Here is a 72,089-nt window from a genome sequence, read left to right on the forward strand (position 1 = left end):
TAGGCTGTGTCAGTTACGTTTCCCTCTCTGACATCATTGCCTGTAACTTTGCACTTCAAAACTACAAATGATGACTATCTGACAATTTGTGTGGATCAGCAATCAGGCACGTTTTAGCTGGGTGCCTCTGCCTCAGTGAGTTTGACAGGTTGGGGCTGTGGCTACACATGAGGCTCAACTGGAGGAGGACTGGCCCCCAAGTTCACTGTCAGCCTTCAGGGTTCAGTTTGGACTGAGAGCCTGAGTTTCTTTCTGTCTGTTGGCCTGGGCAGTCCGGTGCTTCTCTCCTCTATAGGCCACCACATTGGGCAGCCCCACACACTGGTATTTGATTCCTCAGTTACAGGGATTCGACAGTGAGAGAGAGAGAGAGATGGAATATGAGAGAGGGATTAAGAGGAAGTGAGAGATATTTTTAGTCAAAATTTAGACAAGACATCCCATCACTTTGGCTGTTATTATGTTAAGAAGCCAGTTACTACCACTTGGTTCCACGGGAATGGCTATTCCATGGGTGGGGCTTACTGGGTACCACTGAGGGGGCTGCCCACCTCATAGGCCAAGATGAGGCACTTGGGTCTCATTCTCCATTAAACAGGAACAAATCTAATGGTTTTATGCCGCAGGATGGCAGTATCTAAATTTCCATTAGTTTCAACCCCCCCGATGATGCTGACCTGAAAATGAGGCCAAGTTGGAAGCGACTGTTCCAATATCACATTGCTAGAACCCAGGCCTGTTTAGAGTGGTGTTCTGTGTTACCTGTCACCCCTTCTTGTTATTCTTCCATCTCTAAGTTTGTGCCTTAGGTACCTGTGACACCAGCCCACAGGGGTAATAGATATTATGACATATAAACCGGGTGACATCCCTAGGAAGTAGATTCTAGCCTGATCCCCATGGTGCAGGTTTGGAGACTGGGGAGGACCTGAGAGGCACAGGGATTTTCCCAGGGTGAAGAACTGGTAAGAAAAAGGAGGTCTGCATTCATCTCTGTCTCCTCAAAGCTAGGACCCGACTTAGGTTCCCAGGGAGCTGTGGCTAGGGCTGTGTAGGCTCCTTGTGTACAGTTCAAGAGATGACATGGGGAGGAGGGTGAGCAGCCCGGGTGCAAGGGGCAGCTCTGGACATGTTTGATTGAGGGAAGGTGCCCAGGTAAAGGAAACTTGAAAAGTGACCTCACTTCCTTGGTCATAGACCACAACAGATCTTAGAACTCTGGTAACCAGGCACCCACAGCCCCCCATCCAGCTCACTTGACTGGAGACAGTCAACAGGCAAAAATGTTTTGTTATTGTATCCCAACTTTTGGAGGATCTGGGCTCAAAAAATCCCAGAAAGAGAATATTTTTGGTTGTTGCCGACGTTGTCTCAGCCCTCATCCCTGATGCCTCTGGGTGTCTGGCAGGAGGCAGTGAAGGCTAACACGGGGCAGCCCAGGAAAGGCTAGTGCAGGCCAAGACACAACTGTGATCCCACCTGATCAGCCCCTCACCCCTTGGCCCTCATCGTGTGTGTGTGTGTGTCTGTGTGTCTGTGTGTGTTTGTGAGGAGGGGGGAAGGCAGGGCATGGGGTCAGGTCATTCCTGGGCAGGAGCTGGTTGTTAGGTGTCAGAAGCATGGTGAGTCTGTCATGTTCATAGCTCAGATCATGGCTGGCAGCATGAGAAAGTGAACTCCTCTACTCTTATGCTACCGAGCCATAGAGGTTTCATCTCCTTCCCTCCCTGACCACACTTCTTTGCAAGGATGTCCCTCTGTGCCTGAACTGAGGAGCAGACTTTCTCTTAGGGGTTGACCCCAGTGGCAGTCTGCAGGCAGCCCCTGATTCCTTCTGGCCCAGCTCCCGAGCAGTCTTTGCAGAACTCCGCTCAGGAGGTCATTGAGGAGCTGCCCAATGGTTTCAACTCCACCAACTCACTAGACAAGGGTCAGGTGCATGAGGCCACAGACGCCATCCAGTGCTGCTCTGAGATGAGATCAGGAGCCACACTCAGGACATTGAGATGACGATGTTGAACCAGAACTAGGGTGGGACCAGACTTGTGATGTCCCTTTTTCAAGCTAAAGGGGATGTACACGCAAGTCTCCTGCCTGGTTCGGAGCTGAGCTACCTTGACCCTCTTACTCTTGCCCAGTGTGAGCTTCTGGAGGCCACTAAGGCAGAGCCAGAGGGTAAGGGGGACTGCAGGCTGGCTACATGGAAGGGAAGTGGGATATTTCTTGTGTTTAGGACACATGGAAAGCCAGCTATGTGAGTGAACTTTTCTCTTTATTCCACTACAGCGGCAGCTGCAGAACTCCAGACAGTGACAGAAGTAGACCAATGGGCAGTGGTGGAGGTAGAACTGGCTCCAGCGCCGTTGACATCACCTCTTCTAGTGCTGGAGTGGGCCTCACCTCCATCAGCAGTGTTGGAGCTGGAGCAAGGGCCAACATTGGCTCCAGCAGGAGAGGTAGCTGTTGAGCTGAACCATCATATCTAGTGGGAAGTCCATCTCCACTTGTGGCTCTTAAGGAGTGTGAGAAGAAGCCCAACCTCACGGCCTTCCCTCCTCAGCTGGTGGTGGAGCAGTTGACCATGATGGATGCGGTGAGCAGCTGGGCTCTCAGGGTGAGGTGGAGCAGGCCTTCCCTCTGCCATCGTTGCACCAGACCTGATCTGGACTCCTATGATCTGGACCCAATTCCTGGCTCTGCCCCTTACCAACTGTATGTCCTGGGCAACTTTCTGAACCCCAAGCCTTTGCTGTCCACCTGCAGGCCATAGAGGTGGACATTAAGAGTACGTGCTGCACAGAATGGCTTTGCCAGCTCCATGAGGTAGAAGAAATGGAAAGCTGGGCAGGGCGTGGCCCATCAGTGGTGGAGGGGAACTCACTGTGTGCCGTCAGGTCCACAGTAGCCCAACCGTCTGCTCAGGAGGCTCAACAACCTCAAGACTTATTAGACACCTGACGTGTACTTCACTACAAGGGAGACAAACAAGGCCCGTGGTTGTAGCTGCCACGGGGGAATGTGCATCAGAATGGGGAGTGGGACCAGAGGGCGGATCATGGTGGTGGAAGATGCTCCCTCGGCATGAGCTGAGTTGAGCCACCGTCTGGAGCTTGGGGTTAGCCAGGACGGGCTGGGTGCAAATGCCCCTCTCCCTTCCCTACCAGTATTGGGTCCTGGGTCATCCTGTGCTGGGTACCCTTGGTGGACAGAGAAGAATACCCAGAGACTCTCACAAGACTCAGGCCACATCTTGAGGTTCCTGAGCTCCAGCTCTAAATTGTGACCCCTGCTTGGGACTTTGGGGGCTGTGGACACAGAGCTGGGGTGTGGCAGGGCTGGGTGACACTCTCCCTGTTCCCCAGGAGCTCTTCCAGAAGGTGGTGCCCTCTCAGTGCCTGGGCTTCACCTGGGGCAAGAGGAACAAGCCCGGCAATGAGCACCTGACACCCACTGTCCAGGCCACCGTCGACCACTTCAGAAGGGTGGCCAGCCTCGTCATCATCACCTGCCTCGGGAACGCGAGCATGATGACCCAGGACAGGGCGAGGGTAGGGGAGCACTGGATTCAGGTGGCCCAGGTGTGTTGTGGGAGGCCCAGTGGAGCCCCTCACTGGAGCCTTGGGAATTGTCTCTCCACCTTTATCAGCTCCCAGGATTGAAGTGTGTGGTCTAAGCCCCTGCAAGTCCCTAGGCCCTTCCTGCCAGGGGCACGCTGACCTTAACTCCAGGTCCCAGTGGTAGGATACTCACTTCCTACCTGGCTCCTTCCCTGGGTTGAGCTAAAATCCTCCTCCCTGTGAGTGTTACTCTTTGGGTCCTAAATGTGCCCTTCTGGGGCTCCCTGAGCGTCTGTCTCATCCAGGAGGGGTGATTTAAATAGAAGGGGATTGAAGCTAGATCAAGAGGGGCTCCAGCACCCCACCTCACACCTCACTCTCTTCCCTTCCCCAGGAGTGCGTGATCCGGAAGAACTTCTCAACCCGCACTGTCATCTCTGTTCTGCAGAAAACCTCCACAAACCACTTGAAGAACACATGGGAGGAAGTTTCCCTGTGGGTAGGCCTCTTTCCATAGGAGGACCAGGGTGGATGGGGGATCTCCTGTATGTCTGCCATTGTCTCCTCAGTCAGCTGGGAATTCCTGGGAGGCAGCAAATGCTGGGGACAGGGCCTGGGCCTCGGTGTGTTGTCTCTAAGTCTCCTGGTGTCCTTAGTGCACCAGTTCTGCTTCAAGACTCAGTTTCCCTACATGTCAGGTACTGGGTTGAACCACATTGGAGATATTCAAGTGTTTATAGCAACAGAACTCTACGACCAGTTGAAACTCAAAGTGGTCGAAACAGAGCTGCTCTGTGGATCTTGGGAGTGGACACCCCAGTGACCAACAGGAGAGCCCCCTCCTAGTCCCATGGGACCTTAGCACTCAGAGGAGCCCAGTGAGAACACTCCCCCAGGAAGGTTGAATCTCTTGGGTTGTCAAAGAAAAGGGATTTGCACTCAGACCCCTCACATTATCCCTAAACTTATCCTTCCCTCTTTCCCCTCCTCTCAGGGACAGCTCTGAAAAACTGAAGGAGCTCTATAGCCAAGACGAGTCCTTGAGAAGATAACTGATGACCAAGGTAGAGTAAAGGCTGGGCGTCTGGAAAGAGAGGAGGGGAGAGAGGGGGAGGGGGACTGGGTAGGCTGTGGGTTTGATAGTTTCTCACTTGAACTTTCTCTGAAACATTCCTGTCTATCCTGTCCAGGTTAACAAGCAGAAGGATCTGTTAGGCCCCTTGGCCGGTGGGGTGCGATTTTTGGGCAGGAGGCCCTGGTCATGGGACACAGTGGTGTTGGCTGGGCTGTTCCAGGAGGAGTTGCTGAGCTGGTGCCATCAGCAGGTCTCTGGCTTCTATGCATGTCCATCCTGCTGGAAGTAGCGCCTTCCAGGATGTTGGGTTGTTGAGGTGGGTTTAGCCCTCAACCTAAACCTGTCCTCAGCAAGCCAGGCCCCTGCTGCTCCTTCTCTCTTCACCACATCTCCAAAGGAAGGGAACCCTGCCTGCCCCAGGGACATGTACAGCTGGGGATTCCCATGGACCAGGTGGACAAACAGGCTGCTCATCCTTGGGTCTGAACTGCTGGACCAGAGACAGATGTGTGTGCATTCTGGGACCCCCCACTGGACCCCTAGAGCAATCACTCGAGTCAACCACAGGAGTTTAACCTGAGTGCCTGGTTGGCAATGACATATGCCCCTGGTGGCTTATCAGCAGCGTCTAGGCAACTGATGGATTCTTAGTGGATCCTGCTGAAAGGATGTTAGGAACTTCATGTAAACAGGGAAGGAAAGTGTTCTGTCACCCCTTTCCCTGTGGATCAGAGGTGGCAACTTGGAGGTCCAGTTCCTTAGTGGATAAAGAAAGAGTTCAATGCAGGGGAATGTCCTGAGGGGTTCCTTGGGGAGGAGAAGGCTTTGGCATGGCCACTGTCCCAGCTTGGGGGCCAAACACTCCACGGGACTGGGGCAGGCAGGAGCCACTCAACCAGACTGCCAAGACACACAGTCCTCTCCATCCACGGCTCGGCCCAGGACCAAGCTTTGAGAGCTCGGGGACAGGACTCTTGTCAGTGGTGGGGCTGGTGGTTAGGGGAGGATGTTGGAACAGAACCTATGGCTGGGAGGGTCAAGGGGCCTCTCCTCTTTGGGCCCCTGAGCAACTCACTGCCCCTCTTTGGGCTTCTGTCTCCTCATCAGGGAAGGGAGGGATGGTGGTTCTGTGGTGCAGGCCTCACAGGGGTGTGATGAGGTAAGAGGGAGGAAAGGAATGTGGGAGCTTTCTGCCTGCTCCACCTGGAGGGGTGAAGGCGAACACAATGATGACAGTCATGTGACTCTGAGTCCTCAGGAGAACCTGTGAAGTAGCTGGAGTTCTCACACCTTCCAGATAAGTAAACAGGCTCAGAGAGTCCAGGCCACAAGCCCAAGCTCACACCCAGAGTGAGAGTTGGAGACGGGCTTGTTCTAGAATCACAAAACCTTGGAGGGTGGCGTGACATTGTTACCAGTTGATTAGAGTCAGATGTTCAGGGTCGGAGGCCAGTGGTGCTGGAGAGAAATGAGGTGAGGGGAGTATGGCCCACTGACACTGTCCTTGACCCTGGCAGGAGGGGTCCTCCACGTTTGCCTCCCCGGAGATCAGCCCCCAGAGAGTGCACGAGAAGCAGCAGCAGCAGGAGAATATGCCTGTGGGGGAGGGTCTCTGCTGGAGGCCTCAAATAAACAGAGGAGGGCCCTTCCTCTTGCTGCCACAGTGCCTGAATCCCCCAGTAGAAGTGACCAGGAGGAGGGCCTGGGAGATCTGGTGCAGAATGGGTTTGTTGTGGGGAGGGCCAGGGACCGCATACCCTGTGATTTGCCAGAAGCCGGCCCTGGGAGGTGAGGAGGAGGAGTGTGGTGTTCTTGGGGTGTGAAGGGAGGAGGAATTGAGGGGAGGCTTCTGAGGGTCTTAGGCTGCTGCCTGTGGGAACACTGGGGTGGGCAGAGAGTATGAGGGTGAGGACTTTTCAGGGGAGGGTCTCCAGGGGGCAGACTTGAGAGCAAGGGCTCATCCCACACACACCCCGATGTCACAGAGTGTCATCGCATATCTTGGTACTTTCCTCGGTGACCTGCTGATGCTGCACCTGCTGATGGGTGATAATCTCGAGGTGGGTGGACATGAGGAGCAGGTAGGGAGAACCAGGATCCTGAGCCTTGGGATGCAGGAGACTCCAAACTGAGCTCTGAGCTCTCAGCACTTGGCACATCTCTCCTGAGAGCCTCGCAGCCGCCCCTGGGAGCTGGGGCATCAGGCCAATCTTAGGGATAAGTGAACAGAGGCTCCACCTGAGACACCCATTCTGGTTCCCCAGGCTAGGGAAGCTCAGAGCTGCCTGATGGCACAGCTGCATGAGGTTTTATCTGAGTTGGACTCAGCCTCTCCCTCCTATGCTGCCCATGGAGGGAGAGAGACTTCGGGCCTCTCCAAGTCAGGCAGCACATATGTGGCTGAGCAGTCCCGTCTGCCTGAGACCTCACCCTCCAAGTCTGTCATCAGAGAGGGTTGTGATGCCACGTCCCTCAGCCTGACCCCCATGTCCTGCTTCTCTGGATCCCAGAGCCTGGCCTGGGTCCAAGTCCTGTTTTCTCTGCATGCCCCAGCCCCTCTGGGGATCTGGCTGTAGTGCAACATGAGAAAGGGTGGGCATAGGGGGCTAGTCAGGCTAGGGGCCTCTATCTAATGGACTCTGGCTCTCTGCCTTCCAGGAGAACAAGATTAATCTTGAGTAAAGGACTGAGGTGAGCAGCTGTGGCACTCCCTGCGGGGGAGGGGAAAGAGGTGGAAATCAGAGAGCTTCTGGGGAGAAAATTCCCTGGCTCCACCCCCTGTATCTTACATTGAGTGGAAGAGTTTGATAACAGAGAAGTGGGAGACCCATCCAATTGGCGGGTGGCTTGAGGGGAGGATGGCATCAAGTAAAACTTTCTGGAGGAGGGGCTGATTATTCCCATTCTGCAAACAGGTAGAGCCTGGATGGAACTGGAGAGAAGGATGGTTCCCAGGACCGGTCCCCTGCCCCTTACCTCACAACCCACAAGACCCATGCAGCATCCCCCACCAGGCCCTGTCTGAATCCTCTCCTTCCCTCTGGTCCCAGGAATACTGAGTCATGAGGGAGATCCTGCTGCTCCAGGTGGCTGCAAAGAATTACAACCTGGACCCCGAGGAGCGATTTGGGGCCTGGTTCCAGGACATGGTGCTGCTCAACGAGAACGGTAGGTGAGGCCGGACAGGAGTTGGGTGAGGGCAGGGGTGGACTCTCCCTGTTGGCCAGTCCAGAGAGCCTGTCTCTGTGGCCCCCAACTCAGGCCCAGGACTTATTGCATGGTGACCTCTGGGACACCCAGACTCCAGCTGCTGGGCAGGCTGTGGGGGGACACCTGAGGTGTGGCTCCTGGTAGGCTCACAGGTGCCTCTTTGTCCTGGAGCTACAGCCTGTCCTGCCAGCTGGAGTCCCAGACCTAGTTGGCCAACAGAATACTCAAGGCCAAGAACTGGCCATCGTCAAGTTCAAGGGTGAGTGAGTGTCTGGGCCGGGGTGACTGACTCCTAGGGGTTCAGTAAAGCTCGGGCTAAGCGTGGCATTGGGGAGTCAGACAGCTGGCACTGGGATCCCAGCTCCACTACTGAACACTCCTGTGACTCGGGTGACTCTCTTCAGCTTCCTGAGACTCTGTTTCCCCCTCTGTGAAATAGTTGATACTAAATGATCGCTCACGTGGCAGAGACAAATGGGGTACTGGTGGCTGACAACACTGAGCACAAGGTCTGGATCACCCAGTGCAGTGAGGACAGGGTGGGGGCCATGATTATTGGAGGCCCCTCAAGAGAACCCGACAATTCTACTCTGCCCCCAGGCCCCAACTCCGAGCCCAGTACCAGTGGCCGATCATAGCCCCATCCTCAGCAGCGCGGACACAGCTTGGAGGCTTGCGATGCACCGAGCCAGCTCCTCCCACCTGATGGGAAGGGGAACATTGTAAGCTGATTCCTGGGGCCCCTGAACCCCAAGAGAGAGGGGACGACCCCACCCCAGCTCCCTGACATCTCTACCCCAACACCTATTCACCCACTGGAGAGGGACAGTAGTTATTTGTTGTAAATAATAATAGCCATATTTGAATATTATATTAAAGTCCTCTTCCCTTTAGAGCCTGGGAGTTGTGGAGTGGTTCTGTCGCTTTCTGTAGGCATGTAAGTGAGACACTGAATCTCACATTTTTCCTTGAATCCAGAACTCTTCTGGGTCATCAGCTTATTGTATGTGGGAGAATGGAGAAGGGCCAGCCCCTTCCCTGACTAGTGGGGACAGTCCCAAGTCCCCCTAACACCGAGGACCGGTTCATTTCAGTATCATTCAGCTCCTCCAGGAGAGGACACAGCCCCCCGCCTGTTCTCTTGGGATTTAAAGGTTGAAGGTACTTTCACAGGCAGAGCAACAACCACTGAAATGTGGGTGTCTTTAAAACAGCACTACCCAGGATCATTTCGTGCCACAGGCAGGGGCTGCCTTTCTACATTCTGGAGGAACAGGGAACATTTTATGCTTCTCTTCTTGAGGTGTCTTTTAACCAAATTTTAGGAACTTGTAGTTTTCTAGTTCAATCTCTGGGATTGCATCAGCTCTAAGTGGGGAAAACCATGTAAAAGATCAAAACGTGCACGTGGAGACGACAAGGACTGAGGAAGGTCATTTGCAAATGGACTAAAGGCAGGCATGACTTTCCCTCTTGAGGCCCCTCTAGGGGCTCTGTGTTCACCCCTGACCTAGCTTTGAATCCGCCTTTGATCCTTGATCAGGACTCTGAATTCCTTTTCCTGCTTGTTTTGTATCCAGGAGGAAAGATTTGTGACGCAGCTTTTAAGGCTACTGCTGGGCCTCGTTCCATAAACATGACTGTTCCCTGTGGAGTAGGATTTTCAGCACCCCTGCCTTTCTTATGCAATTCCCTTTAGGGCAGATATTCCCTAGAAGGCCCACAGCCTCCTCCCTGGCTTGGCCTGATGGATCCCGGGTGAGCTCTACTTTGCCAGGATAAGGGACCATAATCTTGGTCAGTGAGTGACCTCACACTGTCCCTTGCTGTCCAAGGTGACTTCTGAGCCCATGTCATTCTGTGGTCCATGGTCTTGGACAATCTTCCAGTTTACACACTAAGTGTTGGTGTTACCAACTCGTCCAAATGGGGCAACTGGGCCCGAGACCTTAAAGTGTGTTGGCCTTGGGTGGTTGTGATTTTTTCCTCAATCGTGTGCTGTGGTTACATTACCACCACCTGCTGGGGTGGGAACACTGTTTGGAGCTTTGAAAGATGAGGCAGGACAGGGGTGTGGGGGGCTCCAGCAGGGAATGCCATGGAACTGATGATCCATGGACGTGCATGAGCACAGTCTTACCAATTAAAATACTGAAATGCTTCCCATCTGGTGGTGGTGTGGTGATCATTTCAATATACACTCAAACATTGAATCATTACATTGTACCCCTGAAACTAATATAATTTTGTATGTCAACTTTACCTCAATAAAAAAAAAACACAACAGACAAAACAATTTTAATATTATAAATGAGTTCAGTGAATCCCTGAAAGTGCCCCATTCCCATATGGAAGTTACAAGAAGCAGAGAGGATGAAGTAAATGGAAGAAAGTTGTATAAAACACTATTCAAATTAAAATCGTTTAAGTTGCTATCAGCTCCTTGTGGCAAAGTTCTATGAGCACTGATCTTCTTTCACATTTTTCCGGGAAAAGCATATTTTCAGATCCAACCCATAATAGTTTCATCATTTCCTCTAATAAGACAATTTCAACTTAATAAATAAAACCAAAGGTATCCCTTATGTATGAATAAAATTAGTGAACTCTACAGAGAAAAGAGCATATTTGCACAATCTCAATAATGGAAACAGAAGAACTGAATGATGGTAAAGTCTCATTCAAGCTTATCTTTGAAAGCCAGTAAGACCAGGCTGTCTTTTCAAGGATGTGTGTAGAGCTGTCAGCCTTGAAAGATAGAAATAGTGGCCTCCTCTGGAGCAAAGGGCAGGCTTGCTTACTACCCAGTATAATACAAATAACACACCCCCAAGGCAATGTTTAGCAGACATCCTGCCCGTTATCAAAGATTTGAGTTCCTTAGGCTCTGAGATCTTGCAACCCTCTGCATGTCACCTGCCCCACACTGTATCACACTGTAGGAAGTGAGATTCAGTGAACCGGTGCAAATGCTGATACTCTGGCCACTGCTATTGCTGTGTCATTAAGTTCTTTGTCTCTGACCCATGGGTATCGTGTCTTTTGCCATCATCTATAAGACCATGGTAGGCTGACATTAGCTAGCAGGTAAGGTAAAATATCAGACCTTTCACAGTTCCCGTCAAGCCCTTAAAGTAACTAGTAGTCTTAGGAACAGAGAGCTATCCAGAACAATATGCATGGATGGTCTTCATAGAAGACTTCATGCAACCAAAACTAATAAGTCTCTCTGATCTCTTTTATTTCTACCCCAATTAGAAGGAAAGGCACCAAGCTATTACAGAACTAGGGATTATGAAAGCCACCTGGAGACCTAGTGACCAGAAACTTCCCATGGGGAGCAAAGACAGATGGGCATATTTCCAAAATGGACCCATATGCCTCCCTATCATCCAAAAGACAGTACATTATCTTAATTTATGATGATTTGAGTCATTAAAATCTTGTGATGGGCCAAAGATAGATTTCTAAGAGGAGTGAGGCACATGGCAGTTGTAAGCAGAGTAATACATTTGGTGAAAATCATACGCTGAACTAAACTTAGTGTTCTAATCAATTATAAGCTACAACAAATTTAATTAGGTCAATTAAATGATATTTAATGGTATCCTTAATTATTACTCTGCAATAATGAACAAGAAACTCAGGTAGATAACTATAATTGGTCTTACTTTGAAACATGATAGTCAGGACTATTTGAGATAAGCTGGAGAGAAGGAAGGGTAGAAATAGATAAAAGTTAGCTGCTCTGAAGCCACTCTCAAGACCCCTGGATCTACATGTACCCCAGGAGATCGAGGCAGACGGCTGTGTACCTAGATCCTCCTGCACTGTGGTTCTCAGGGATGTCACAGGGCTGAAACAGCTTCCTGAATCGTGTTTACACGTCCATGTGTACAATACCTCTGACCATGGGGATGAACCACCATTCAATCATCCCTTACACCCCTCTAATTAACAATTAGATTTCAAAATCACTGTATCATTACATTATCATTTATTCCTCAAACCGGTGGGATGCGGAGCTAAAAGAAAATCAAATTTCAATGGCTTCTTTTCTTTGAAGGACTCGGATGTTCTTTCACACTTGGAATCCGGATTAGAAGATAAATCCATCAAATCAATGGAAAAAAACTTAAGAAATAGACAGAGGGATATTTCATACATATATACACAGTTTGCACTTTGGCAAAAATAGAGTTATATTTTAAAAAATTAGAAATTTTTGAAATTTTATAGATATTAAATACTTTGTTCTGCTTATACTCCCTTTGGTTTACCAAATGAAACTCATTCTTTAATGGGCATTTCTAGCATTCAGTGCTAGTAACACCAGCTTTTTTAAATTCTTATATTTTCCAGGTCAAAGAACAAGAGCAGAGGTCATCAAAAGGTCAAGTCTAATCTACCTACAGATGTGGCAGGCTTAGCTATGGATGTTCAAGCCAGACATTGCCAGGAGAACCACATCTCTTCACCCATAGGTGAGTTTTTACTAGTAATCACAGAGACTTAATGATATCAAAGGAAATTCTTTATTAAGAACTAAAGTTATAGATTCCTATCTTGGGTTCATTACTTTGAATTTTTGAAGCAAATCATATATATAGATTGGACCATGTTCAATTCTATGATCTTTAGAAGATGCAACCTACAGCTGAAGAGAAATAGATACAACATCAATATCTTATCCTCTCTGAAGGCCAACTGAGAGCCCCTGGAGTCAGAAGTTTTCAAGACAAGAAAAATTCATCCTCCTGAACAGAAAGAGTAGAGGCTATTCAAAGATACAACTTTAAATTTTTAACATGACTTGTTAGAATGTGATGGAGCGAGCATAATATGTTCTAAGTTTCATAATTTTTCTCCAGAATACTGAGATGGATGAGCTTGAAGTCCAGTTTCCCCATAAATGTCATTATTCAGTGATAAAATTAATTTCCCTATAAAATAATTCCCATAAAAATGTTAAAAATGTATCATAGTCTCTGACTAAAAGGAAAGGAAGCAAATTGAGCAATTGAATACCAGTTTAATAAATTCCATACAAGGATCTTATTGCAGCATTATGTATAATAGTGAAACTGGATGTAATCCTGTTTCTATCAAAGAAGATATAAACAGATCATGGTATACCTATTCTTTGGAATACCTCTAAAACTTCTAAAAAAGTAAGTTAGAGTGATGTGTACTGATAAGGAGAGAGGTCTATGATATATGGTTTGGGAAACAGCAAATTGCAAAACGATGTCGTTATGTAATTTGTGTTTAAAAAAAAAACTTTGTGTATATATAAATTCATAGGAAATTTCCAGAAGAATAAGCCGCAACCTCTTAACAATAGTTCATTCTGAGTAGGGGAGTGAGTTTGCAGAGAAGGAAGGTTTCACTTTACTCTACATAGATCAGTATAATTTGACTTTTATTACAGTGTGTATTTGTTTCATAATTAGAAAAATGAGTGATGTGACCGTTTGGTGCAGGGCAACAGTATTATGTTCACCAGTCTCTGTTCTCTATGTTACTGCACAGCATGGACTGTAGGAGAAAGCCCAGAGGAGCAATGAAGACAAAGAAGACATGACACCTGCAAAAAGTCAGTGGAGTATTTCTACATAAGAAACATTCCAGGTGAGTTACAGTCAGTATCTTCCACTGCTCCAGCTCTCGCAATGAACCTAGAACCTGCCCAGGGTAAGCCGGAAGACCACACCCCGCTAGTCCACTCCCTGCCCGGAGCCGGTTTGTGCAGGGTGACTGCCATCAAGCAGACAATGGACTCAGGATGCAGTGTGTGCCTTTGGGGAGGCTGGCAGAGAGGCACAAAGTGGAACACCAGCTAAGTGCACACACCTGAGAGGCGGAATTCCAGGTGGAGACTCAAAATGTACTAAGAAACTGTGTGAAGTGAAGGAAGCTACTCGACCTCTCTGATCCTCAGTGTCCCCTCCTGTAAAATGGGGATCACAGGCCTACTTCATAGAGCTGTTGGGGAAGATACATAAAAGTTCCTGTGACAGGCAGTGTCCACATTATTAACAAAGTCATATTCGACTTCCAAATAATTGATGAAAAGTATAATGTTAATGAAACCAAAGACGAGCTACCCAGCTTCAGAAGCAGCACCAGCAGCATGAGAATGAGAGGAACTCCAAGTAAGCAGGGTTCTTCACAGCTCCACTGGAGAGGACGAACACGGGGTACACCAGGTACACTGTTGTACAGTGACTCGTGTAGTGAGGGTGGGTCCCTAAAGACACTGTGAAATACAGTTACACACAGTGGCTCCTAGGAAACAATTACAAAGCAATCAACGCAGCAGTTAGGAATGGGCAATAGGCGAGCAGAGGAGGGTCAGAGCCACAAAATCTGACAGAAAACACTGAACCACGAGCTCCCAGCTCTGTCAACGGCTGCAGTAGTTGCACCAGGAGATCAAACGTCTGAGACAGCCATTGTGGGGACTGCTGGGAGCACAGTGGTCACTGCAGCCACACCCCAACAGCAGTTGCATCGGAGCACACAGACCCAGAGACTTTCCTCTCCATTAATCCTTGTTTTAAGATGATGAATATCCTCATGTTACAATGTCTCCTTCCAACACTTGTGGACGAGTGTCATCAGAACCCCCTGAAGAGGGGACAGGCCAGAGTAGGATGGAACACTGGGGGCTGGGGGAGCTGCGCTGCACTTGACCACACGGACTATCACCCGGGTCTATTGAACACGAGAGAAGAACCCGAGGATGTGGTCTAAAGAGAATTCCCCATCTTGCCACATTCAGAGACACTGCAGAGTTTCTCACCCGTTCTTTACAAAAATGTTAAAGAATTCGTGTCGTTAATCATAAAGAGGCAAATTCTTGACATAATTACAGAGTCCAGTTTCCAGGAGCAGATTTCAGTTGTTTTGATAATATCCCACATTCAGGAATCAGAAATGTAACCTATTGGGGTGTGTAATATAAACAAGGACTTTTTTTCATGTAGATCAACACCCAGATTTTTAGAGAGGACATAAATCGTGAAAGCTGCTAATCATTCCTCTACAGGTTTCAATAAGACTTTTAAGTTAATTTACCAATCTCAGGAAAAGAGAACTTGGCAATTCAAATTTTTTGTTTCTGCATTCAAGCGTACAGTACAGCCAACAGAATGAGCATAAAAAAAATTAACAAGAAGTTCTTGCTTGCATTTCATCTTTTTCAAATAAGCAGGATATTTTATGTTCTGTTCCTTTCACTACTCTAATCAATTTTTAAAGAATACGGTACATCTGACTACCCCTAGGCGTGTTTATCCAGGAACCTTGCCAGAATCCAAAACGGAATTGTTAATGCTGATGAGTTTCAAATGCTGCACAAGTGCTGTCTACCTTGAACATCCCTTACCCAAAGCTGGACCACTGTTCTCTTCCTGAGGGATCAGAGTCTCCAGCCGTGTCCCTGAGAGACTGGTCACTCAGGCCTCAGCTGAGATTAGGTGATCAATCTAAAGGGAAAAATTGTTAAGCTATTATCATCTTAAGGATGTTGTTTCGGAGTCCTCTGCACTGGAATGTGTTGGTGAAAATGACCTAATAGATACTTGCCTGAGAATGAGGTTGTTCCCCTCTGCTCTTAATGGATCCTGGGGAAACCAGTGATTAACCTCACAGATGTCTCAACTTCCACATCTGTGAAAAAGGCAAGAAACAGCCAATGTTACCAAGCTGAAAAGCTCTTAAGTTGTGCTTGCAAGAGGGACCACAAGGGCAAATGTCTCCCAAAAGCTGATGAAATGATGGCACTTTGGCTGGAGAAGACAGAGGGCAGCAGGCAAAGTGGAAAGTTTCTGGGATGTCAAACCAGTTCCTATAAGCAGTTTAGAGAAGCACTTGAACCTGGACTAGGTAGGAGGCTATGAAAAGACCCACAGGCACACAGGTGGGAGGAGGATTCAAGCAATAGGGGGAGGCCGTGGGGAAGAGGTGCGAGTCAGGTTTCAATTTTGGACAAAACCAGTTGCATGCTGCAGGCCAGCAGTTGCCATGCAGCTGCCATGCCTTCCTAACTCTCTGGTCCCCCTCGTCTCGTCACATCCCTCCAAGACTCAGTCAACGTGGAGCGGGTGCAGGACCAGAGTCCACAGCCAACGGCGGTTTGGCCCTCGACAAAGCTCACACCGCCCTGCTCCTACCCCCAGGCCTAGGCACCGCCCCATGCCCAGAGCATCCTGAGAGTTGTAGTCCTGCAGCCCTACAGGTTGCCAGCTAGGAGCAGTTAAGAGACGAAAGCTCCTAGCATGCACAGTTTGTGGCCCCCACTCTCGCCTTGTTCCTCCGGCCCTGGGCCCCACCCCTCTGCTTCTCCACCCCACCCTCTACCCCACCTCTTCTCTATACCACGCCTACTCTCCATGCCCTGCCCACCAGAGTTTTCATAGTGTGGTTGGGCTGCATCCATTAAGGCTGGTACTCAGGTAGGGGTGGGGCTCACCAGCCTGGTTATTGCTGAGGATGCTTGCAGCCCTGGTGGAAGCACCCTGGCCAGTATTTGAAATGTAAATTCAATATCTAAAATGGAAATACCGGGTGCCAGGCATCCTGGAATTTGCCTTTTCAAGGCCACCTGTCCTATCATCCCCTCCATCCCTCCAGGCTGCCATGATCCTCCCTCTGAACCCCATGGTCAGTGTCGCTGCAGAGATCCTCCCTTTGGACCCTGCCTGCCTGAAGGGCCCATACCTTGATCAGACGTCTTAGAACGACTGCCCTTAGCCATGTCATAAAAAGGAGAAAACATCATATTTGACAACCCCAATTCCTGCATTATACAGACAGGAAACTCAGGTGCACTTGTAAGTGACCCTTAAGCCACTTCATGGGACCACACGCATGCCCCTTCTCCCATACTGCACACAGGCTTGTTCACTGGATTTCCTTATCCCAGTGTGGACCTCTTGGCCTCATTAACACAGGCAACAACACTGAAACTTCCCATTGGTCCTCCCCACAATGTTAGGCAAGTTTGTGCAGGAAGGTAATATACAATTTCTGCTCTACTATAGGGCTGGCTTCTTGGGAACTAGTTTTAATATCCCTGTTTAAATATACCCTCAGAATCACAAAATAATTAAGCAAAATAATTTGTTGTTGTGGGGGGTTATGGTGGTAATTCTCTGAAGTCGTTTTTCCATTTAGCTTTTCTGATTGACTCCAAATACTACAGCACCACACGCTTCTCAGTTGCGTGGATGCACATCTCCACTTCTTTGCAGGGAGGACGCACAACAGCAGAATACCCGTGGCCTGACTTTCTGGAGCATCAGTATTACTACAAGATTTGGAAAAACCAAAGTTAGGTCATTTCCAAGGTAAAGAATTAAAAACTTAAAACTAAGATGAGGTGGGAAAATCACATGCCATTAATAATTGTCAGTAATCTGTGCCTGAAATGTCAGACTTTCTCTGAGAAAGAACTTGGAGACCATATTTCCCATTGTTTTAAATAGGAAAAATTAGAAATCATAGTAAATCTATCGAAAAACTCTAGCAATTTCCTCACTCACATTATGGCACCTAGACATAAGTTCCGAACATCAGGTGTTCCTCATTTTTTTCCTCATTCAACCCAGTCCCACAGGTCTTGAGTGCATGCTGTGAACATGGCATTGTGCTAGGTGTCAAGGCCTTGGTAAGCATTGTGGTGGGGGTGGACCTTGCTGGAAAAAGCATCATAAAACCTCAAAGCCATGCCACTTACCAAATTGAGGCAAAAATGGAAAGACCTAGGGGCCAACGCAAGGATGAGGGCATTAATAGACACTTGGAAGTATTAAAATCCATCTAATGGTGTCATAAGTGAATGTGTTCCACTTTAAAACAAAACTGCTGTTATTCTTAGATATTGAGTTAGTATCTTTGTGCAAATATGCAGGATTTAAAATGGTTATTGATTTGTAACATGTGTACAGAAATATATGCAGAAGTCATCCACGTAAATCTCAAAGAATTATTACAAAGTGAACACACTTGTGTGACCAACAACTAGCACCAGCTTCACTCAGGTCCCAGCAATCCCTTTCTCCCTCCTTCCTCCCCAAAGGTAACTGATATCTTACCAGCAAACACTGTATATCGAGTTTGTCTTCTTATACAAGTGTTTTATCACAGAACAATTTAAACAATATACAAAATAAACAAAATAGCATGGTAGGCCTGTCACCCAGCTTCAACAACTACTAATCATCTGCCATTTTGGTTTCATCCACACTCCATCCCATTTCCACCTCACTTTATTATTCTTTTAGTACTTTTTGTGTGGGGGGGGAGTAAGACGTACAACAGTGAAAGGCACAAATCTCAACCGTACAGTTTTGGCAAATAAACATGCCCATATAGCTTTCATCTCTTTAAGAATAGAATATTTCCATCACCCCCAGAAAACTCCTTCCTGTTCCTTCCCAGGCAATTTTTTCGTTCCCCTGAGGCAACCCTTGTTCTGGTTTTTTCAGCATAGATTCATCTTGGCTGAAATCATCCCACGTGTATTGTTTTCTGTCCAGCTTGTCTCCCTCTGCACGAGGTTGATGAGTGTCTTTCAGCATGTGTGTGTCAGCGTTTGCTCTTCAGCAGGGCTGAGGGCGATCTGCTCTGTGGTTCCCCTGCAGTGCGCTCATCTTCCTCCTGGGGACATGCAGGTCATCTCCTGTGAACAGTCTTGTACAAACTTTTTTGGTATGCTGTTTAATTTCTTTATTAGCATTTAAGTTACACACCTTTGCACTTTTTAGTGGTTGGTCCAGATTACAATATGCATCTTTAACATATCACAGCCTACCTAGACTTAATAGTTCACCAATTTAATCAATGTAAATATGGAAGCCTTGCTACAGAACAGTTTCATCTACCTCTGTCTGTCCTTTGTGCTATTGCTGTCATAAATTTTACAACTACCCATGTTATAAATCCCACAATACAGTGTTATAATTTTTGCTTTAAATAGTCATAGGTCTTTTAGAGAAATTAAGATAAAAAAGTTAAGTATTTGGAAGGAAATGCTTTGAGACTCTGCAAATGTACTGTCTCTTCTTTAAGTTTCATCCACAGTTTTTGCATTCACCGGTCAGTCTTTTCCACAGTAATTATTACTGTGGTGTTCTAGTGGCGATTTTCTATTTCATGCTGTCCAGCCGCATTTATTATTTGGAATTCTGGGAGGAAGATTCCCTGCCCTCCCTCTCCCTTTCTTCCTCCTTTCTTTCTCTCTTTTTCTCATTCTTTTTTTCCCCTTTTTCCTTTTTCCTTTCCTTCCTTTCTTATTTAATCTTTTTTATATCAGTATAGCCTCGTGGATATTTATTTTGTTCTCTGGGTAATAATCCAATGCTACCATTATTTATTTTGTTGCTCACAGTTTTCCAGCTTGAGCCATTGGGAAGTCTTTCAGATTGATTCCTTTTGACACGTCCCATCATTTTCTGTGTTTTTTTTTTAATTGACTTTCTTACTTTCTGGCACTACAAGATGATCCAGGCTCATCTTGTATTTTCCATCTCCAGCCCTAGAATTAGCCATTTCTCCAAGAAAACCTGGTTCTTTTTATTTGAGAATGATATTTAGAAAACAAGATCTGGGAGCGAGGTGTGCTTATTAATACTAGAGTGTCACTGCTTCTAGACCCTCTCAGCAGAGTTTGGAAATGTATGTATGAATATAAACTCAGGTATACACATCTATCTATCAATCTATCAATCTATCTATCAATCTATCTATTTAGTAGACATATTAAAAGTGACATGGATTCATACTGATACTTCCAACTCCAATCGAGCACCACAGAGTTTATTCTAGCATTCTCCTTTTGTTTATTTGTAATTTCTTTCACCAACAGTGAGAAACTTAACTCCAATTACCTATAATATATTTACTAATGTGTCAACTACTTTCAGAATTGCTAATCCATACCCTTATGAAAAACAAATTCACCACCTAGAGTACAGTGTTTGGGTCCAGTACTTTAGTTTTACAGTATCCCATCAAAACACTGTCTTCCAAAGTTACATAGGTCGGGACATTTCATCCCCACCCCTTCAGTGTGGTTTTGTCACATGCTTGTAATACAGTGGGATTCATTTTTCACTGCATTCTATCTGGGTTCCCCAGCATTCTGATTGATTTTTAAAATTTGCAGAGTAAAATTCACTCTTTTCGGTGTACAGTTCTATGGGTTTTGACTTCATGGTAATGTATCCATGTCCACAGTACTATACAGAGTTGTTTTTTTCACCTCCAAAATTCTCTCATGCTATCCCTTTGTATTCAACCCCTTCCCCTACTCCATCCCTTGGCAACCACTGATCATTTTCCATCCTTGTAATTCAACCTTTCTAGAAAGTCATATAAATGGAATCATATACTGTACAGCCTTTTGAATCGGGCTTCCTTCACTTAGAGAAATGTATCCAAGATCCATCTATGTTGTTGTGTGAATCAAGTGTTTATCCTGGGGCTGGCCCCATGGCTTAGTGGTTGAGTGCGTGCGCTTTGCTACTGGCAGGCCAGGTTCAGATTCAGGGCACACACCAATGCACTGTTTCTCCTGCCATGCTGAGGCCACGTCCCACATACAACAACTAGATGGGTGTGCAACTATGACATACAACTATCTACTGGGGTTTTGGGGGGAAAAGGAGGACGATTGGCAATGGATGTTAGCTCAGAGCCGGTCTTCCTCAGCAAAAAGAGGAGGATTGGCATGGATGTTAGCTCAGGGCTTATTTTCCTCACAAAAAAAAAAAAAGAGTTTATCCTTTTTATTGCCAAGTAGTATTCTAATGTCCCAGTGTCCACAGTTTCTTTCCCCATTCACCTGATGAAGGACATTTAGTTTATTTCCAGCTTGTGGCAATTATGAATAAAATGGCTATCAATATTCACACAAAGATTTTTGTTTAAACATTAGTTTTCAATTTGCTTCAGTAAATACCTAGGAGTGGGATATCTGAGTCATATAATAAGTGTATGTTTAACTTTATAAGAACCTGCTCATCTGTTTTCTGAATGCAACTATCATGTTGCATTCCCAGTTCTAATTGCTCCTACTCCTCACCAGCATGTGGTATTTGCAATTTTATTTTTTATTTCAGCCAGAAAATAGTTGTGTGGTATCTTATTGTGGCTTCTGTTTCCATTTTGAAAGTGAGTTCTGCTAAACATAGAATCCTGTGTTGACTTTTGGGTTTTCTTTCTGCACTTGAAAGATGTAATTTCGTTGTTGAGTTGTTTCTTTTGTTTTTGATAATATATCATCCATCATTCACATTATTTCTCCCTGTATGTAATGTCTTCCCCTGTATATCTATATTTCCCTGACTGCTTTCAAGATTTTCTTTTTATCTTTGGAATTTAGTAGCTTGACTATCATGTACCTAAGTAGGGTTTTATTTTATATTTTATTTTGTGGGTTTGCTGACTTTCTTGGATCTAAAATTTTAGATTTTCCACCAAATTTTTGAAATTTTATGCTATTACTTATTGATTTGCATTTCTGCCTCATTTAATTTTTCTGTCTCTCTCCTCTCTGCTTGGGACTCAATCATCTCACAGGTCATAAGGCTCTCTTCACTTTTCTTCAAGATTTTTACATTCTTTTCTTCAGACTGGATAATTTCTATTGCTCTATCTTCATGTTTCTTCTACTGTTTCTAATCTACTGGTAAACTCAAAAGTATTTTTTTTATTTCATCTTCTTATTTGGTTCTTTTTTGTAATTTCCACTTCTCTGCTGAGTTTCCACGTCTGTTCATTCATTATGGGAATATTTTTCTTTACCACCATGATCATCTTTAGAATACCTGCTTTCTTATCCTTGTCTGCTAATTGCAACACCTTGGGGATAGTTTCTACTGCCTGCTTTTGGTCATATATGGATTATATTTTCCTATCTCTTCAAATCTCATGAGTCTTTTAAATTATGTACTGGAAATCATGAAAGATAGTTATAGAGACTCTGGATACTATTGTATTCCTTTGAAGAGTGTTGTTATTTTTCTAGCAGGGAGTTAACTTGGCTGGACTAAAACTCCAATCCTATCTCATTTACAGTGGACATAGCTGAAATCCTCATTCAGTTCTTTCATCTTCCAACTGCTGTTTTTACACTAGGCCCTCTGTGGCCTACACTGCATGTGTGTTGTTCAAAGATCTGCCAATTTGGTGTGTGTGTGGGGGGGAGACTTACATGCATATTTTGAGATTTTCCTCTTTGTGGCTCCCTCCATTCCAGAATTTCTCCCCGAACTTTCCAGCTACTCTGTCAGCCCCAAAATATATCCTCTAACATTACAAGTAAGACTGTAGTTTTTCCACAGTCTGGGCCAAGTACAGATTTCGGAATGCTTTGAGGCAAAAGACTCAAGCTTGCAAATAGCTCCTGGTGCAATTCCCATCATTTAAGGGAAGACTCCCTCTCAGTTCTGCTTGCTTTTGGAAGTGATTTATACCTACATACATATACACATTTATTGTATCTGTATTAGATATAGATACATGAGTCTGTATAAGTATATATAATGATTTACGCAAATTTTATCATTGTTATCTGTGAGAGTGTTAGTTCAACAAGCTACTCCACCATTACTGGAAGCCAGACCTCTGTTTTTTTCCTTTCTTGGATTTTATATAAATGGAATTATAAAATATATAGCCTTTTGAATATAATTTCTTTTATACAGCATTATGGTTGTGATATTCATCCATGCTATTGCATGTAGCTAGTGTTTGTTCATTTGTTGAAAATAATTAATTTTTAATGGTCATAAAATATGCATAACATAAAATTGTAACCATTTTTAAGTGTACAGTTCAGCGACATTCAATACATTCACATAATTGTGTAGCCATAACCTCCAACCATCCACAGAACTATTTTCACCTTGCATTGAAACTTTGTGCCCATTAAGCAACAACTCCCTGTTATCCCTCCCTCTTGCCCACCATTCTCTTTTCCATCCCTATAAATTTGACTACTTTAAGTACCTTATATGTGTGGAATCATATAGTATTTTTCCTTTTGTGACTGGCTTTATTTCACTTAGCGTAAAGTCCACAAGGTTCATCCATGTCATAACATGTGTCAGAATTCCTTCCTTTTTAAGGGTGAATAGTATTCCTGGATGTGTATACACCACATTTTTTTTTGTGAATTCATCCGTTGATGGACACCTGGCTTGCTTCCAGCTTCTGCTTATTTTGAATAATGCTGTGAAGAACACAGGAGTATGTATACATCTTTATACTTCTGCGTTCAGTTCTTTTGGGTGTATTCCCATAAATGGTGTTCTCAGATTCATTTTCTCACATGTAGGAGGGTTCTGCACACCTCCAACAAGCAATTCTTGGAATATCATCTGGTCGCTAGATAATTCAACTCAATTTGATGCTGTCAACCCAGAGATACATCAGATTCCACAGGTTGAGGGCTCAGTCCCATAAGTCTGCACACCCACCTAACCTCACCTCAACTTCAGATGCCAGTTACAAGCCCAAGTTTTACCTGTACTTCTGACTGACTGGCTATAAACCAGAGGTTCCCACAACCTCCTCCTTGGGTTTGATTAATTTGCTAGAGTGGCTCACAAAACTCAGAAAAACATTTACTAGATCACCAGTTTATTATAAAACGATATAATTGTGAGAAGGGGCACAGATCTTTCATGTCATATCCAGATGCACCACTCTCCAAGCACTCCTTGTCATTGCCAACCTGGAAGCTCTCTGAACCGCCTTCTACTGGGATTTTTATGGAGGCTCCCTCACATAGGCATGATCAATTATTAACTCAGTTTCCAGCCACTCTCCTCTCTCTGGAGGATAAGGGGTAGTGCTAAAAATTCCAAGCTTCTAATCAGGGTTTGGTCTTTCTGGTGACCAACCCCCATCCAGGAGCCATTTAGGAACTCACCCAGAGTTGCCTCAATAGAACAAAAGATTCTCCTAGTATTCTTATCACTGGGTAAATTACAAGGGTTTTAGGAACTCTGTGCCAAGAACTGGAGGCAGAGGCCAATAAATATATTTTTTATTATTTCAGAACCCATAATTGGAATTTCTAGATCATATAGTATTTCTATTTTTAATTTTTGAATGAACTGCCATACTGTTTTCCACAGTTTTATATTCTCACCATCAGAGCACAAGGGTTCCAATTTCTCAACATCCTTGCCAACACTTGTTATTTTCTGATTTTGTGATGGTAATTATCTTAATGGGTGTGAAGAGGTATCTCATTGTGGTTTTATTTTGCATTTTCCTGATACTTAGTGATGTTGAGCATCTTTTCATGTGTTTCCTGGTCATTTTATATCTTCTTGGAGAAATGTCTATTCAATTTCAATTTGCATTTTTAAATTGGGTTGCTTTTTTATTTTTGAGTTGTAGGAGTTATTTATTCTAGATATTAATTCCTTATGAGATATGTGATTCACAAATATTTTCAACCATTCCATGGTTTCCCTTTTTACTCTGTTGATAGTATCTTCTGATACAGAAAACTTTTGCATTTTGATGAAGTTCAATTTGTTATTTTTTTTGTTACTTATGTCTTTGGTGTCATATTAAAGGAATCATTGTCGGCAATGACATTTGGACCCAAATTTTGGAACCGAAAACACAGGTTTTACCCTGTGTTTTCTTCTAAGGATTTTATAACTTCAAGTCTAACATTTATATCTTTGATCCATTTTGAGTTAATTTTTGTATATGGTGTAAGATAAGGGTCCAACTCATTCTTTTGTATGTGGGTGTCCAATTATCCAGCACCATTTGGTACAAACTTATCCTTTCTCCAATGAATGGTCTTTGCACCCTTGTCAAAAATCATTTGACCATATATGCAAAGGTTTATTTCAGGGCTCTCTATACTATTTCCTTAGTATATTGTGTGTAGTTATGCCAGTACCACACTGTTTTGATTACTTTGTAGTAAGTTTTGAAATCAGAAAGGGTGAGTTCTCTAACTTTGTTCTTCTTTTTCTAGATTGTTTTAGAGATTTAGGGTCCCTTGAGAGTCCATATGAATTTTAGGATAGATTTTTCTATTTTTGCAAAAAATCATTGGAATTTTTACCTCCTTGAGTAAGTCGATTCTTAAGTATTTTATTCTTTTTGATGTTATTGTAAATAAAAATGTAAAGTTTGTAAATTTCCTTTTCAGATTATTTATTATTAATGTATAGAAGAACAAGTAATTTTTGTATGTGGATTTTGTGTCTCATTACTCTGCAGAATTTATTAGTTTTTACAATGTTTTTGTGGAATTTTTAGGGATTTCAACATATAAGATATTATGTGTAAACAAATATAATATTTCTTCTTCCTTTCCAATTTGGATGCTCTTTCTTTTTATTGCCTAATTGCTTTCGCTAGAACGTCTAATACCATGTTGAAAAGTGGTGGTGAAAGTGGGCCTTCTTGCCTTTTTCCTGATGTTAGAGGAAAAGCTTTCAGTCTTTCACCATTGAATATGATGTTCTCTGTGGATTTCTATATATGGCTTTTATTTTGTTGAAGTAGCTTCCTTTTACTCTGAGGGTTTTCTAGTGTTTTTAACATGAAAGCATGTTTAGTTTCGTCAAACGCTTTTTCTGCATCCATCGAGACGATCATGTGTTTTTTTCCTTCATTCTGTTAATGTGGTTTATTACGTGGATTCATTTTCATATATTGAAACATCCTTGCATTCCAGAAATTAATCCAACTTAAAAATGATTTATATCCTTTTAATATGCTGCTGGATTTGGTTTGTTAGTATTTATTATTTATAATGATACTATTTATAATATTTATTATTGAGGATTTTTGTATCAATATTTGTCAAAGATATTGACCTGTAGTTTTCTTTTCTCTTAGTGTCTTTGGCTTTGATATCAGGGTAGTGCTAACCACATAGGATGACTTTAGAAGTATTCTCTCCTCTTCAACTTTTGAGCGAGTTTGAAAAGAATTGGTGTTAGTTAATTGAAAAAAAGTCTTTGGGCCCAGGAATAAATTCAGCATAAAATAAATACAAATAAATATTTTTTAAAAATGTGAAAAAGTTTTCTTACTAAAAAAATTAAAAATGAAGCAAGTACATCACTTATCACTTTATTTCTAAAAAGTTTTTTTAACCTACTAGTAAGCATGAACAAATTGTTAGAATTAAAATGACTCGTGTTAATTTTCTTCATTGTAAATTTTCTGACATAATTATATGATGCCGTCATGTATGACATCTTTTATGAAAAAAATGGTCATTTTTTGTAGTATTTGAGAATATTATGAATTTTCCCAGTGGTCTCTGACAAAACTCTGATATGCAAAGTTATCTTTTCAACATATATGTCTTTACCAAATTAACAAACTCTGTCAGGTGCTAATTAATCAACTACTTTTCATATGATTCAGGTTCTCCATCACCGACTTCCTTAACCATCAGGAAATTCTACAACTTCTGCAAAATTAACAATTTTACCTTACACTCTATTTATCTCATGTGGTTTAAAACATCCAAAAATCATTGATAAACTGACCCTGCCCAAACTAAACCATGGTGAATTATAAAAGATGGTCTCTGTTAAGTGGAGAGGGATTTCAGGTTGAACTTAATTTTATAAATGGTCAATTTATTACAGTGTATTGTCCTGTTATGTATTTTATTTCTTTTTTAAAGAAATGATAGTTGAGGGCACTTAGATAATAAGAAGTTGAGAAAATAAGGAACTCATATACTCTGTAAGCTTCAAATGTTTTCAAGCATAAGATACAATAAGAACTAAAAGTAAGAAATGGCAGAGGAAATAGAGATAAGGGGATGAAATTGCAAAACTGAATCTATAATAATATCTCAATGGCTAGCGTTGTGGTGCCAAGAAAGTGGTGAAGTCAAAGAATTCATAAAGATGATAATAAACACACTACAAAGGAAAGAAACTGAAATTTTTATAGAGAGGATTTTTACAATGATATGACAGATAGAGAACAGAGAAGAGAAGTTGGAGTGAGAGACTATCTGCTTCTTAAATTATTTCCACTGTAGAGAACAAAAAACCAATTTGCTGAAATCTTTATTCCCCTCTATGACCCTATCTTTACCTGCAAAATCTCAGCCCTGAATCGATGTCAGAGTCGAGATTTTCCATCTCTGGGGAACAGAGCAATTAAGCTCATCTGAAACCTCAAGTGCCCAACCTGTGAAATATGGCCGACCATCCATTCTCACAGAGGAGCCAACTGGAGGTAGGATTTTTGGTTCTGAATTCAGCTAAACATCTTCAAAGAATTGTACCTGGTCTTCCTTATCCAGGGCTATCAGTGAAGTGCTGGCTGACTTTCAGAGAAGAGCAATTCACAGTCAGCTGGGACATTTTCTGTTGAGCTCTCTAGAGAAGGATGTGAGGCTTGTCAGTAAGAGATGATTTCTATGAGAGTTATATTTTTTTATTTTATTCAGAGGTTTATAAAGAAATTTACATGATAAGTATTATTATCAAGAAAAATGGTTGTGTATTCCTTGGTCATTTAAGCAAAATCTTCCTCTCAGAGCCTGCCCATAGACAAAGCCAAGATTTAATCTGCAAGAGTCTGCCAGGCACTCTGTTGTCCATGGGAATCCCTCAAGTTGGCAGCCTGTTCCCTTGTGTCCTGTGCTGGTGTTCAATCTTCCATCTCTTCAGGGTACCACTAGACAGAGGCCTATCAGATCCTCAAGGGACTTGACATTTGAGAAATGTACTTTTCATTATCTTTAGACTTCTACACTTTTCAAAAAACTCTCAGCATGTCCAGTAATTGTGCAGCAGTATACCCAACAGTAAGGTTCTCACCATTGAAAGTTGAAACAAATAAATTTTGAAAAGGAAAAAGTGATCTTTGCAATTTTGTACAGATTAACACTGTAAGTAATATACTTTATATATTAATAATTTTGAGATTATTTGTATTTAAAAATACTGCTTCAAAACCTTAAATCATTGTAAGTGGTAGAGTCTGATATCTGCTTTGGCTGAACCATTGTATACAATGTCAGCCATAATTCCTCTATTCCAATATAATCTTATATGTGGGTGGTAATGGTTAGTTCTTATAGATTGTTTGAACACATGCATATCACAAAATACAAGTGGCCATTCAAAATTAAAATGTTCACCAAATACAAGATTATCTGATACCCAAAAAAAGAAAACATTACTATAACATTAAGGCTACAACTGTGAAAAAGGAAGCCAAGATACACTCAAGTCAAGCTTTTGCTCAAAAGTTAATTGGCTCCTCTTTGAAACTTTATCATGTTTATTATGTAAGCAAGATACTTTCAGAGACTAGAATATAGAAAGTGCTTATTGGTAAGTTAACATTGTGATCATTTATTTTGTAAATGTTAATATGAGAGATGTAATTCATTTTCTACTATATTCAGATTTTCAAGTTCTGCTAAATCTAAGGCCACATTACTGGCAAGTTGGGATACCTCTAGTCATATGAAAAACATGAATCCTACACGGAAGCATATAAACTCTCTATTCATCAGGATCTAAATTCTAAAACATTCTAAGCTTTTGGAAGAAACCAATCGTATTCCAAATTTACAGTAAGGCTGCATGTGCCATACAAGATCCTATAGGAAGAGAAATCCAGATTTTAAATAGAGGAGATTGTGCACAAAAATAAAGTACCTTTTCAAGTCTGAAAGGGGATTTCAAGAAAGAAGGGATTCTCAGAACATGTGGGAAGTGGTAAATAACTTAGCAAGGGCTCTCTAAAGGAAAACATATTGTGGACAAAAGAGCTTCACATGCAGAGAGCTAAAATGGCATCTCTGGAATCCTAACACTGAAACAGATGCAGAACTACTTTTTCCTAAAATTTAAAATGCATCTTATCCTCCAAACAAATACCACCTCCCTGCCTTGTGGCTTACCTGGGCATGGTGACGTGTTGGAATCATTTTTCTAATTCATTGGCTCTTAAACTTGATGGGCTCCAGAAGCACCTGGAGGCCTTGTTGAAACCCAGACTGTTGGGCCCCACCTCAGAGTTTCCAGTTTAGCAGGTCTGCAGCAGCACCTGAGAATTTGCATTTCTACCCAGTTCCCAGGTGATGCTGATGCTGTTGGTCCAGGGACCCCACTTTGAGAACCACAGCCTAATTTAGACCCTATATATGGTTACCAAATCAATTATTTCATCCTTTGGCTGCCATTTTTCCTTTATCACATCAAAACCTTAGCTCCGAATCTCCTCATCTAGGAATGGGAATACTTGGAGAGTTTAACAGCTGGTCCTCTCTTCCGGCTCAGTTCTCCCTCTTCCTCTCAATACTACATTCTCTTGCCAGGTAATTGTTCCTTAAACATCAGTGCATCATAGATCTTCCTTGCTCAAAAACTCATGTCTCTTATGCTGAGCACAAGACATTTTAAATTCTCTACTTGCCTCATAAGGTCTTTAATAGCCTTACTTTAATAGCAAAATGCAGACACCCTGTTCCCTACTCTGCCTGCTATAAAGGAGTATGTGAGGATTACATAAGATACAGTCAGTTCTTGTTATGCACAGTGTGACATTCTATAAAGTCACTGGAAACACTGAATCAGTGAATATGACCCACTGCTCCTACAGGAAATGCAGTGTTAGGTTCCTGCAAGCCTTAGTCACATTTTCTTCAACTGATCAATACATAGCCTTGTTCTCTGTGTGTTTCTCTTTAAAGTCACCTTATTTAATATATAGTTGATATATTAACATTGAACTTAGACCAACAGCACTGTACCTCGTGTCTCAAAGAAGCTTGTTGAACACACATACTTTCTCCATAAAGGCATGTCACAGCCTCTTGCCCTGAGGAACACCAGGGAGCATTGCAGCACTACACACGGGGGACATATTAAACAGCCAAGTCACCAACACAGGCACAAAAAGATAGCAAATGAGGCACTAAATGGACTGCAAGAAGGACACTTGTTTACAGTATGGGCTGAAACAACAGGGCAGAGCATCACCTTGTTCCCCTCAACTGGGAACGTGTACTTCAAGTGAATCAAATATTTCACCACTTTGCACTTATCTGCAAATGGACAAGAAAGCCCTGTGAGTGTTGATTTGGGGGCTGCCAGTACATTTTAGCTAGTAGGCAATTGTGCAGACACGGAATCCACAAATAATGAGGATCAACTATATTATGAAAACATCTTTTCAAAACCAGAGTATCGTTCAGATATAAGAGCAATAATGATAACACAACAGCCAACACGTTAATGCCTACTATGCGCCAGGAGCTCTTCTAAACACTTTACATAAGTTAATGCATTTAAATCTCACTAAAACCCTATGAGACAGGAGTTCTCAGTAGCCCCATTTTATAGATGAGGAAACTAAGGCTCAGAGACTAAATACTGTGCACAAGTTCCCCAGTTAAAAGTGGGATCACTGGGATTAGTGTCCAGACAAACTGGTCCAAAGCTCACAGCCTCAACCACTATGGTAGGAACGTGAGCGAATTTTCTACCACTCCCCAAAAAACCCCTTCTGCTCCAGCCAGTGTTGTCTCCCACATACTTATTCACTCATGAAACATTTTCTGAGTGCCCCCAAGGTATCAGGTACTGTGTTTAGATACTGGAGGGACAAATAGAATGTCAACGCAAATAATCCATAAAAAATCTATACAACCTAATTAAGGTGAGTTTATTATGAGTCAACCTTTGATGACCATATAGCCCGGGAGAATCTTTTCACAAAGAAATGGAGCACTCCAAATAAGTGGGGTGTACAGAGTGGTTATATACCATCAAAGAGCATGTACCACATGTGATTGCAATGTCTCTTTTACAATAGCCACGACATTGACCTGTTGGCACCTGGATTGATGAACACTGTGGGTATCAGATGTGCTGTCTCCATGGGCGTGGCTGTTGTCTCAAGTTGGGTTGTCACAGGATGAGCACAGCAATCAAATCCTAGCCTAGGGAGAAATGTTTATCCTTAAGGAAATGTCAATGTGGTGAAGTTGCATTTACATCTTAAGGGCATTGCTTTTGTCTTTGGGACACGTTAATTGCTTAAAGCGGATATCTGGATGAACAGAAGCTACAGGCCCCTTTTGGGGAAAAAAAAACAAGGTCAGGCCCAATTAGTTTTACACCAAATGGCTTCCTCATATGCTCCAATATATCCTATTGCTTGCCATTTATTTATCGTTTTCCCCCTTTTGATCTATAATCTTTTGATAGAAAACATTGATGATCAAAATATTGTCCCTTGGTGCCAGGGTGCTTGCCTTCTTCCCTGGGTTTATCATGTCCCTGGGTGCCAGGATTTTTTTTTTATCTCATCTATTTGTCTAGTTGTCCACGTTGTGGGGAATTAGTCGGATATTGTGGACAAGCAAAGAGGTATATATATATATAAAAATAGAGAAAGTATTTCATGGGTTTTGGATAATTTTAGGTTGTTGCACAAACATTGCATATGCGCCTTTTTAAAAATACTATAGCCCCTTATGTACATTGTGCACAATTATAGAACAAGTACGGTAGCAATGATAATAATTTAACATTTTTTTAAAAGATTAGTTTACAATGAGATTTTAGGCATAGTCCTTATCAGAAAAGGATATTTGTCCAAGGTTATAAGATTGATTGGCCATCTCAAGTCGCCGAGCCATCATTACTCTATTTTGCATGACAGTCTTACAGCACTGAGTAAAGAAAACAACAATCAGTTTGAATATTATGATTAGTACAAGAATTCCAAGATGTAATAGAAATAGGACTTGCAATCCAGATCGAAAAAGGGAACCAATACCAGAAGGGAGCTCATGGTGCTCAGGGCAAGCTACCCCAGGAGGCACCACTCTGGTATGTGGATTATTTCGAGCTGAAGACAATAAGGACTCAGAGAACTCAGGAAGAATATTTGAATTTCCCCTCCCAAACTGCCTAAAGAATTTAAAACAAAAGATCTGTTTCAAGAAGGAGTTATTATCATGATGGCTGTAAAGATAATGTAGGATAGAGGTTACAATAGGAAAGGCACCAAGTCTCTTTTATCAAAAACTCTATCTCTCCCTGACCACATTATCTATAGATGACCCTGAGAAGAGTTGTCAGGCAAACATTTGCATTTCTATCTCCATGTGAGTTGTCTTCTTACCCTCTGAGGTCCCAGACCACTACCCATCCCCAACACCTTCCTCACCTTTAGCTGCAATACTTAAGCGGACAGCTTAGACAGAGGGACGAGTTGCTCATTTCTGAGTTTCTCCCATGTATACATGTTATTAAACTTGGTTTTATTTTCTCCTGCTAACCTGTCTGGTTAATTATTTGGCCAGCCATAAGAACCTTAAAGAAAATGGCAGAGGGAGATTCTCTCTCTCTCCCGACAGTTTTGGCGCCCAATGTGGGGCCACACTGGCTGGCAAATTGCCTTCTCTGGCTGGAAGAACTGCCTTCTCCCTGGACTATTGCAGATGATGAGATACGGGAATGCCTGATGAAAGCAGGCAGAAGGTAAGACTTCTTACCACGTCAGCCACCAGGAATCTCTATCTGTGGAGTCTGGTGGAAGGAAGCGGTGAGAATTTTTTTCTCTTTCTAAATTTAGATTGGCAGGAGAAAATATTTGGGAAACTAGTTTCTTGTGCTTTTAGTGACGTTGGTAAATTTGGTAGAGTACTCTTGGTTTTGATCTTGATCACTTTTCCTCCCAGAGATAGTCTCTGTTTTTCTCTTTTGTGTCTGTCTTTTGTATCATGTGTGATAAGAAGGAAATACCTTAGGGTAGAACGCAGGCATAGGCCCTATAAGCCTGCTCTCCGGGCCGTCCCCACAGACTGGTGAGTTTGCAAGTCTCACCAGACTGGCGTCTATTAAGACAAACTTTGCTGTGGGTTAATATGCACATGAAGCGAAGGCCATTGCCAAGGACATCTTGGAAGCCAAAATGGCCTCAAATTTGGTGGGCACGAGTCGAGCAGTTAAGAGCCATTAGGGTGCTTGCCACTTTCAGAAGACTCCCATGACAGGATAAGTTGGGTCACGGAATGGGGTAGATGATTCAGGTCCCCCGCCAACTCCAAGAAAATGTCCATGCAACGGCAAGGTACTCTGTAAAGCACACAGTCCCTAACCCCATGGCACTTCCCCCCCAGGTATTATTCTGGCTCCAAGAGACCTAAGGAGTGGCTAAAGCTGTCATTGTGCACATAAGAAAAAAACCGGATGACCTTTTCCCTTCTGTCTTGTTCTGTGTCCTGAGAAAACTTGACTTTGTGACCAGTGAGAATCTTCTCCTTGGTCTCCACCATACAGAAGGTGCATTTACCAGCGTGCCCCTTGGTGGCCAGTCGAGTAGGCTGGGGTTCTGAACTGTCTCTTTGTCTGGCTGTGCCAACCTTTCTGGGGAGTTTGTCATAAAGGGCCCAGTCCATAAGGGCTTTTGTTGTCTTAACCTTCGTTGCTTGTTAGTGCTGGAAAAATCACATCCCAATATCACCTGCCCCGTGTCACAGATTAGCGGCTCTGTGACTGGAGGCGTCCCACACTATTGTGGGAGACCTGAGACACCGTTTTCACTACACCATCCTTACCGCCTGTGCAATGAAGGTCTTTACTTTCTCTGAATATCTTTGGGAGTGAATTCTGTGGATCATGGGGGCTACATCATCTGCGCCCTCACCAGGGATGCCTCTTGCGTCCAAGGTAAAGATTTACTCTAAGCGTGGAAAGTTACTTCCAGATCTTTCCTTAAAAAGGCTTATTGGATTGAGTCACTATTAGAATGAATATACAAATGAAGATCCTACTCATCAATGGCCAGACACAGATCCTTTGAGTTAGGAAAATTTCTAAATTGGGGGACAAAAGAATGTTTTCAGAGCTCTCACACAATTGTTTAATTGGTACACAAAAATGGGCCAGAAAAAGGAAGGGAAAAATTTGAATAGCCTTAAGACCTCGACTCAGGCTACAATTGAATTAAGAACATGTAAAAGTGTAAATATTGATAAGATTATAAAGGTTGGAATGTTTGAGCTAATTTTATATAAAGAGGTTACATCAACTTTGCCTGAGTATGTTTTAAAATGTGTGGCTGGGGGGCCGGCCCTGTGGCTCAGTGGTTAATTGCGCATGCTCCGCTTCCGGCAGCTGGGGTTCGGTTCCCGGGTGCACACCGAGGCACCGCTTCTCTGCCCATGCTGACGCAGCGTCCCACATACAGCAACTAGAAGGATGTGCAACTATGACATACAACTGTCTGCTGGGGCTTTGGGGGAAAAAAGGAGGAGGACTGGCAATAGATGTTAGCTCAGAGCCGGTCTTCCTCAGGAAAAAGAGGCGGATTAGCATGGATGTTAGCTCAAGGCTGATCTTCCTCAGAAAAATAAATAAATAAAATATAAAATAAAATAAATAAAATAAAATAATAAAATAAAATAAATAAAATAAAATAAAATGTCTGACTGGGAATGCTTCCCTTGTCCAAAATTATAAGACCAAGACCTATTGATAAAAATCTTAATGGTAACTATGTTTAAAGGTATAAGAGTTGATGAAATTTACATGAAATTTTGTAGAAAAAACCGATGTTATTTCTATTACAGAACTGGGTAACAAAAATAGTAATTTAAATGATGGCTAATTTTATCTGAAGTCTTATGAAGTCTTGTAGGCAATCTAAATAATTATTGGGAATAAGTAAATAATTGTGAAAAAGATGAATGTTGGATGAACTTTAAACAATAATTTTGTCTTATGGTGGTTACAGCTTCCAAACTCTTTTTGGTGACTTAAAACTTTAGAGTTTTGCTAAATTTTATGATAAAAATACTCTGTGTCATCATTTCCAAACAATATAATATGTTAGACATTGATTGCGAAATGTACATTTGTCTACTTTTGGCTTTTCATTACAGGAAAACTAAAAGGTGTTTTGGGTCTATTGGTAAACATGTGTTTTATTAAAAGATTGTACTATAAAGTAACATATTTCTAGAAGTTATGAAGTGTTTATAAATTTTCCAAGCCACAAGATACCAATGTAAAAGAATGTTTATAATTGTTTACTTAGTTTTTACTTACAAATTAAGGTTTCTAAAGGTTAAAATTTCTAATTAATATATGTGATTGAGGCTACTAAAAATTAAGAAAAATATATCTGTGTACAGGGAAAATAAGATATATAAAAAAGATACAAAGAATGAAAATACTTTGATTGATTAAGAAAGGTAAATTTGTCCTCAAGTACTAGGAGGGAAAAGAAAGATATAAGACAAATTCTGAAGGTAAAAAGGAAGTTATAGAAAGTTTGTGGAAGAGGAATTCTAGAAAAAGAGTTTTATGCATGGTCAAGTTGGCTAAGATTAAAAGGAATTTAATTAAGTAAATGAGTTTTAATAGCAGAAGTAAGCTGGTGCAAAATTAAAATTTGGTCTTCTGTCTCTTAAAAGGATAATTTGCTTAAACATGATAAAGAGGATACAAAAGATTTTTCTTTACCTCTGAGTAAGTCTACCTAAAAGACAGAAAATCTATGTTTTGTTAAAATAATTTCCTGTGTTCAAAAGACTGAGGTCTCTCTATTGAGGCTTTTTGGACTGTTAATGCTCTGTTTGCTTTAACTTTTTATATTTTTGACAAGATCCCCAAAATTCATGTCATAAATAAAGTCTTTTTTTTACTTTTTTTTCTTTGAGAATTTTCAAAGTGCCCTGGAATTTCTCAAAGATATTTGCTCTCTTCCTATAAGGAGGAAGATACTAAACTTACGGGGTTTATTCAGTATGTTAAACTATGTGAAAAGCATTGTCAGACAAGTGATGATAAGTCTGCTTAGGTGGTATTATGTGGGTAAATGTTATTGACAAAGGTGTTTTAAAATTGTATAACATTACTGAAATTCTGATCTGTCCTGGTTATCAGTCATAATTCTGGTTATTATTATTTTAAAGTGTTGTATGTCACAGAATTAACCAAATTTCTCTGTCAATTGTCATTTTTGAGGTCTTGTTTACAGACATTTCTTGGCTCTAATGCTTTTGCAAAATATGTTTCAACTTCAAAAAAATTCATAGAAAGGACTCTGACATTTATACTGTAACACAGGTTTCTAACAAACTTTCTGATCATAAAGCTTAACTTGGTAAAAAATTACAGAAATCCGATGGAGAGACTGATAACATCATGAAGCTGCTAACAAAAAGAGTGGGATCAAGACTAGATTACACAGGACTGAATGAACTGATAAGGATGATTATAATTTTTATGATTTTTCATTTGAAGTATTGCTGAATTTTTAATATTTTGTTTTTTCAGATTTAAGGAAAACTTTTTCTCTTTTCTCCTGAGCTAGCTATGACTTATAGCAATTTGGTAAATGATACTTTTGCAAGTAAAAAGGAAATATTTATCTTTTTCTCTCTACCTGATCCCTCCAGGATTTGGAAACTCTAAGTAAGTTAGTATTGTTGTTTTCATGGCAATATAGTTATTTGCATAAGTTCAATAAGACTCTGTTCTCCTTATAACGGGACACAATTGGAAACACTGGTTATATTACCGAGGTGGTGACTGGAACATCATATTTGTGATATAACCATACAGCTTTTGAGGAATGAAGATTGGATTTTATAGAGTAAAGCCACGTGGAAATATTGGCTTTGTACCTTATGTTCCAAGCAGCACTTACCAGGATAAGTAAAGAATGTCACTTATCTGGCAGGTACAAGGAACCTCGAAATATTTTGGGGGAACCTTGGAAGAGGAGAATTCACCCAAATCTGTAGGTATTGCAGGCAAAGTGATGACAAAGTCCTTGGCTTGGCTTTCTTGGCCTCGAGAGGCCTTTGAAGTTCAATGTGAGATTCCTTATAAAAAGTTCCAGCAAAGTAGATTTAAAAGAGCCTATGTGATCAATTGCTATTCTTGCTGTACTTATGTAAATAATTGTGCCAACTCTATTGGAACTAGACTTATTTTGCAAACTAGTTAGCTTTAATTAGGCTATCTTAATAAAAATGAGGGTGATTTTAGAGAGGAAAATTATATTTCAGTAAAACTATAGTGTACTTTTGCGGATATTAGATCCTATTTTTTTTAATTGTCTTTTGAGGTTTTTGTTTTATATCTGTTGACTGGATTGGATCCTGATTTCTTCTAGTCTCCTGAAATATCTGGCTACAGATCTCCCAACTAATATTTTTCATTTTTTTTCCATTGTTTTCATTTGGAATCACTGAAAACTGAACCTACCCTTTTTCCTGAAGCCTTACAAACTGAAGCTGATGGACTTGATATAAACTTAAGAGATGACCCGATGACATCATCAGAGACATTTTAAACTGCAAAAGATGCTTTGATGCTGACATCTAAAAATCTTCTTAACTGGCTCTCCCCTAAACTCAGAAACTGCTTTACAACTTGCTCCAACCATTAACCTTGTTTTTCTTTCGTTTACATAGAAATGCTTCTATTAAATACTTGATTGCTTGCTTCCACAATATAGGCATAACCTTGAGAGCCCACCTGCATCACCACCTTCTAAAATGAATTTAATTGAACTGATCTATTATCAGGACTAAGAAATGTGTTCAGTGAGATGAAACAATCTACCAACTCAGCGTCTGGACTATGAAACTTCTTTAAGTTTCAAAAGGACTGTGAAACCTCTAGGGAAGTTTCAGAGGAGGGAACTGATGGTGCCCAGGGCAAGCTACCCCAGGAGGCACCACTCTGGTATGTGGATTATTTCGAGCTGAAGACAATAAGGACTCAGAGAACTCAGGAAGAATATTTGAGTTTCCCCTCCCAAACTGCCTGAAGAATTTAAAACAAAAGATCTGTTTCAAGAAGGAGTTATTATCATGATGCTGTAAAGATAATGTAGGATAGAGGTTACAATAGGAAAGGTACCAAGCCTCTTTTATCAAAAACTCTATCTCTCCCTGACCACATTATCTATAGATGACCCTGAGAAGAGTTGCCATGCAAACATTTGCATTTCTATCTCCATGTGAGTTGTCTTCTTGCCCTCTGAGGTCCCAGACCACTACCCATCCCTGACACCTTCCTCACCTTTAGCTGCAATACTTAAGCAGACAGCTTAGACAGAGGGACGAGTTGCTCATTTCTGAGTTTCTCCCATGTATACATGTTATTATTAAACTTGGTATTATTTTCTCCTGCTAACCTGTCTGGTTAATTATTTGGCCAGCCATAAGAACCTTAAGGAAAAGGGAAGAGGGAGATTCTCCCGACAGAGCTGACCAAACAAATCAAGGCTGAGTGTAGGATCGCTTAGGGCATTCACTTGTTTTTTTCATGTGCTTTAGTAGAGATGACACATTGGAAGACTGGTCAGGTATAAAAACACAGCATTCGGTTTGAATGATCGCACATGTACCACCTTGGGATGCTGTAAGAATATCTAAGGCCATTCTATTTTGAAGGACAGCTATTCTCATTAAAGACATTTCAGTATTTAATAAAACTCTTGTTACCTGACTATCGTTAAGGGCTTGTAGAGTAAATTTTGTCAGATCCTGTCTATGAGATATGACATCTTCTAGCCCCAAGGAAGGAGCAAATATAGCTGCTAGGTGGTCATACTAGTGGAATACTGAACGAGCCCCTCTGTCCTTAAGGAGAGGCAGATTGACAACAGATATTAGATCTGGGCGAATCTTTCCCTGTATCCAAAAGAAGACCAGAGTGCAGCACCCTAACCATCCTGGTGACAGCCAAAGCCAGAGGTTTGTTCCACATAACCACTGAGTTCCATTAGGAGCCGTCCAATACACGCTTGGTCTTCGAGACCAGTCTGTACCAAACCAATCACTTTTTTTAAGTATAATAGTATTCTGACATGACTCAGGGGGGTATCCAGCCTATCTTTCAAGTGTAATTTGGTAGATTTTGTTTGGAATGATTTCTCTGCTCCCAACATAAAGGTGCTGGTATGTTTAAAGTTCCAAGGCTAGAAGTAAGCCAAACATATCCATCCCAAATTTGTGTGAAACTTTCCGTAGTTTTTACTGTAATGTCTGGTTTCTTTTGTTTATCTGCAATTTGTTGGGATAACTGGGTGGTTTGAGTAACAGAAAAAGAATAACCGTAACCTGTATTATTAATGGTATGGGCTATTGGCCCATACCATTGGCCCATACCATATCCGTTTCAGGATCATAATTACTAATATCAGACAAAGTGCAAACATTAGAACTAGCTCTTTCTATCACAATAAATTGATTTAGAGCTTTCCAATCCGTGCCTTGAAAGGGAGAGACCCACCAAGGCAACCCAGAGGTGTTAGAAAGTGGAAGTTGGCCGCATATCCAACAAGTGGACTGATTTTTGTATATAGCAAAGGAATGAGCCCATTGCAGAAAAATATTGCCATCAGAGGTCTATTAAGATGTAGTTTGGAAAACAAACATAGCATTAGAAAAACTTTACATGGCATTTTTTTGGTAATTAACAAAAGGTTTTGTAATTAGGTTCTAATCTATCTTATAAAGTTGAAGGGTAAAGTATTGGTGTAGGAAAACGGTAAGGCAATATAGATATTGATTATTTTAGCAATTACATAAAGCTTAAACTTTACGAGGGTTTACATGAGGAGATATAAAGTTAGGAATACAGGCCTGGTCCGGAGTCTTGGGACAGCTGTCTACAACAGATGTTGTCTTCTTCTCATCCTGGTTTGGAAATATTCATCTTGGTCAGTCGAAGTCAGGTGTCAGAGACTACAGTTGAAGTCCATTCAGGTGGAGAAGCCTTTTATAAATGAGAAATGTGAGGCCATGAATATACACCTTTAAATTTTGCAGCACGTGGCTTGGTTAAAAGCACCTGATATGGTCCTTTCCAACGGGGCTGCAAAGAGTTATTTATCAGATGTCTTTTCCAATAAACAAAATCTCCAGGTTGTACTCCATGATCCTTAAGGTCTTATTCTCCTGGGAGCTTAATGTGAAATGAATTAGCTACCAATTTCTCGTTTCTTTTAGGAGCCACAATGAGACCTTGACAATAATGTAAAATATCTCCTTTAAGTAAATTTGGTTCATACATTACTTCGTCTAATTGCATAGGTCGTCCAGTTATTATTTCAAAGGAGACAGTCGATGTTTACCAAAGAGCGTAGATCTAAGATTGAGGAGCACTAGCAGAAGAGCATTTGGCCATGAGAGACTAAAAAGCTTTCTGAAAGCTTTGCCAATTGAATTTTGATGGTGCCATTAGTTCTTTCCATCAATCCTGAGGATTGGGGATGGTAAGTGCAGTGAAAATGCTGCATTATTGGGCAAATATTACAAATAGATTTAATTATTTGTCCAGTGAAATGAGTTCCCTGGTCACTATGTAACTCGGTAGGCATTCCCCAAACAGGAATTATTCTAATAGTAATTTTCCTACTGTTAGAGCCGTTGCTCTTCTGCAAGGAAAGGCCTTAAGCCAATGTGAGAACATACAGATAATTACCAAGATGTATTTATATCCTTGAGATGGTGGCATTTGGACAAAGTCCACTTACCATACCTCAAAGGGTCCCTTAGGAAGGTGAAAGTGGCCTTGTGACCCATGAAGTGGTTTCCCTGGATTATATTTTGGGCATATAACACAAGGAGTATAAGCTTTATGGGCCACTGTGGGAAAGAGTTTCCTAAAGTATTGTTTTGCCCATAAAATCATCTTTTCAAGTGCCCAGTGGGTTAGTTAGTGTTTATGCTGGAGCAGGGGCAATTGTGCTCCAACAGGTACTGTGGGTTTCCTATTGGGCCCAAACCACATCTGTGAGGGGGTGTCAAAAATTCCCCCTTTTGACTGCCATATCTGTTTTTCTTCTTCCGTAGCCACTTCTTTGGCCTGTAGAAGGAAGTCTTTTACTGAGTTAGCAGAGTTAATAGGAAGCAGCAGGCGTTCTCGAGGCTGGGTAGGGCAAGCCTTCAAGGCTGCTTGTTTAGCAGCTGCATCAGCAAGCTAGTTTACTGTAGCTTCTAAAGTATCAGATTTGGAATGCCCTGGCATTTTAATAATCGCTAGTTGTCTCGGTAGCTGTATGGAATTTAATAATTTTGCAACCTGTTTCCTATTCTTCATAGGCTGACCTGAAGAGGTTAAAAGTCCTCGTTGTTTCCACAGCATTCCCAAATCACGTGTTACTCTCAAAGCATAACGGCTCTCAGTGTAGATACTTGCTACCTGGTCTCTGGCCAATTGACAAGCTCGAGTTAAAGCAATTAACTCAGCTTGCTGTGCTGACTTTAACTCTGGTAAATAAGAACTCTCGATTATGTCTACTGAGGACGTTACTGCCTATCCACCTGATAATGTCCTTGTTCATCCTTTGAGTAAGATCCATCTGTAAACCAAATTAGATCAGCATTATCAATGGGAGTTTCTTTCAAATCATTCCTAGGAGTAAGTAGATAATTAATTAATAAAACACACTCGTGGGCATCTTCTTGTGATGCTGGAAGTAAAGTTGCAGGGTTAAGATAATTACACCGAGCTAAGGTAATATTAGGAGCAGAGACCAACAGAACTTCATAGGAGGCTAGCCGGCTGACAGAGTAATGCTGAGTGTGATGAGAATTTAGGAGAGATTTGACTGAGTGAAGAAGATAGATAGTCAAAGGAATCCCCATCACTATTTCTTCAGTGGTCTTGCATAAGAACACTGTTGCTGAAATGGCTCTAATACAAGGTGGAAGCCCTTTTGCCACTGAATCTAACTGCTGACTATAATACCCTATAGGTCGCTGTCGACCTCCGTGTTTTTGAGTTAAGATACCTAAGGCATTTCCTTTATTTTCATGTAGGAAGAGGAATAATGGCAAGCTGTAATTAGGATGTCCTAAGGCTGGTACTTGGGCCAAAACAGACTTGAAGGTAGTTACTGCCTTCTCTCCTTCTGGTGTCCATTCAATTAAATCAGGCTGGTCAGACTTAGTAACATATGTAAGGGCTGGGCAATAAGTGAAATGTTAGGTACCCAGTTCCTGCAATATCCAGTTAGTCCTAGGAATCCTCTTAACTGTTTCTTTGTCTTAGGGAGAGTAAAAGCCAGGATTCTTTTAATCCTTTCAGAATCAATCAACAGTCCATCTTTAGATATCAAGTGTATTAGATATTTTACAATAAGCAGGCAAAAATGTAATTTGTCCTTGGACACTTTATGCCCCTTAGATGCTAGCTGTTGCAATAGATAAATTGTGCCCTTCTGAGAACCCAACTTAGTGTTTGAACACAAGAACAAATCATCCACATATTGAATTAAAGTGGAGTCATTAGGGAATTCTGTATTCACTAAGTCAGCCTTGAGTATCCGGGAAAAATAAGTGGGGCTTTCAGTCTAGCCCTGTGGCAACACTGTCCTGGTATCCTGGCGATCTTCCCACGTGAAAGCAAAAAGATATTGACTATCCTTTTCCATGGGAATGCTAAAGAAGACACTGCATAAATCAATGACTGAGCAATAGCAGCTGTTAGTTGGAATGGTTGAGAGCAAAGTGTGTGGGTTAGGATCCACAGGATGTCGGGGAATCACGACATTATTTATAGCTCTCAGATCTTGAACAAATCTCCCGCCTTTCCCATTCGGCTTTTTTACGGGCAAGATAAGTATATTACAGGGACTAGCACAAGGAAATATAAGTCTCTTCTCAAGAAATTCCTGAATGATAAGCCTCATCCCATTTAATGCTTCTAGTTTAAGTGGATATTGCCGAATATGAGGTAGAGGTTTAGAGTTGTCAACAGTCACCTTAATAGGAGTGGCTGATTTAATTTTCCCAATATCTGAAGAGGATGATGACCATAATTATCTAGACACTTGTAATAACAGGTCATCAGTTTTCTCTTCTTCTATTTGAGTCATTGATTTCACAGTCATCAACCTTTCAGCAATTACATTCTGGTCAGCATCCCGATTTTCTGAATCCAGAAGCATTTTGCCCTTTTGTGAAAAGGCAATATGGGCGTTGTATGCTTCTAAAAGATCTCGTCCAATCAAATGAATTGGAGCACATTTAACCAGAAGAAATACATTTTTTCCTGTGATGGTTCTTAATTGAAAAATGATTGGTTCTGATTTAAAAACCTGCATTGGAAAATTCGAAACACTTACCATTTGAACTGTCTGTTTACTCCGAGGGAGAGGACAATGAATAAGGGTAGGGCTGAGGACAGATAAGGTAGCCCCGGTATCTACTAGGGCCTTTAAAGTTTCCCCTCTAATAGTTATCTCAATTTTCCCTAAGGCATTTGTGAGGAGGAGGGGAAATGCCCTCTGGTAATCCTCTGAGCAGCCTAATTCCTGTTTATTGCTGTCACGCCCTAAGTCCCATTTGAGTTTCCGGCAGTGTCGTTTGAAATGACCAGGCTTTTTGCAATAGTAACAGACAAGGTCATTTCGTTTCTGGTTAGATTTGAAAAGGTTTGCTTTTGTTGGGGGCACTAAGCTGTTGTAGCTGTATACTCATAAGCTTAGTGGCCTTTTTGTTTTCTGTAATGTTTTAGAGAGTTTATCTGTAATAGTGACAAGAGCACTAGTGTGCCTTAAAGTGCAATCCAGTTCATGTCTCTTAACTAACTTTGCTAATTCCTCATCTAATCCTTCTAAAAAAATTGAATTGAAAATTGAATCATTCTGGTGATCCTCAAAACTTTCAGGAGCCATCCCAGAGTGCTGTTTGAAGGTTTTCTCAAGCCTTTCAAAATAATCAAAGATAGATTCCTCGGGTCTATGCTTACATTACTGGAATTTAGCACCATCTATCTTCCTGGAAAAAATTACTGGAATGGCTTTGTGTAAGTTTTGAGCGATATCCCTACACTCCTTAAGGCCATGAGGCTCATGCTTATGGAAATCCTCCAGGGGGTCTCCAATCTGCCTCTTTTATCCATTCATTTGTTTTGTTCTCAGACACCAGCAAATGCACAAGCTGATATAAATCTGAACATCCTGGTGCATATGTTCTAACAATTAAGTCAAATTCTCGAGCAAACCCTAAAGGATCTTGCAAAGGGTCTGGGAAGCCCTTTGTCAAATTCTTAAGTTCAGTTCTAGTCCAGAGAGTATACACAAGAGCAGGCTCACCTCTCCCAGTAACAGGTTTCTCCTTAAAGGGAGCCACTATAACTTTAGGTCTTTCAGTATCTGCCCCTGAGTGTTACTCCTTGTTTTCTCTAGGGGTGGAGGAGGAGGGAAAGGTGCAGGAGGAGGAGGAGATGAGCTCTGAGGTGCCGAAAGCGGTGGCGGTGGAGGAGGTAGAGGAGGTGAGGGGGGTGGACAGCTTCTGACTTCTTATCTCTCTTTAATTCAGAAAGAGTCTCTGTCAATTTACAGTTAGTCTCCTGTAAAGAAGTCATTTTACTATTATTACGCTTTGAAGCCTCTAAATGCCAAGCACATAAGCTTCTCTTTCTTTTGTTTTGGTTTTATTGCCGGCTTTTTCAACCTATGCACGCAAATACAGTAGTTTTCAGAAGTCAAACTTTCCCCATTTTGGCCATTTACGACCTAAGTCATCCTTGGTTAATCTCTCCCATTTAGTTAAATATTTGCAAGCATTGTTGCAGTATGCATTATACATGAAACCCGCTGCAGTCCCATGGGGGGTTGTCCTTCCGGGAGCCAGCTGGCTTTTGAAGCACGGCTTCCCATTTTCTTTTAGTTCTGTTTGTTTGTTTTTTATAAAGTCTGAACAACTTCTAGGAACTGTGTAGTGGGTCACAAGTGTGCTGCTTTGAGTGTTACTCCCCAAAGGAATGTCAGAATCACTCTCTTATGTGTCTCAGTTTCTCCCGCCGGCAGTCTTAAGACCACTGTCAGGGTTGGGAGTGTGGGTGACCAACCCTCAGGTGCATGTCCCCGGCTGAAGCTATAATTAATTAAGGTGAATGATAGTGGAACGCCCTATAGGACCACTACACGTTGTGAGGTTCACCTCTGACACTCCCACTGAGGTTTTTCAGTCACACAAATAATGCCTTTTTGGTCGGAAGGAACAATGTCCCTTTTCTTCAGAGCTGAACAAGTTCAGACTCTCATTTCTCTATCAAGCAGATTTGTTCAGACCTTATAAACATAATTATTTCCAATTTTAAATCCAAATTAAAAGGACAACCAACCCAGTTTACTCCAAGTTTCCCCTAAGCTCCCCTGGCCTAGGAAATTCCCCCTAGGTTTTTCTCTACCTAGGAAATGTACCAGTACCTTTCAAAGCCTTTAGTCTTAAGACCTTGAAACAGTTCAAATAAACTCTTGGACCATCAACTTAAAATCAGGAGGTCCAGGTTTCAGGAGAACTCACCAAGTTGACCTGAGGAATGCAGTGATCCGGATGGGGCTCAAAGGGCCCCTGCGGTACCAAGAACCGGTTCAGTGTAGATTCCAGGTGGTCTCCAGTGGGTTTCTCTGAAATCCTGCCACAACTATGCCATAAAGGTCGACACAAATAATCCATAACCAATCTATAAATCAAAACTGGAGTGAGCTTATTATGAGCCAATCTATGAGGACCATATAGCCCAGGAGAGTCCTTTCACGAAGAAATGGAGCACTCCAAAGTAGTGGGGTGTACAGAGTGGTTATATACCATCAAAGAGCATGTACCACATGTGATTGCAATGTCCCTTTTACAATAGCCACGACATTGACCTGTCGGCACCTTGATTGACGGACACAGTGGGTATCAGGTCTGCTGTCTCCATGGGCGTGGCTGTTGTCTTGAGTTGGGTTGTCACAGGATGAGCGCAGCAATCAAATCCTAGCCTAGGGAGAAATGCTTATCCTTAAGGAAATGTTATTGTGGGGGAAGTTGCATTTACATCTTAAGGGCATTGCTTTTGTTTTTGGGACATGTTAATTGCTTAAAGCGGATATACAATGGATGAACAGAGGCTACAGGCCCCTTTTGGAACAAAAAAAAACTAGGTCAGGCCCAATTAGTTTTACACCAAATGGCTTCCTCATATGCTCCAATGTATCCTACTGCTTGCCATTTATTTATCAAGAAGAAGGATAGTCTCAGCTTTAAGGAGCTCACTGTCTATGAGACATGACTAAAACAACAGTTATGGAAAAGTAGGTAAGTACAGGGTCCCAGAGTGGGTATATCAAATGGGGTCTCTAGATGGAGACCTCTCAGGAAAAGTCTCCAAGAGAAAGAAATATTTAACATGAGTTTAGATTAAGAAATAGGAATTAAGTTGATTAAAAAAGGGGATAGGAGGACAGAAGAAACAGATATAAAAAGACAGATATAAAGGATTCTAAATCTTTCAGAAAATGGGTGGTATTTTTAAGGCTGGAACAAAGCAAACATGTAGGACAGAGTGTGTTATGCGGGTAAAGATGAGGACAACAAGGGAAAGCCTGCGTGTCCAGCTCAGGAGTCTGAATGCTCTCTAGGCTGCTCTGAATAGTCATTGGAGGAGTCTAAGCAGATATCAGATTTAAGCAAATTTGGATTCTAGAAGGTAAGTCTGGAGGCATGGTGGAGGAAAGATTAGAAGAAATTAAAACTGGAAGTAAATGGAACTGTTGGGAGACTAGGCAGCAATCCAGATAAGATAATCCTTGGCTCAGAAATGGGGTCTGCAGGTGGAGGAGGCCAGGAGGTGGGAAGCAGTGCTGGGCTCCTGGAGGAGGAAACTGAGCTGCCTCTAGTCACGGGAAGACTGTGCATGTCATGGCCTCCCCACCCCCATGCACAAATGCCATGTTCTTTTCTACGTCTGTACCTTTCCTCTCTTCCCCCTTCTGAAATCCTCACTCTTTCTTCCCTCCACCTGCCCAAAAGTGATTCATTTGAGGACCTGATCTAGTCCATCTCTCCTAAGAAGCTGTCTTTAATTACAATTTCTCCATAGCATTGCCAATGTTTTTTAGGTTCTGTAATGTAACATACACTAAATACCTTGGCAGAATCAAATTACATCTTGCAAACCATGTCATGTATGTGGAGGAGCTTGGAACCTTATAATTCTTTGTATTTCCTTCAATACCTACCACAAATACCTTGCACATATAGGTGAATGGATGTCCAGTAAAGTTCAGTAAAGAAGAAGCACCGCTTTATAAGCTAAGAACTTTTATAAACTCAGTTATTCCTTTAGATCATCTGCTTAAACCATTTGTTTTTCTCCACAGGTCAACAGTGTTGCCCAGCACAAGTGAATTTTACACCTTCTCAAACTCAATAGAGCAAAGATAGAAATTCATTCCCCCTGCAAACCTTACTGCCTCAGAGAAGCAAAAACAACGTGTGACATCTAATTCTTTCTTTACATTCTCATCTCAAATTGCAACTGGTTTCCAGATGCTAACTTGTTTTCATTGTTAAAACAGACAGAAAAAAATTTCCCATTATTTCTTTGTTTCTTTCTCTTTTTTTGTGAGGAAGATCAGCCCTGAGCTAACTTCCAATGTCAATCCTCCACTTTTTGCTGAGGAAGATTAACCCTAGGCTGACAACTGTGCCCATCTTCCTCTACTTTATATGGGATGCTGCCACAACATGGCTTGAACAAGCGGTGTGTAAGTGGGCACCCGGGATCCAAACCTAGGAACCTGAGACCACCGCAGTGGAGTGCGCGTACTTAACCGCTGCACCACGGGGCTGGCCCTTCGCTTTATTTCCACTTTCCAGAATAATCCTTAATATATTATGGTAAACTCCTTTGCAAAATGTCACTGATTTTCAATGTCAGTGCCTCCGCAAGGTTATCCTTGCATTGTCTCCCCTCCCAACCGCCTCTCATTTTGCCCTTACCCAGTCTCATGGGGTCAAAGTGTTTACTGAACACTAAGAATGAGCAGAGTCTGAGGGAGACTTCAAGGATGACAAAGCCATGTTTTCTGACCACAATCATCTCTCTCTTTCTCTCCTTTAGCCTCTGTTTTTCTTACTCTGGTTTCTACTTTAGTTGTTTACTTGTCTTGTGAATTGTTATTTTGTGGTTTATAATTACCATGTAAATTCATGTTACTGTTTGACTTAGAGTTTAAAAATAACTTACATTAAACAATGTTTTTTCCCAGCCCTTTGATGTGTCTAATACATTCCAATGTAATTCAAGTGGCTTTTTGTATTTACCTCTCCATCATTATTCCTTCAGAATTATGTTCACCCCACACTTTTGATCTGACCAACGCTGCTTTACTCTTTAAACTTTTCTATGCCAAGACTCACATGAGGAATCCCTCGAACACCATCAGCTAGGTGACCCCACATTCCTCACATCTGTTGCCTTGATTTGTTCCTAAACAAACATGTTTCTGAATCTAATAATAAATTGTACCAAGTGGTCACTGTATAAAAGGCAGTATCACAGATATCTTAAAGAGAAGAAATGGAAAAGAATATTCAATTCCTCAGATAAGTTTGCAATCAAATGAGGCTGAGGGGACCTGGGGGCACTGATCAGAGCAGGATCCTAAGGGAAGAGTTTTAAGTCAATTTCAAATGAGGCTAAAACTGGAATGAGATAGTATTTTAACAGTTATCTGAAATCATAAGCATTTTTCTGACCTTTGAGAATTTACTTGCTTATAAACTATACAACATGTGGAATAAGAGAGTGTTGATATTGTTTAATTTCTTTTTATTTTTCAGCACTTTGTAATAGATGTGGCTATTCACAATTAATAAATATCATAATGTGGAGAGACCCAACTTTCAGCTGCCTGATATTATCAATTCTTACACAAAGCTAGAGTTTTATAATTTTATTTATTTATTTTTACCTCCAAAGCCCCAGTAGATAGTTGTATGTCATGCTGCACATCCTTCCACTTGCTGTACGTGGGACGCAGCCTCAGCATGGCTCGAGAATCAATGCGTCAGTGTGCACCCAGGATCCGAACCCGGGTCGCCAGCAGCGGAGCGCAAGCACTTAACCTCTAAGCCACGGGGCAGGCTCCCCAAAGCTAAAGTTTTAAAGGTCAAAATTCATTTTAGTTACCTTTCATCTAGTCCATTTATATCAGAAAGTTGTTGAGTTTTAGGAAAATACTCCAAAACACAAATTTTATACGTAATTTCAAAAACAAAAAATGACTTAAAAACTGAGTGGTAACCATATGTTAATCTACCATATATTAATCTTCAACATGGGAGCAAAGATTTTTAGAGAATATAATTGATATTTGCCAATTTGTATATTGTAGAATGCTAGAGAATTTACAGTTTTAATAGTATTTCAAATGCCAGAGAATAATAAACAGAATGGTTTCAGTTTTATGAAATGGTTTTTTAGACATAGCAGATTTTCAGAGCATATTTCTTGAAAATAAAACAATGAGTTAGTGAGGTTTAAGCAATGTGGTTTTATTTTAAACTTGCTCATTCCATGGGAGCATCAATAAAAGCCCTCCAGGAGTGGCTGACACTCTTTCCTTCCGCCTGAGCACCAGCTGTATTTTCTTTAAGCATCAGACTCTCAGGCAACACCATAGCCCTCAACTCCGTTTAGTTGAGAAAAGGTTTTATGAGTCCTGTGTTTTTTCTAGGGGTATGGAGTTCCCAGACTTATTAAGTACAGGGAGAGAGTAAGAGTCAGAACACATTCAATAAACTCCGGTGTGCTCAGGTGAGAGGACAGGTGCCTGAACTCACATCTGAAGAAGAACTTGGAGGATGTTTTCTGACTCTGTTTCCTGCCTCTGACAAAGCAGTCCTGGACATCCCCATTACGTCCACCCAATAACACAGGCAGCCTTGATGGACCAGAAGTCCTCCTATGTCCATCATTTGTACAGAGCAAACTGGCTTAAGGCCTCTCGTTTCCTGCTGCAGTGGTAATTTACAGAGATACAGCACTGCCATCTAGCGACTAAGAAGAGAACAGCAAGGTGCTTTACATGAAAAGTGAGATTCTGAGTTTTTAAAAAAACAGTGAAGCACTAAAGTTGGTAAAGTTGACACAAAGTTGACACGTTGTGGCATACGAAAGTTATAGTAAACCTGAAAAATGTGTATGTGAATTAATCAGTTCTCTATGTCTTTAAAACATGTCTTGACATCTGACTCATAAATAGTACAGTTTAAATATAATTGAATAACTTTGGAAATAAACTTCTCATCTCATCTCATCCAATGCTGTTGGCAGGAGCCGGTATTAAATAGCCAGATGGTGAGTACCCATGGTGAAGCACTATTTTTATCACAGTGGAGAGAATATGAGGCATAAACCCAACAGACTGATGTTCAGATCTTCCCTCTTACCCTTGATCAATTTTGTAAACATGGTTTTCTTTATCGGTTAAATATGAATTATAACAGTTACTTTAAAGGATTACTGTAAGAATTGCATAAGGTAATACAGTAAAGGAACCGGTGCACAGTAGATTGATAGTTAATTCTCCTTCGCTTTCTTCTATGAAACATACACACTTCATCTAAGAAGAGAACCCGTGTATAAAATAAACTTATGACAAAGAGTCAATGGCTCCTGAAGTAAGGGACATCATTGTTGAGTGCTTAACCTCAACTGACTCCAAATACTGTTAACTGTCAGTTAATTTTATATGTTTTCTGTCTTCCAGACACTTCACTGGCTACAAGGAAAGGAGAAGGTATGAAATTTAAATTGATCTATTTCACCCTTGAATGGCCAAGCTGTAACATCAGGTGTTTTAAATCACCTAGTTCTCCAGGTATTCGGCTTATTACTATATATTTTACCAGGGTTCACAGCCCGAGACAAATAGAAAATTATTATAATTTTACACACATGAATATATATCTTGACTATTACAGCTGGAATCTTAATATATAGAGCAATTTTGTACATGTTTTTTCCTTATCGATAGTACAGAATACTTTTGTCCAGGTTTACTTTGGCATTATTATATATAATGAAGAATTCAGCAATATATGCCTTGGAGATAAGGATTTAGAAAAATCTATCATACTATTGGAGTCGTGCCTCAAAAAAAAAAAAAACTGCTATAAAATTGAGAGGATATTTTGAAGGCATTAGGATATTTTTCTCAATTATTTCCAACTTTATTTCCTTTTACCTATTTTTAATCTTTCTCCATCTTTTTCACTATTGGCTAATCATCTCGTAGTAATTAAATCACCCTCAGCTGAGTCGAGCATGCCTCTTCAAGTGCCCCAGTCTGATATTGGTCTCAGCTCTGACAAAAAGAAGCTGGAAAACCAGTTTTATGGCACTATTCATAAGAATGTCTTTACTCTTACAATAATAGCTATATTTTTGAAAGGTACCAGTGGATTACAAAATGAACTACTCGACCAATGTGGTATCCTCATTTTCCCTCCAGAGGAAGAGAGCACAACTTTCATGTGTAATGCAGGGCTGCTGCTTTATTGTTTTTTCCTTTCAAGACATTTTATTACTTGTAAAACTTAATAGGGTGAATAGTAATAGATGAGTAACAATATAAACGTACAAACAGCAAAAAGATACTATTTTAGTGTCATAATTTTATATACTGTAACAAACAGTAATACTTTCATAATGTAATATCTTGATTGATCATAAAGTTTTTTCTGGCTCATTTTTATGCTAAATCATTTATTAGATTACCAAATTTATACTTTTATGATCTTTATTTTCAATCAGTATAATTGAAGGGACACCAATTGTTCTTGGTAAGTGAAAGGTCACAAAAATTTTTTGATAATTTGTAAGTTTGAGAAGGATCTTTCTGCTTTTAAAAAGAGAAGTCATTTAATATTTCAAAAAGTTCTCAAAAATCATCAAATTCTTTAATTTCACAGAGAGGAATACTACGTTCCAGAGAGCCTAAGTACGTTGTCACACACTAACCAGAAACAGACCTGGGCCTAGAACTTAGGTCTGAGTCGCCTGACTTCTACTGGAAAACACTCAAGAGAGCACACTCTCTTCTTACTAGTAATTTCTAATACTAAGTTATTTTCAAAAGCACAGTTAGGAGAAAGTGTAAATAAATAAAACAGATGATTTTATATAAAAAAGTAGCAATTGCTACCCACAATTTCTATTCCATATGAGTGTTTCCTTTCTTGCAGGTTTCTTTTTTTTAATAGCAAGTCCATTTTGGTAACAAGAAAAAAGACATAATATTTTGCTTCTTTAGTAACAGCAAAAAAAGCTTCTGTGGAAATTAAAAAGACACTAACTAGTGTTTCATCTACTAAAGCAACTTAAGAATATTATTTGATTTTAGAAAAGCTCTGAGAGATTTTTTTAAAAATCATATCCATGTGACTATTAGTCCAGCCAGGCAGATCTCCACATGACATCTCCTAAAGTGTCCAGTTTTCTGCTGGATCCAGCTGTTGTCAGGCCCAATGCTCTGGTTGGGTAGAGAATGATGCAGCTTCTGAAAAGCATGTGCTCAGTTCCACTTCAAGGCTGATTTTCTCTGCAAAGTCTAAGTGGAGGAAAACATCCCCTTCCACCTGACTGGATTCCCCTGCAGGCCTAGAGAAACAAGGTGGCCTAGCCACCTGGGCAGACAGGAAGATAAATGAGAGTCTGTCACAATTTTATGACAAATAAGAGAGAAAAGGATTCGACATCCTAACAAGATCTTCTTACCGGTTGAACAGCATCTGAACATTTTTTTTCAGAGTTTCCAAAATAGCACATTGAGATACTAGGTTGGAAAGGAAGAAGATAGTCAATATATTAAAAAATAAATTTTCTCATTTCCTCAATCAGAAAACCAAACTAAACAAAATATATCTTTAACCATAAGTACCTAAAACATCCAGTTTATCTTCCCGTTATAATTCTGTGTTATGAGAACATGACTGCTTTTCAATATATTTAATATGTACAGTGACTAACACTCATACCATTAATGACTTTTGAAATTAGAATAGCCCTATGCCCTTATTGACAGACATCAATCATAATTAATTTTCTCAATTGCTAGTTTCTGTTTTGTGCCAGAAAGTACCTGCTAAGACATTCAGTTTTTATACTATTCACTTTGTGTAAGTCTGTACAATGATGGGCGACAACTCAGCCATCTTGAAGCACGGGCTCTCAAATGCTATATCTCACTATTGGCAAATCACCTTCTGGTTTGAATGAGAGACAATCAGCCCTGTCACAGTAGACACTCGGGAAAAAGGGATCTTGCTCCTTTTGTCTGTCCTTTGGGAGTCTGTGAGACTGCAAATTCTTCATACTGGAAAACTTAAGAGATAACCAAGTCCAGGAATCCTTTTAAAGCTAGGGGACACTTTCTTCTAAGTGAAGCTTGCATCAAAGTTTGTAAACATAAGAAAAAAACCAAAGAGTCTTGGGGGCCAGCCCGGTGGCACAAGTGGTTAAGTGCACGCGCTCCGCTTCGGGGGCCCAGGGTTCACTGGTTCGCATCCTGGGAGCATGCCAACGCACCGCTTGTCAAGCCATGCTGTGACGACATCCTATATAAAGTGGAGGAAGATGGGCATGGATGTTAGCCCAGTGCCAGTCTTCCTCAGCAAAAAGAGGAGGAGTGGCAGATGTTAGCTCAGGGCAGACCTTCTTCACAAAAACAAACAAACAAAAAAAAAAAACAAGAGCCTTCAGGAATCCCCAGTGATCCATTGATGGGAGTCTGAAAACCACTCATCTTTTCCGTCCTCCACGTTTTACAGATGAGACATAACACAAGCAGTTGGTGGCAACCTGAAGACTAGAGTTTGTCTCCTGACTGTCACATCAGTCCCACGCCTGACTGTTGTGCATAGCAGATGCCTGACAAGATACAGCAGAAACTCCTTGGAATAATTTAGACATTCCCAATTTAGCAGCATTTTAGTTGATGTAAGTGACAAGGCTATAGAAAAACAAAAGGTATTTACTACTTAAATTGTATAACGTATAGTTAAATGACATTGAAAGTTTTCATTTCACTTACAGCACAGTTTTGATGGGCCCAGGGGCCCTCTTTAATCTGCTCACCCTCCCTGGAGTCTCAAAACTTCTCTGTCTTTCCCCTCTTGCTCACTGTGTTCCAGCCACACTGGCTTCTTGCTGCCCAACAACATCCGAGTCACAGTTCCTCCACAGCATCTCTGCAGCACTGGGATATCTGCATGTCCTCCTGCTCTGTCCTTTCCCTCTGGGCCTTGCTTCAGCCTCCCTGGGCTCTCTAATTAAAGTAGCAACCTACTCGCTCTCTAGCTCTCCCCATTGCCTGTGACTTACCTTCTTCTTGACACAGGTCATCACACAATAGACTATGTAATTCACTTGTCTGCCTACTTATCCATTATCTCTCTTACCCAACAAAAACAAACTCTGTGAAGACAGAGATTTTGTAGAAATTTTTTTCCTTAGTGTATCCCAAGCCTGGCATACAGTAGGTGTTTAAATATTTGTTGAGTAATTGTAAAAGGGAAGGAAAGGAGTGATCAGAAGAATGATCACACCAAGGAAGTAGGTGCCACCATGAAGAGTGTGTATCCTGGGAAGGGTAAGAGGGAGGAAAGATTTTATGTCAGGCAACACGGATACCACTGTGCCTTTACTATTTCCTGCACATCAGCTTGTCGACGTAAATAATCCATAATCAATCTATAAATCAAAATTGTTGGGCGTTTATTAAGAGCCAACTTTTGAGGACGACAGTCTGTGGTCTTCCTTCCCTAAGGAAAGAAGGGCACCAAAGAAGTGGGGTGTACAGAGCGGTTATATACCGTCAAAGAGCATGTATCACATGTGATTGCATTGTCCTTTTTACAATAGCCACGAGATCAGCCCTACCAGAACAGCTATTGATGGACACAGCGGGGGAGCAGATCTGCTGTCTCGATGGGCGTGGCTGGTGTCAGATCTGTTGTCTGGAGCTGGGTGGTCACAGGATGATTGCAGCAATCAAATCCTAGCCTAGGGAGAAATGCTTATCCTTAAGGAAATGCCAATGAGGGGGAAGTTACAGTCTTATCTTAAGGGCATTTACTCTTCTCTTTGGGACATGGCAAAGCAGATACACAATGCAGGCGACAAGCCATTTTGGAAAAACAAATTCAGGCTGAATTAGCTTTACCCCAAATGGCTTCTTCAAATTATTTTCATTTTTTTTCCCCCAAAGCCCCGCTAGAGAGTTGTATGTCATAGCTTCACATCCTTCTAGTTGCTGTATGTGGGACGAGGCTTCAGCATGGCTGGAGAAGCGGTTCATCAGTGCGTGCCCGGTATCCAAACCCAGGCCACCAGTAGCGGAGCGCATGTACTTAACTGCTAAGCCATGGGGCCGGCCCAAATTTGCTTCTTCATAACTTCCAATATATCCTATTGCTTGCCATTTATTTATCAAGCTCAGTATGTCTTTCAAACAGAAATCATTGAGAATAGCATGAAGTAGTCACTTACCAACAGATTTCACGGTGGCAACAGAATATTAACAAGTGGCCTTCAAATATAACCATTCTCCCAAATACTGTATTTCTCTGACTTAATCAAAAAGGGATTCTTCTCTCTTATACTGACAAATCTCCACTCTGAACTTAGGACTAGAGGTAGCCAATTTTGAATAAAGACTTTTAACATCAAAGCCAGCCAATAGTTCTTGTTAAAGCAAATCCAAACTTGGGAACACTTTTGTTTTCAGTCACCTCCAAATCCTCTCAAACTCAAGATAATGTCTTGGCTTTGTGCAGATAGAGCAAAGGTTCTCTTCCTCTTTTTCTATTCAGATAGTGCAGGGAAGAGCCCAAAGTGTCTCCTGGTGGTACCCTAACAGTTCTTTACATTAGAAATGCATGCAGTGTTCCTAGCTTCTTTTCCATAGGCCGAGACCTGCTGATCTGCCCAGAGGAGCAAACTTGTGGGCTCCAACAGTAAATAAGACTGTGTGCAGTTTACCACAACAATGAACTACAAAGATGTATCAGGAAATATTTTGAACACCCACACCTAAGCTCCCAGTTTCCCTCTGTCTAATTCCATGGCTACCTGAAGTGAATTCCTTCTCCATCCCCATCCCTTTCGTGATAGTTTTTATTTCTTTGAATCAGTATGTTATAACATCTAAGAGAAATTTCTCAAAATACTCTCTTCAAAATAGCTAGCTGAAGTATAGGAGTTGTAGAGGGTCATGATTTTAAGATGAAAGTGATGTACAGAGTAACTGTACATCAAAATAAAACTGTACTACATCAAACTGTACTATAAAATAAAAAAAAATGAATGAGAACAATAAGAGACAGAGGAAAAAATGCTAAGGAGAAGGACTATAATAGAGAGTAAAAGTCAGAAAGAGAGAAAAAAGATGAAAGAACGTGTAGGAAAGAGAAAGAGTCAGGAGTAACATGAGAAATAGCAGAAAGTGGCACGAGCAGAGGGAAGACACCATGCTCAGAGCGAATGACAGGTCAACTGGCTTCTGAGCAGGGCTCAGTTCTATAGTCACTGGACTACATTTGAGAACTCCACTCAGTTCTAACATCCTGAGATTGACCAGGCTTCATACAAACTCGGACGGCACTGGTTACCAGTGCTCTCCTCTCCCAGCACCTGCTGGAACTTTGGGAACTGCCTCTCTCAGCTCTGGCACTGACGGAGTCCCCACTAAATATTCATCAACTGGGATGGTTGTTTTAAAAGAGTAACCCAGAGAGAGCTCTCTCAAGGATACATTTAAACCTGCCAACTCCTTCACTCATCCTTCTGAAGAATTAAGAAACTAATCTTTTTTTTTTTTTTTTTTTAATTACTGTGAAGCAAAGTAGGAGAAAACTTTCCTGGCAAAACTTTAAATGTTCCATCTTTTTTGAAGTTACATCACAAAAATTCTGAGCATAATCTAAAATTCTGGGCTGCCCACAGTTGCAAATGTGTTTCAGAAATGATCTTTTTATCATCACAAAGTAAGTCTATGTCTTATAAAACAAAATAAACTTGGATGAGTTTTATCTTGTAGAGAGAGGTCAGCAAGAAAAAGACTAGGATGTGCCTCTCTGCTATGAAGGAAAATAAATAAAATCACACCAAAATACACAAAATATGCCTCTAATACTGAATGAACTGGCCTCTAAAGAATTTTACATTTTAAGTAAAAATGCACTTATATAAAATTATACATTAGTTTGACTAAAATCTAGTCAACTTAAGAGAGGAAGAATTCATTATATTTCATTTAAATAACATGACTTATGATTAGCTGCATAATAAATGGTTGATATTTTAATTCTGGTATACTATGTCCTTCCAAAAATGAAGGTGGGCTTAAACCTGTCATTTTCCTAAAAGGGGCCAACCGTGTGGTTTGCTTATTTGATTATTTAATAGTATGGATCTGTTCCTCATTGCCAATGAAGGATGTCTACACACAGCCTTTAGCTTGCATATGTAAGGGGAAATGCAGGCTGAGTTTACAAAAAGAAAAATTCAAAATAGGGCATTATCTTTAGGAGATGTGGTCAATGTGTTCAAGAATATTTTCTCCCTTGGTCAAGTGACTAGCTGAGAGAGAATGCTGTCAACCTCTTCCTTGGTCCCTTATAGAATGTGTGCACTACCTCAATTGAACATGTCCTAAAGTGTTTGAACTAAACTTGGGAATGAGTTGATGATACTGTATTTGCATTACATCACACAGAATCTCCTTCATTAGGCACCATTCAAAACAATTTTTTGCGATATTAGAGGCCAGAAAACTTTTGCTTCTCTGAGAGACTGCTGCTTTTCATCTCATGGACATGAGATGATCGAGAATTCTTCCCATTTCTCTTTCTACTTTAAACCTGAGAGATACATTTCCGACTACCTTTAAATACTGCAGGTCCTTCTGAAACACATTTCAGTGCGCTGGCTTAATTCAGCTTCATTGCACTGTTCAGTCCTAAATTCCTTTCAGTTTGATCTATTTCCCTTTGTAATCCTTTTGTATTCCTAGATATTTAAAAGCTTCTCAAATCTATATTGTAGGAAAGTTGGGTTACAATTCTTTCAGCCAGCATGTAAACCCAATTTTTAGGGTTTCTACACAAAACGTTTCTGCCATGTTTCTACCAGCTCTCCTTTCATATATTTTTCTCCAGGACTTCCTGTGACAAAATTGCCTTTCTAAAAGCCAGTCTTCTGTTCACTCTCTTGGCTAGTCACATTTCCATAGAAAGATACGCGACTGGATTTTCAAAAGATGCAACAAGAATGATCAAGTCCCGATTCACACCTAGACAGCCTGCTCCTGTTCTCCATGAATTTTAAAACTCAAGTTAATTATCTCTTTGATTTTGCCTCAATCTCTTGAGTAATCTTGGCAATGAGCCCCTAAACTGCAACACAGCCTGCTTCAGCAGACACAAAACTCTCTCTCAAATGCTTGCATTCATGTGCTGACTATGTATTGTATTTATTTAGATCTTATTGAACAAAAGATCTTCATTGATTCACTCAAATACTTAAGTATATACTATGTGCCCAATGGTCTTGAAATGTTGGGGGTCCACAAGGAAGACAGATATGTGTAAACAGATAAATTAGACTACAGAGATAATATGAATGAAAGAGATATGAATAAACTGCCGTCAGACTCCAGGGAAAGAACCACCATGGGTTGACCTACAACTAAGATATATAGCTATGTACTGGGGATTTGAGGAAAAAAATAACCATCATGGGGGGTGGACAGGCTTTGTACCATCTAAGGAAAGGAAAAGGAAGGGAGAGAAGATAAAGAGAAAATGAGATAAATGGAAAGGTTTTCTTCTTCTTCATGCTTTTTGCCACCAGATTTTGGAGCACATTGCTTGCTGATGTCCTTTCTAGCCAGTCTTATCCTTCAGCCGGCTTCTAGAGACTTCAACAATTCAATTGTAACAAGCTGGGCTCCTCCCTGCAGAAAATGCCAACTATGTAGGGAGCCAGGAGGGAAGCAAAAGATTCACAGGAATCTGCAGCCCTTCTGCAGCTCACTGGTGGGGAGGGTCACTGAGGCTTCACCTTGGCCTCTGTCTCCAAGTTCACATAAAGGAGAGTCGGTTCCTTTCTTGACATATGAACATGGAGAGAAACCTGTTTCACAGAAGGGGTTATGGAAAAATTAAAGTGAGATCCATGAAAAAGGCAGAGGAAGTAGCACCATGAATCTGAAGTAACTGGACATGTGAATTAGTAACCAGTATAAAGAAGAGCTGAAGACAAAGGAAAGGCAAAAAACAAGTTCTCAATTTCCTAAAATGGAAATGCAAGTCTTTCTTCTTCAAAAAGAAAAAAGTCATTGAACCCTTTCCTTTAAAATAAAATTGAAAGGGGCCACATGTTGCAAATAATGCTTTTAACCATGATGTCACTACCCAATAATGTGTAGCAATCAGTTGTTAAGTTCATTGCAAATACTTCATTCCTTAACAATTATGTTATCAAAGTTTGCAATTGATATATATGCACTTTAGAAAATAGTAGACTGTGTGCAAATTCGTCATTATATTATTGACAATGTCACTCTTAGAACTGTAATCTTGACTAGGAGAGAGCAGGTGGCATGACCCTAGATTACTAGAGTCACAGCAAGAAAAGTTAAGAAAGTGCCATCAGGACATTTGGACAAAAGAATGTTATATGGCTTTTGGGTTTATAACAGATCAATTGGAGAAAAACAAGTCACTACATTAAATTATTTTCTACTTACCTCCATCACCCTCTCCAAGAACACATATTTTAAAATGAGACAAGTTATTATATTAAAAATTACTGGCTCTGGCATTTTGAAAACTATGTCCAATAATGAAGCAAAAACTGGTTTATAAACATCCTGGTATCAATTCCAACTACCATCTTTTACCAAACTAAAACTCTTATTATCACTAATTCACTTGCAATCTAGTGCTCCTCCAATATACAAAATCAACAACTTAAAATGTGTCATAATTTTTTAAAATTTCCCTAAAATTTTAGAGGATAATAGGAATATATGTCTTGGACAAGTTGAGAATGATGGAGACACTAGGAAAGGAAAAGATGAAAATATTACCCTAATCAATGATGTCAAACACAAGTTATGAACAACTGTTAAAAGAATTCTCTATGAAATTGATCAATGCTACTGTCTCTATACCTGGCTATTTCCTATCAGTAATTAGATACATAAACAAATAGAATAGTCTATCTAACGGGATCAATTCTTTTACTTGTGTGCTTTCCCTTTTAAAACTACATATGCTTTTATGTGTTTGCTCTATGTTTAGGTGGTGTCACATTAGAACACCCTCATCTCTGAAGATCTTTGCGTTAAGGAACACTACCTTGGCCCTTGATCAACTGTACTCTGTGTTATGGTAAACTCAGAGCCCTACATGCATCAATGTTTTCTACATGCTCTTTCCCGTGCATTGTTCATGTCAGGGAGTATAGTCCACCAAGTGAACACTAAGCAGTGTTTCAAAAGCATCAGATATTAAAAGGAGGACATGCAGGTTTGGGTGTGGGCCCCCAGTCAGTGCCTCAGTGCAAAGAAGAAGAGGTAAATGCATCCCTCCAGAGACTGGGATAAAAACAGGAGGTTATGAGCAGGAGGCTCCCTCTGCAGGCCTTTAAGCAGGGACCTGGAATAAAAGTGCTGTCACCGTGGATCATGGTTGGTTTTACAGGAAACTCACGAAGAAGATAAGGACATGAAATAATGATAATTATAATAACAGCAACAAACACTTCTACTGAACCAAGGACTGCACTTTGAATGTAAATTCTGTGCTTGAACATACATTAACTCACAGGACCCTGAAAATATCCCGACGTAGTAAATGTTGATGTTTTAACCATTTTATAGATGAAGAGACTGGGTACAGTGGATAGAATACTCACCCAGGTTAAGAAGCTGATATATGGCTCAGCCCAAGCTCAGTGCTCTTATGTTATGCTCTTTGACTACAACTCCAAGTTAAGTCTCTAATGACTATCTCCAATCACAGGTGCCAACCCCATCCTCCTCCATCGATGGAGGTAGGCTTGGGCAGGGCATGGACCAGGGTGTGGGAGGCCGGCTGATCTCAGGTCTGGCACACAGGTTGCCAGGCTGCTTCCTCTTCTGTCGAGGCCTAGCACTCGCCCCAGAAAACTTGGCTGCGGGCCTCAAGTCTCTTTCGTGCGGAACTTCTCCCTCTGAAAGTGGCCTGTCCCAGGAGACTGGGCCGGCTGGCCGGCCAAACACCTCTGGACAAAGTAGGCGAACTGAGCTGGCCTTCCCGTCGCCCTCTGCGTGGCTCCTCTGCACTCAGGCAGAAGGCCTCACTCGTGCCCTCCATCATGCTTTTCTCCCCAGAGCCATGGCCTGGGCTACTGTTAGTCTTACATTAGTGTTATGTTTGGTTTCCGGTTAATGTCAGTTTTAGGGCTAGGTTTAGTTTTCGAGGTAGTGTTAGGTTTATGTTTAGGTATATGTTTAGGGTTAAGGTTAGGTTTATGGTTCTGGTTAGGGATAGTGTTATGATTCATGTTAATGGTATGGTTGAGTTTAGGTTCGGGTTGGGGTTAGGGTTAAGGTTGATTGCCAGGTTCGGGTTAGATTTCAGGTTAGGGTTAGGGTTCAGTTAGCGTAGGGTTATGATCAAGTTAGTGTTAGGGTTAGCGTTTCTGTTACTGTTGGGGTTAGGGTTAGGTTTAGCATTCGGTTTATCGTTCTGGGTAGGGTTAGGGTTTGGGTTTGGTACATGTTTGTTTTACGTGTACAGTTAGGGTTTGAGTTTAGGGTCAGGCTTATGGTTAGGATCAGTGGTCAGGTTCAGTTTAGTGTTGGGGTTAGTGTTTGGGTTCGAGTTAGCATTAGGGTTAGGGTTAGGTTCAGTGTTTGTGTTAGTTTTCGGGTTAGTGTCAGGGTTAGAGCTTGGTTTCGGTATTGGTTTAGGCTTAGAGTTAGGGTTGGGTTAGTCTTCAGGTTAGTGTTAGGGTTCAGGTTCGAGTTAGGGTTCTTGTTAGGGTTAAGATTCAGGTTAGGGTTCGGGTTAGGGTTAGGCTGAGGTTTAGGGTTAATATTCGGATTAGTGTTATGATTAAGTTTTGGGTTCGAAAAAGGCTTAGCTTTCGCGTTAGGTTTCTTGTTAGGGTTAGGGTTAGGGTAGGACTAGGGTTAGGCTTAGGGTTAGGGTTGGGTTCGGGTTATGGTTAAGGTTAGGTTTAGGTTTAGGTTTTGGTTTCGAATTAGGGTTATGGTTAGTGTTAGGGTTCGATTTAGGGCTAGGGTTAGGGTTAGCCTTGGTTTTGGATTAGGGTTAGGGTTAGATTTAGGGTTAGAAATATGTTTAGGGCTCAGGTTAAGGTTAGGGTTAGCAATAGGGTTAGGGTTAGGGAAATGTTTAGTTTTAGTGTTAAGTCTAGTGTTCGAATGAGGGTTAGTGTTAGGATTCAGGTTCGGGATCGGGTTAGGGTTAGGGTTAGACTCGAGCTAAGATTATGGTTATGTTTAGGGTTACAGTTAGTGCTAGGATTTCTGATAGGGTTAGGGTTAATGTTCATGCTAAGTTTAGGGTTAGGTTTAAGGTCAGGATTGTTTTCGGGTTATGGTTACAGCTAGGGTTCAAGTTCAATTTCCGGTTAGGGTTACGGTTATGTTTTGCTTATTGGGACGGTTAGGATTAGGGTTACTGTTAGGGTTATGTTAAGGTTTAGGGTGATGTTAGTGTTTGTATTAGGATTAGGGTTAGGGTTTGGGTTCTCATTGGGGTTAGTGTTAGTGTCGGATTAGGCTTTGAGTTTGTGTTAGTTTTAGGGTGAGGGTTAAGTTTAGGGTAAGAGTCAGGGTTTGGGTTGGGGTTCGGGTTAGGGTTAGGGTTCGGGTTAGCTTTAGGCTTAGGGTTGGGGTTAGTTTTGGATAAGGGATAGGGCTGGGTTCAGGTTGGGTTTGGGTTCGAGTTAGGGTTAGGTTTAGCATTTGGGTTCGGATTCGGGTTATTTTTCGTGTTCAAGTTAGCATTATGGTTAGGGTCAGGGTTTAGGTTAAGTTTATCGTTAGGGTTAGGTTTTGGCTTAGGGTTATGGTTAGAGTTAGTGTTAGGGTTAGGATTAGAGTTAGGTTAAGGTTAGGGTTGGGTTCGGGTTAGGTTTACTATTAGGGTTCATGTTAGGTTTAGGGTTATGTTTAGTCTTAGAGTTAGTGTTCAGATTAGGGTTAGGGTTAGATTTCAGGTTCGTGTTAGGGTTAGGATTAGCAGTAGGTTTCGGGTTAGGGTTAGGACTAGGGTTCGGGTTAGGTTTGGGTTCGGGTTAGGGTTAGGGTTAGAGTTCGGGTGAAGATTAGGGTGAGAGTTAGTGTTAGGTTTGGGATTACGATTCGGATTAGGGTTAGGGCACTGTTTCAGGCTCAAGATGGGATTGAAGTTAGTGTTAGGGTCGGGTTAAGGTACGGCTAAGGTTCGGTGTACAGTTAGGTTTAGGGTTAGTGTTAGGCTTAGAGTTTGGGTTTTGGTTATGGTTATGGTTAACGTTAAATTTTGTGTTAGGCTTAGGCTTAGAGATATTATTGGGTTGAGTTAGGTTTAGGGTTAGGGTTAGTGTTAGAATTAGTGTTCAGATTATGATTAGAATTAGGTTTCAGGTTAGGGTTAGGATTAGCGGTAGGGTTCATGTTAGGTTTATGGCTAGGTTTCAAGTTAGGGTTGGTTTCGAGTTAGGGTTAGGGTTAGGGTTCAGTTGAGCGTTAGGGTTAGGGTCGGGATTATGTTTAGGATTAGGTTTAGGATTCGGGTTAGGGTTAGGGTTAGGGTTAGGGCTAGGCTTAGGGTTCAGTTTAGGGTTAAGGTTAGGGTGCAGCTTAGTGTTAGAGCTAGTGTTCTGGTTAGCATTAGGCTTAGGGTCCGGGTTAGGGTTCCGGTACGGGTTATGCTTAACGTTAGGTTTCATATTAGGGTAAAGTCGAGGGTTAGAATTAAGGTTAGGGTTAGGGTTAAGATTGTGTTGGGTTAGCGTTAGCATTAGGGTTAGGGTTAGGTTTAGGGTTCGGGTTAGGTTTAAAGTTAGAATTTGGGTTCTGCTTTGGGTTAGGGTTACTGTTAGTGATTGGGTTATGGTTAGGCTCTGGGTTAGGGCTAGGTTTATGGTTATGGTTGGGTTGGGTTTAGGTTAGGGTTAGGGTTCAGGTTATGGTTATAGTTAGGATTAGTATGAGGTTTCAGGCTAGTGTTAGGGTTGGGTTAGGCTTATGTTTGGGTTCCAGTTAGGTTTAAGTTTTGTGTTCGTGTTAGGATTCGTTTATGGTTAGTGTTAGGATGAGGGTTAGGGTTAGGGTTCAGTTTACAGTTACGTTTAGGTTTCAGATTAGTGTTAGAGTTCGGGTTGGTGTTAGGGCTAGGGTTATGGGTCTGTTAGTGTTAGGGTTAGGGTACGGGCGCCTGTTTTATTTAGGGTTAGGGTTAGTGTTAGGGTTTAGGGTTAGTGTTTAGTTTAGGGTTAGGATTAGACTTAGTGTTCGGTTAGAGTTAGGGTTCCTGATAGGGTCCTTGATTGGGTTAGTGTTAGAGTTCGGGTTCGGGTTAGGATTAGTTTCGGGTTATGGTTTGTGTTAGGGTTTGAGTTAGTGTTATGTTTTGTGCGCTAGGTTAGTTTTAAGCTTAGGTTAAATTTAGGGTCAGGGTTAGGTTTAGGGTTCGAGTTTGAGTTTGAGTTAGGTTTTAGGTTAGGGTTACGGTACGGGTTCAGGTTATGTTTCAGGTTAGGGTTTGGTTTGAGTTCAAGTTAGGGATTGGTTTAGGGGTCGGGTTAGGTTTAGGAGTATTGTTGAGGTGTGTATTCGAGTTAGGTTAAGGTTAAGTTGAGGATAGGTTATTGTTGGGGTTTGGGTTCTGGGTAGGCTTAAAGTTAGCATTAGTTTTAGGTTTAGGGTTCATGTTAGTGCTAGTGGTAGGGTTAGGGTTATGGTTAGTGTTAGGGTTCGGGTTAGGATTGCGGTAGTGTTAACGTTAGGGCTTGGATCAGTGTTAGGATTAGGTTTAGGGTTAGAATTAGCATTTGGGTTCGGCTTCGCATTCTACTTATGTTTAGGGTTAAGATTAGGGTTAAATTTAAGGTTCAGGTTATGCTTAGTGTTAGCTTTCTGGAAAGGATTCTGGTTAGGGTAACTGTTAGAGTTAGGCTTCAGGTTAGGCTAATGTCAGGGCTGGGGTTAGGGTTAGGGTTCAGATTAGAGTTAAGGTTCACATTAAAATTAGGGTTCGGGTTCGGTTTAGGGTTAAAGTTATGGTTACAGTAACGGTTATTGCTAGGGTTCTGGTTAGGGTTCAACTTAGGCTTAATGTTAGGGTTCGTATTAGGATTCAGTTTATGGTTAGTGTTAGGTTTGGGGTTAGGGTTAGGGCTAAGGTTACTGTTAGGGTTAGGGTTAGGGCAAGTGTGAGGGTTTGATTTCGGATTAGGGTTATGGTTAAGTGTAGGATTAGAGTTAGTGTTCAGATTAGGTTTATGGTTCCAGTTCGGTTTCGGGATTTGGGTTGGGGTTAGGGTAGGTTTAGGCTTTGGGTTAGGGTTAGGGTTAGGGTTCGTGTTAGGATTAGGGTTAACATTAGGCTTAGCTTTACGGTTCAGGTTCAGGTTCAGGTTAGGTTTAGCATTAGTTTGGGGTTATGCTTTCGGTTACGGTTACAATTTGGTTCGGGTTAGGATTTGGTTTAGAGTTAGGCTTAGGGATAGGGTTCGTGTTAGGGTTAGGGCTAGTGCTCGGGTTAGTCGTTGCTTGTGTTAAGGCTAAGGTTTGGTTTAGGTTTACGGTTAGTTTTAGGGTTAGGGTAAGAGTTCGGGTTAGGGTGAGGTTAGGGTTAGGGTTCGGGTTAGGGTTAGTATTTGGGTTCGGGTTTGATTTAAGGTTAGAGTTCAGGTTAGGGTTAGGCTTAGGGTTCAGGTTAGAGTTAGGGCTCGTGTTCGGGTCAGAGATACAGTTCTTGTTATGGTTTGGGTTAGGGTTAGGGTGCGGGTTAGTATTAGGGTTAGGCTTTGGGTTAGGGTAAGGGATAGGTTTAGTTTTATGGTCAGGGTTAGGGCCATTGCTAGTGTTAGTGTTAAGGTTAGGGTTAGGTCTACAGCTTGGTGAAAGTTTATGGTTCGTTCTAGAGCCAGGGTTAGGGTCAGGTTTAGGACTGTTTTAGGGTTAGGTCCAGGGCAAGGAGTAGGCTTGGTGTTCCAGTTAGGATTAGGATTATTGTTGGTTAGGACTAAGGTAAGGGTTAGGGTTAATGTAAGGGTTAGGGCCATAGCTAGGGTTAATGCTAAGGTTCGGGTTATGTCTAAGGCTTGGTCAAGCATTAAGGTTTGGGCTAGGGCTAGTGTTAGCATCAGGTCTAGGACTAGGTGAAGGTTAGGGTCAAAGTTAATCTTAGGGTTAGGGTGAGGGTTACCGTTGGGGTTAGGGTTACTGTTGCTTAGGGCTAGTGTTAGAGTTAGGGCTAGGGCTGGGTTATGTTCAGGGCTAGGGCTAGGATTAGTGTTATGGTTACTCTTAGAGTTAGGGGAGGTGGTTTGAGATTCAGTTAAGGTTAGGTTTAGCCATAGGGGTAGGATTAGGAATAGGGCTACTGTTTGTGTTAGGACTGGTTTAGGGCTACAGCAAGGGCTAGTGTTAGGGTTAAGGTTGCATTACATGTAGGGTTAGGGTGAAGGTTAGGGGTGGGAGTAGTGTTAGGCGTAGTGTTATGGCAAGATTATCATTAGGGCTGGGCTTAGGGCTATGTTTAGTTATTACATTTAGTGTTAGGTTTCCTTTTAGGTTTATAAGTAGATTTATTTTTATGGTTAGGGATGGGGTTGGTTTTGAGGTTAGGGCTAGGGGTATGATTAGGGTTAAGTCTGACGTTAGTGTTGGGTGTGCCTTAGGGTTGGGACAATGGAAAGTGTAGGAGTAGGCGTAGGGTTTTGGTTTGGGTTAGCGTTAAGGTTATGCTAGTGTTAGGGTTACTGTTAGGGCTAGTGCTAGGACTAGGTTTAAAGTTAGGGTTAGAGTTACAGTGGGTTAGGGTTACCATTACAGTGAGTTTTAGGGGTAGGCATATGATTAGGGTTAGGGCTAGGGCTAGTTTTAGGGTTTGGAATAGGTTTATCGTTAGAGCTAAAGTTGGATTTGTGTTCATGATACAAACCCCAACCCTAGCCCTAAAACTAATGCTAACATTAATCCGACCGTGAAGCCTAATTCTCACCATAGCCCTAACTCTAAACCTAACCCTAACCGTAGCCGTAGACATAACCTTATCCTTTACCTTAACCCTAAATCTTAGCCTAAACTTACCCCTATACTAAACCTATGCCTACCACTAACCCTATACCTGACCCTTACCGCAACTCAACCTCAATCCAAACATTAACATTAACCCTAAAAATAATCCAAGAACTAGCACTAAGCCTAAGCCTATCCCCATCACTGACCATAGTCCTAGTCTTAACCCTAACCCTGGCACTAGCCCTATCCCTAACACTAAACCTAGTCCTAGTCTTAGCACTCACCCTAACTGTAACCCTACCCCTACCCCTTGCCCTATATCTAACCCTAACACAACCTACAACTGAAACTAATCCTAGCCCTAACCCTAGCCCTAAAACCCAGACCTTACACTAGCCATAACCATAAGCCTACGTCTAAACCTAGCACTGGCCCAAACTTTAACCTTAACACTAGCCCTATGTTAACTCTAGTACACTAACTCTAAACACTAAGGCTAACACTAACCTTAACTCTAATCCTAACAATACCCCTAACACTAATACAAACCTAGCCCTAACCCTAATCTTAAACCTAAGCCTAACGCAACCCTAACTCCAACCCTAACCCTGCTTCTCTCCATAAAACTAACTCTAACCTTAACCAAAACCTAACCCTAACCCTATACTTAACCTTGGGAACTAATTTGTATAGAACAGGGAATCCAGAGTAGAACTGAGCCAAATCATGTCTAGCACCCATTCCTGGAAATAACTTCATGCCCCATCTCCCTTCCTTCCAGCTAGTAAGGATCACATAATACCTAAACAACATTTGGTACAGATTGCTGTTTGGAATCCTAAACCAAACCAGTACACAAACCCTAATCCGAACCTTAAGCCTAACCTTAACCCTAACTCTAATCCGAACCAAAACCCTAATCAGAACCCTAAACTTAACGCAAACTTAACCCCAACCCTACTCATCCTTCTCTCCATAAACTAACTCTAACCAAAACCAAAACCTAACCCTAACCCTATCCTTAACCCTAACACTAATCTTAGCCCTATCTCTACACCTCTACATCTACCCAAACCCTAACCCAATCCGAAGCCTAAGCCTAACCCTACCCCAACACTAGTCATTTGCAGGACCCTAACGCTAGCACAAACACCAATATTAACCATAACACTATCACTAGACCTCCCCCACACCGAACTTTACCCCATCTTTAACCGTAAACTTAACCCTAACTGTGACCTTATCCCTATCATAATCCTAACCATAGCCTTAAAATAACGCTTACTGTAGACCTAATGCTATCCTCAACCCTAACCCTGGCTCTAGCCCTAGCCCTAAACATAACCCTAAACCTAACCCTAAATCTAACACTAACCCTAGCCCTACCCTAACCCAAACCTTAATCCTAGCCCTAAGCCAACACATACCACTACCCCAGACCTTAGTCATAGCCCTAAACCTAACCCTAACACCAACCCTTACTCTAACCCAACCATAACCCTAACCCTAAGCCTAACCCTAATCCTAGACAGAGTCCTAAATCAAACCCTTGCCCTAACCCTAACCCTATTCCTAACCCTCAGCCACATCCAAACCCTAAACATAATGATAACCCTAACACTAAACCTACTCTTAAACCTAACCCTAACACTAACATCAGCCCTAACCCTAACCCAATTGCTAAGCCTAACGCTAGGCTAAACCAAAATGCTAGCGCTTACATATAACACTAACCCTAAAGCTACCACTAGCGGTAACCCTAAAGCTACACCTAACTGTAACACTCTACACAAGCCCTAACCCTAACACAAATCCCAGCCCTAGACCTGACCCTAAACTTAGCCCCAGACATGACCATATCCCTAACCCTAACCCTAGCTCTAGCCCTAACTCTAACCCTAACCATAACTATGGACTTAGGCCTAGCCCGAATGATACCCCTAGCCCTTTCCATAGCCCTGGCCATAACACTAACTCTAACACTAGCACATTAACCATAGCCTTAAACCCAACTCTAGCCCTAGTCCTAACCCTAATTCTAAGCCTAGACATAAGCCTAGCCCTAACCCTAACCCTAGCCCTAAACCAAACACTAAGCTTAACTGTAACTCTAACGTAGCACTAAATTTAACCGAAGACCTAAAACTACCCCTAACCCAAACTCTTATACTAACCCACCCTAACTCTGGTCCTAACACTATGCATAAATCTAGGCCTAACATTAGCCCTAACTCTAACCATTGCCCTAACCTGAACTCTAGTCCTAACCCCAACTCTAACGCTAAACCTACCCCTAACTCTCACCATAACCATAACCATAACCCAACACGAGACCTAACCCTAAACTTAGCCCTAGGCATAAGTCTAACACAAACCCTAACCCCAATCCTACCTCTACCCCTCCCCTAACCCAAACACTAGCCTAACACCTACCCCTACTACTACCCATACCCTTAAATCTAGCCCAACACTATCCGTACCTCTACCCCTGCCCCTACACCTAAATCAAACTTAACCCTAACCCTAAACTGAACCTTAATTCTCACCATATCCTTAGCCATAACCTTATCTTTAACCCTAACCCTAACGCAACACTAACCCTAACACTACCCCTACACCAACCCCTCCCCTAAACCTAAACCTAACCAAACGCTTATCTTACTCCTAACACCAAGCATAACCCAACCCTAATCCTAACCTTTACACTAATCCTAGTCTTAGTTCTCATCCTAACCCTAGGCCTAGTTCTAACACTAACTACAACACTAGTCATAACCCTAAACTTAGCCTTGTCCCTAGCCCTAACCTTAACCATTACACTAACCCTAACACTAACCCCAAATCTAACCCTAACCCTAACCTGATTCCAACCCCACTTCTATCCCTACGACTAACTCTAATCTTAAAACTTATGCTAACTGTAACCGTACCACTATATGTAACCTTAAACCTAGCCCTAACACTACCACTGAGACTAACCCTAAACAAATGCCTAGCCCTAACCCTAACCATAGCTATAAACCTAAAACTAACACTAAACTTAACCCTAACCCTAGCCATAGCCATAAAACTAACCCTAAAACTAACCCTAACCCTAACTGTAGCCCTTACCCTAAACCTAAATCTACTTCTAACTGTAACCCTAGCCCAAACCTTGACCCAAGACTTTTTTTGTGCGTGTGTGAGGAAGATCAGCCCTGAGCTAACATCTGTGCTAATCCTCCTCTTTTTGCTGAGGAAGACTGGCTCTGAGCTAACATTTATTGCCAATCCCCCTCCTTTTTTCCCCCAAAGCCCCAGTAGATAGTTGTATGCCATAGTTACACATCCTTCTAGGTGCTGTATGTGGGACGCACCCTCAGCATAGCCAGAGAAGTGGTCATCAGTGTACGCCTGGGATCTGAACCCTAGCCCTAGCTATAACCCCAACCATAACCCTAACGCTAACCCTAGCAGTAACCCTGACCATAACACTAACCTTAGCCATAAGCCTAGCCCTAGCAGTAACACTAATCCTAACCATAACAATACCCCTAACCCTAGCCCTAACCCTAACCCTAGCCGTAACCCTAGGAATAACCCTAGCTCTACACCTAACACTAGGCTTACACTAGCCCTAACAATAACCCTAGAATTAACACTAGCCCTAGCCCTAACCCTAGCACTAAACCTAAGCCTAAGCCTAGTCTTAGCCATAAACCCAACAATAACCCTAAGACTAACCCTAGCACTAACCCTAATAATAACACTAACCTTAGCCCTAACCCTAGCCCTTGCAGTAACCATAACAATAACCCTAACCCTAATCCTAACTCTAAGCTTAGCCCTAGCCCTAACACTAAACCTAACCGTAACCCTAACCCTAACTCTAATCCTAACCAGAACCGGAACCCTAACACGGGCCCTAAGCCTAGCCCTAACCCTAACTGTAGCCCTAACCCAACTCCTGGTTTTAACGCTAACCCTGCCAATAACCCTAAACCTAGCCTTAGCCCTAGCCTTAGCCCTAACCCTAAACCTAGCCTTAGACATAACCTTAGCCACAAGCCTAACTCTAACCCTAACCCTAAACCTATCGCTAGCCATAACCCTAACACTAATGCTAACCCAACCTTAGCCCTAGCCCCACTCCTAACCCTAAGCCTAGCTCTATCCCTAACCTTAACCCTAACACAAACCCTAAAACTAATGCTAACACTAACCCTAACTCACACACAATTGGTTTGATTTCAACATATGTGAATATTGTCACACACAATGGGTGTGATGTCATACATAAAAATGTGAATTATGTCACAAAAAAGGTGAATGGTGTCACACATATCAGTGGGTGTGTTTTCATACACAAGCGTGAGCCTTGTCACACCTACAACATTGGTGTGATGTCACACATACATTGAGTGATGTCAGACACACAATGTCTGTGAAGGCAGACACCAACGTGGTGAAGTCACAGACAATGCAGGTGGTGTCTCTCACGATAATGAGTGTGAATTCACACAAATTGAGAGTTACACAATACACAAAGGTGGGATTTAAGTCAGAGTAAAATGTGAGAGATTTCACAGAAAACTGGATGTTATTTCATACATAAGAGCGGAAGTCACATCACACTGAGTAATATGACTGCCGTCACACACAATGGGAGTGATATCACACAATTTGTGAGATGTGACTGGCTATCCTCGTGTTATCACAATCAAGTTATGTGATGTCCAAAAAAGGGTGTGATGTCGCACATAACGATTGCAGTGATGTCACGCACAAAAAGTGAACGATGTCACAAGCGCAACATTGGAGTCATGTCAAACACAGTATCACAGTGATGTCATACTCAACTGGTGTGATGTTATACATAATACTGGGAGTGACACCAACATAATAACGGTTGGGATATCATATGCTAATTAAGGTTGATGTCGCACACAATTGATATGATGTGACACAAGATGAGGATGTTGTTATACACACAAGTGGGGTGATGTCACCCATAACCGTGTGTGTCACGTCACGCATAATGATGGGAGTGATATCACATGCACACAATGGGAGTGATGTCACACTATAAAATGTGATTTATGTCAAAAGGGACACAATGATGCCACACATAGCAGTGGGAGTGTTGTCAC

At 41.7% G+C, this 72,089-nt stretch overlaps 1 protein-coding gene across 10 annotated transcripts; it reads left to right on the forward strand.

Annotated features, from left to right (window-relative positions):
* The first annotated feature begins 2,381 nt into the window (after positions 1-2,381).
* On the forward strand, positions 2,382-60,063 carry LOC131401865 (ral guanine nucleotide dissociation stimulator-like). 10 transcript variants are annotated; one of them, XR_009218056.1, is made up of 10 exons: positions 3,193-3,548; positions 3,952-4,056; positions 4,552-4,621; positions 4,748-4,882; positions 7,683-7,800; positions 12,205-12,326; positions 13,375-13,473; positions 16,480-16,679; positions 17,051-17,195; positions 60,014-60,063. XR_009218056.1 is itself a non-coding variant. In XM_058536957.1 (5 exons), the coding sequence occupies exons 1-4, from the start codon at positions 2,582-2,584 to the stop codon at positions 4,607-4,609; spliced, it is 357 nt and encodes a 118-aa protein (XP_058392940.1). In that variant the 5' UTR covers positions 2,382-2,581; the 3' UTR covers positions 4,610-4,621; positions 4,748-5,907. The 10 variants fall into 10 exon arrangements, 1 of the variants encoding a protein (XP_058392940.1); XR_009218055.1 differs by lacking the exon at positions 60,014-60,063 and having other exon boundaries at positions 17,051-17,223; XR_009218057.1 differs by lacking the exon at positions 60,014-60,063 and having other exon boundaries at positions 17,100-17,223.
* The last annotated feature ends 12,026 nt before the right edge of the window (positions 60,064-72,089 follow it).

This window comes from Diceros bicornis (assembly GCF_020826845.1).
Source record: "Diceros bicornis minor isolate mBicDic1 chromosome 21 unlocalized genomic scaffold, mDicBic1.mat.cur SUPER_21_unloc_1, whole genome shotgun sequence".
In the NCBI taxonomy this organism is placed as follows: Eukaryota; Metazoa; Chordata; class Mammalia; order Perissodactyla; family Rhinocerotidae; genus Diceros; species Diceros bicornis.

Excerpts from the sequence above, each read along its gene's own strand:
- LOC131401865 (XM_058536957.1), top strand. Across the intron at positions 3,549-3,951 it reads TGACCCAGGACAGGGCGAGG|GAGTGCGTGATCCGGAAGAA; the intron begins GTAGGGGAGCAC and ends TCCCTTCCCCAG. Across the intron at positions 4,053-4,551 it reads ACATGGGAGGAAGTTTCCCT|GGACAGCTCTGAAAAACTGA; the intron begins GTGGGTAGGCCT and ends CCCTCCTCTCAG.